General features: G+C 36.6%; 3 protein-coding genes and 1 long non-coding RNA gene across 4 annotated transcripts; 3 read left to right on the top strand and 1 right to left on the bottom strand.

Moving 5' to 3' along the window:
- The first annotated feature begins 9,650 nt into the window (after positions 1-9,650).
- Positions 9,651-11,183, top strand: LOC131630498 (uncharacterized). The gene is made up of 7 exons (XM_058901275.1): positions 9,651-9,788; positions 9,872-10,139; positions 10,221-10,311; positions 10,390-10,517; positions 10,605-10,695; positions 10,772-10,928; positions 11,019-11,183. The coding sequence occupies exons 1-7, from the start codon at positions 9,651-9,653 to the stop codon at positions 11,181-11,183; spliced, it is 1,038 nt and encodes a 345-aa protein (XP_058757258.1).
- A 4,599-nt stretch (positions 11,184-15,782) lies between these two features.
- LOC131630497 (uncharacterized) lies at positions 15,783-19,845 on the top strand. The gene is made up of 6 exons (XM_058901274.1): positions 15,783-16,614; positions 16,704-17,039; positions 17,172-17,906; positions 18,009-18,227; positions 18,327-19,184; positions 19,256-19,845. The coding sequence occupies exons 1-6, from the start codon at positions 15,783-15,785 to the stop codon at positions 19,843-19,845; spliced, it is 3,570 nt and encodes a 1,189-aa protein (XP_058757257.1).
- A 1,626-nt stretch (positions 19,846-21,471) lies between these two features.
- On the bottom strand, positions 21,472-22,742 carry LOC131630506 (uncharacterized). Its single transcript, XM_058901286.1, has 5 exons — positions 22,568-22,742; positions 22,295-22,477; positions 22,116-22,166; positions 21,930-22,017; positions 21,472-21,841 (listed from the first exon to the last, which is right to left on the bottom strand). The coding sequence occupies exons 1-5, from the start codon at positions 22,582-22,584 to the stop codon at positions 21,584-21,586; spliced, it is 597 nt and encodes a 198-aa protein (XP_058757269.1). The 5' UTR covers positions 22,585-22,742; the 3' UTR covers positions 21,472-21,583.
- A 16,813-nt stretch (positions 22,743-39,555) lies between these two features.
- Positions 39,556-46,865, top strand: LOC131630484 (uncharacterized). Its single transcript, XR_009292355.1, has 3 exons — positions 39,556-39,885; positions 41,184-45,283; positions 46,582-46,865. It is a non-coding gene; the product is annotated as an uncharacterized LOC131630484 (long non-coding RNA).
- The last annotated feature ends 10,005 nt before the right edge of the window (positions 46,866-56,870 follow it).

Here is a 56,870-nt window from a genome sequence, read left to right as displayed (position 1 = left end):
TCATTATAAATTTTAATTGATTAAATAAAAATTATTTTATAATTAAAATTTAATAAATGATAATTATCACAAAAAGTTATATAGGAATTCATTCCAAACCTATTGATTAGGTAGCATTAAGGTATAATTAACTCAGCTTATAAGATTGAAGTCTGCTCCCAAATGAATGACCTAACCATTAGGTTACAAGTAAGCATTTGTCTAACAGTTTCGCTAAGAAAAATATCATTTATAATTACAGTATTATAAATTCTTAAGTACACCTCCCAATTGAGGCCCCCGTTTGTTTGAGGTTTTGGGCTGCGGGCCTATTTGCCCGGGCCCAGGGCCAACCCTATTGATATTAACATATAAATATTAGGTTTACATTCATTTAACTCAATCATCACATAATAGTTGAGATACCTCGCTCATTTATAAATATCAACAACTTATTCATATCAATGTATAAAAATAAATAAATTTGCTAGAAATTGAACCTTTGACTTGCGCATTACACTCATTTCATTTAATTAGTACATAATTATTGAGTTACTTCATCCTTCAATTTTATTTTTACTTTCTACATAGTAAAATTTCAAAAGTTTTGATTATCAAATGCTCTTCTGTCACTAATGTTAGTCCTACCTATAATGCATGACAACGATATTTAAAATTGGTCTAATCCAACCGACTTTGCCCCAAGTTTGACAGGGTAAAATCGATTAAACTAGAGGTAAGGCAGATGTAGAAGAAACTTGAATTTTTAAAACGGGGCAGTGTGTGTTGAAACTCATATCGTACTTTGTCACCACTTGAATTTTTAAAATGTTGTTTAGATAATTAATATTTCAGATTTGTATTTGTAAATATTTAAGTTATATGATTGATTTATGTTGAATGTTACTATTTAATTTAACTCTTAGTTTTTGTTGCTATAAAAAAAATTAAATATGAAGATTCGAAAATATGTAAATAAGTTTTATTTTGAAGAATAAGTTGTGGCTTCTAAAGACGAAGTAGAGTAGGGAAATTTATCCCCATTGGAGGTGGGGGCGAGTGTTCAATAATAATTTCTAATAGAATTTAGGGTGAAGGCGAAGGTTGTATAGAGAGATGGACACATGGTTGTTAATGTGGAAAATCAGTCATGTCCCGCTCATTTGTCATACTTACTTCCAATCGGCGATGTCATGATGATCACATGTGTACTTTCTTAACAATAGGACTTTCTTTTTAATGATTGTATCGTGCATGTAGGGTAGGAGTGTCAAAACGGGTCGTGACCCGCTCACCTACAAAAAAATGGCGTGTTGGATTGAGATTTTGGACCCGTCTGCATACTTAACCGCTCTTCCAAAACAAAAAACCCCACGAGTTAAAGACGTAACAGGGTGGGACAGCCCGCCAAGCCCGCATGATTTTTGTTACAATTCTTGATGGTTTTATTTTATACATTTATTATTTTTGAATAACTACAATGGAATCAAAAGAAAATGTACTAAAAAAACCACTAACACAACAAAGCACTGTGTTCACATCATACTATGTAAAGCCCAAATTTTTCCATACTTGATTATTTTGGTCAAGATTTTGGTATAAAAAAATTGGGTATTTTTATAAAGTGACAAAATCATTATAAAATTGTGCTTTCAGGAAGAAGCTATTTGAAGAAGTGAACCACTGCAAGTTCGAAAGCATACTAGTTTAAAACATGTGATTCAACTAAACAATGTTTTCATAGCATTACAATCAGAATCATACGCTCCACATTGTGTTTGTTCAATTTTACCAGTAGTTCCTTTCTAAAATTCAAATAAACAAGTACCTAAGTTATTTACAATCTTATTCTGCCTCGACAATATTGTATGGTGTACACAACTTATAAAAATGACAGCAAATGTTTATATACCTAAAATGTTTCAAAAGTAAATATAGACTTTAAAACACTTATTGATTTACAGATCCTTCACAGTTTAAACATTATCATTCATTAGCACCACTACAATATATATTACAGTCAATTTACAGATCAAGCAAAAGATATAGTTTTTCATCATATACTTTTATCTACTTGTGAAATATGGTAGCAATATTATTTATACTTAATATTTTTTTAAGTAAAATTTGTTAAAAAAATACATATAAAAAACTGTTCTAAAAAAAGTAAGAAACCTGATTGAAATATATATAAAAAATATTAATTTATTTAAAAAATAAAAAACAAATTCGAAAAAATACGGGCAAGTCCGCAGTCCGTCAACCTGTCACATTGGCGGAGTGAACTAGATTTTTAAGTTTAATTTCGCTTGTTTGGCTTGTCTGTTTGTCCTATTTTTTGCGGGTTTAAGATAGGACGGACGATCTGTTTTGTCACCCCTAATGTGGGATGGTCCACTCGGAACTTTAAAATTATTCAATTTTTTAGTCATTAAAATCATTCAATTTAATAAATAATATGATAAATTATTATATTATTAAGAAAAAATATCTCCATGTTTTATTATATATCACTTTGAGAGAGAAAAACCATACTAAATTATATTTCTTGTGATGTTAATGAATTATTAATATTATTTTTTCTATTATGTCTTTAAATATTTAGTATTGTTTTTCAATTCTTTTAATTTATCTTTCTCAAACCATTATATTGATAATTTCGTAAAAACTTTCCTAATTTATTTTTTAATACTACAATGATTATATTTCTTACTAGATAAAAAATAGAGTTAGTATAAATCATGTGAACCCTAAATGACAAGATTAATACAACATGTTGAGACGTAATAATCTTTGAATTTGTATAATTGTGTGCTTAATCTACGAAGATGATTTTTTGAACTTTTACATGTTGATATGTGATTTAAGGGTGGACAAATGATCGGTTATGGTCGGTGATGGACAAATTTTTCCTATTCAATTAAAACCATAATTGCAAATCTAGGTTCATTCTCGTTCATTCATGCCTTCGGTTTCTCCGAGTGGTAATTTCATCAAATAACATTTTGTTTTTAATTGTTTATTTTGAATCCTTCATTGGGTAGTCCAACCACCAAAATCTATTTAGAGATAAGATAAATAGATGAAATTAATAAAATTTAACAAACAAGGAATGTGAGTGTCATTTTCTTAAAAAAAACAAATACTCCCTCCGTTTTTTATTATAAGTCGTTTTAGACTTTTCACACAGTTTAAGAAAAATAATAATTGTTGTATGAAAATGAGAAATTATGAAGGTTTTTACAAAATTATCCTTCATTAATGACATATGGAAGATAAATTTATATAATTGAAAGGAGAGAGAATAATAAATATTTAAGGATATAATAGGAAAAATAGCATTAATTATTCATTGGAATTGTAAAGCGACTTATATTTAAATACAAATTTTTTTTCCAAAACGACTTATAATAAAAAACGGAGGGAGTAAACAATTAAAAGTCTAGAAAAGTGACGATTGTTTATGGGGAGATAAAAGGTGAGTTTCTGCTCTATTTTCAAGACGATTGCTTCTAGTAATAATTATAACAAGAGTGTGTTTAGATGAAGCATTTTAATGAAGTAATGTAATGTTTTGAGGAAATTTAAAATGATTTACACAAAATTTATTGTTTGGATACAAAAATGAAAAATTGTTAAAATGATGAAAATTTATGGAGTATTTTCATCTAAGTTAAATTTAATCATTTTGAAATGACACCAAAAACTAAAGAATTTGAAATTCCTCTCATACTCCATAGAATGAATTTGTTACTATTATTTCTTCAAATTTGGCAAATTAGTCCTCATATTTTCCAAAATTAAAAATTTAATCCCAAAAATTTTCAAAAAATTGCAAATTAGTCATTAATAATTTTTAAATTTTACAATTTGGTCCTTCAAATTTTTAAAAATTGCACATTTAGTGCCTACTTTTAAATTTTTTATTTGGTCCAAAAAATTTAAATTTTATAAAAAATGACTCAAATTCTTACAATGAATTATCTTAATACTTCATCCAAACAAAATAATTTAAAAATAAATGGATTTCAATTGAATCATTTAAATTGCTTTGAATTTTAAATTCCTTTAAAATTTTCAATTACCTCATCCAAACACACTCTAAGGGTTAAATTTGTTTTTTTTCAATAAATATCTTAATTTTTATTTTTAGTTTCTGTTTAAAAACTTATATTTTAGTCCCTTTAAATTTGTTATGCATGTAATTGCAGTCTCTCATGTTAAACTAATGTATATTTTTGAATAATCATTTTGAAGACATGTTTAGAACGTTATAAAAAGTACTCTAAAAAAAAAAAGAAACTCAAAATTTAATTTATAAGTCGAGATTTTTTTCATTATTTTTATCATTATCTCTTAAAATTTAAAAAATCATATTTAATTCTTTTTATTTTAAAAAATTCTAAAATTTGATAAAGAAATGTTTTAATGTATGAAAAGAATTATTCAAAAATTTGGTAAAGAAATGTATGAAAAGAATTATTCAAAAATTTGAAAGTTTAAGAGAGTTAAACAGTATTCAAAATTTTAGAAAATAGCAAGGACTAAAACTGCACGCAAGATTTTGTAGGGATTAAAATATATTATTTTTTAATAAGGACTACAAGTGAAAGTTGAGATATTTATATGGATCAAAAACATATTTAACTTTTACAATAATTACAAGCTATAATAATAATAATAATAATAATAATAATAATAATAATAATAAATTATTTTATATTTTTAAAGAGATGAGTTGTATTTTTTCCATATTTTAAGGGAGTGTGTCGTATCATTATCATGTATATCACTCTATGATGCTATTGATTTAAAAATGTAAATATCATATTTATGTTGTGAAAATCAATAATTTAAGTGTTGTAATCGGTTACTATGTTTTTGAAATCGGTTACAGTGTGTAGTAGCTTTAGTTGTTGAAATAGGTGTAACCAGTTACTGTTAAATATATCATTCTTCCTTTCAGGTTGAGTACTTTGTCTTAGTGATGAACCTGGCGCTGGATAACTTTCCACCTTTTCACCAATGTCAAACCTCTTTTCCTTGCCTACTTTCCATTTCCTCCGTGCCACTGGTTTGGAGGATGGATAGATGGAAAGATGATGGCTCGCGACTTTGGTCTATATACCTGGAATGTTTGAGTGGGTCTAAGAAAATAAGTCGATGTTCCATATGAGTCGCTTGACAAGCTCCCGCTCCTCCCCTGCTGACAAGGAATGTCTATCTTTGTGACTTAATGAATGATAGGTCGAATTAGGACTTCCTTAAGTCTTACATAGACGTGAGTCATGTTTCCTTCATGCCCAGCTTGGCGTCCCAACTCTCGAAGTCAACATTTGGAACTTCGAAAGTATGGGCAGCAACAAGGGTGAGTTCTCTTTTGGATATCTTCAGGATGCTCAGATAACACTCACTAGCCATTTGTTGATTTTCTCAAATGAGGCCCACTCTGCCATCTTGAAGCATATATTTTAAGGTTAAATATTAGGTGGATACGACCACTCCTAGGGCGTTGGTGGTCAGGAGCCCCAGGATGATGTTGTAAGGTGACAAGGTATCCATCATGAGGTAGCCGATCTTAATGGTTTTTGTAACAGCTACCTCGCCACATATGGTATATAGGGTCACATAACCCATTATTTATACCCGATAATCATATCAAAGAGCTGGTGAACACCTGTACATCGTTCAAATCTATGCTTTATTATTACAAGTAGTGAACTTGAACTTCAACGCCTGTTCAACAACTATATCACCCGGTCCTTCGAGCATTATTCATGTGCCACCCCCTTTTAGTTTGAGGTATCGTCCATGAATGACGCCCATTCTGAAGGGGGATCCTTGGTAGGTGAGCTGATCTTGGCTAAAATTTTGGCTATGGCTTGAAACTTGATGCTACCCCTTGGAATGTACTAGATGTCGTATTCCGAGAGCTCAACGTAACAAGAAACTCCCTTTGTCCTAAAATAATAGTCACATATAGAAAAATTATTTGTCCCAAAATATTTGTCACTTTAGATTACCAATGCAGTTTTATTTTTAATCTTCCAATTATACCCTCTAATTAATACTCTTACTTATTATTTTCTCACTCACCATTAATTCTAATATGATTACACCAATAATTGATAAGGATAATTTTATAAAATCACTTCTCTCTCTCTCTCTCTCTCTCTCTCTCTCTCTCTCTCTCTCTCTCTCTCTCTCTCTCTCTCTCTCTCTCTCTCTCTCTCTCTCTCTCTCTTTCATTTATTGCAATTTCTTAATTCGTGTGAAAGTGTCAACTATGATAATTATTTTGGGACGGAGGGACTGTAGGGGTGGGAATAGGCCAGGCTGGCCTACAGGGGCCTATGGCCTAGCCTATATAAGGCCAGACCAGGCTAGACTTATTTAACAAAAAGGTCAGGCTTAGGCTTTTTTTAAAGCCTATTTAATAAAATAGGCCAGGCTTAGGCTATTAAAAAAGCCTATGAAGCCTTATAGGCCAGCCTATATTTTCATGTATATTAAAAATAAGCTAAATAGATTGGCTTATATTTGCATGTATATTAGAAAAAAGGCTTAATAGGCAAGCCTATATATGCATATATATTAGAACAAAGGCTAAATAGGCCGACCTGTATTTACATATATAGGATGACTTATAAGGTTTCTTAAATAATATGGATTAATTGAAAATCATAATGAAAAATAGGCTTTTAAATAGGATTTCAGGCCCGGCCAGACTTTTAAAAAGGTCAGGCCATGCCAAAAAAGAGAGCCTATTATAGGCCACAGGCCAGGATCAGGTCTTTCAAGTTTATCATAGGCCAGGCCCAAGCCTTATAAAATCTAGCCTATTTCCACCCCTAGGAGGGAGTACCATTCTTCCTGCCAGGTCGGGTACATTGTCTCAGAGATGAACTCGGCGTTGGATAAATTTTCTACCTCTTCATCAATGGCAACCCTCATTTCCTCGCCTATCTAACATTTCCTCCGCGCCACTGGTTTGGCGGACGGATTGATGAGAAGGCGATGACTCATGACTTTGGTGTCTATACTTGACATGTTTGAGGGGGCCTAGGAAAATAAGTTGATGTTCTATTTGAGTCTCTTGACTAGCTCCTGCTCCTCCCTTGCTGAAAAGGAATTGTCTATCTTTGTGACTTAATGAATGTGAGTCGTTTCGCCCTCGTGCCTAACATGGGTTCCCAACCCTTGAAGTCAACATTTGGAACTTCAGAAGGATGGGCATCAATAAGGGCGAGTTATTCTATGGTTGTCTCCAGGCTTCTCAAATAACACCCGAGAGCCACTTGTTGATCTTCTCGGATGGTGCCCACTCTTCCATCTAGGAGCATATATTTTAAGGTTAAATATCAGGTGGAAACAGCCACTCCTAGGGCGTTAATGGTCGGGCTCCCGATGATGTTGTAAGGTGACATGGTATCCATAATGAGGCATTAGAGGTTGATGGTTTTTGCGTCAACTCCCTCACTGCAGGTGGTTTCTAGGGTCACATAGTGTTGGTGTAAGCCCTAGAGGCCAATACTTTTGGTACTTGTATCAAATTATTTATTAATAATAAAAGGATTTTTTTATTATGTTTGTTTTTCCAAAAAAAAAAAAAAAGTCCTTAGAATAGTTAGTCTGTTTAATGAAATGTTAGTGCGACTTAATCTGAGATCCCATTAAACATAAGAACACTATTCTTAAAGTATCCATAGTCGAGCTTTATTTTGAAGCGACATAACATTAAAGCATCAAGACTATTATGAAGATAGACTGATGATCACGTCTCATGGATCATGGATAAGGAGTTATCAAGTCTTGACATAGGTATAAATATTAGGAGTAATATGTATAATGGGTTGACCCGTTATGAGAATACTTCATAGAATGTTATGCAAAGTGTCATAAGTTATTTTCATGTTGATAAGTGGTGTATACAGTATACCACCCTTCGACCTGAAACCACTATGGATCCTAAATATAGAGTCAAATTTTTTATTGCTGATCAAATGTTGTCTGTAACTGGATGACCATAAAGACAGTTGATGGGTACTTCACAAAGCATGCTGACGGATATGAGTGACCTAGATGGAATTTGTCCATCCTTCATAATAGGATAAATGTCTAAGGGTCTAATATTGAACTAGACAAGGGTGACATGATCTATGCCTTGTGTTCAATATAGACATAAGGGCAAAAGGGTAATTATACACACAAACATTATCACAATTTTTTTTGTTATATCACATGACATTTTCGTGACTTGGATAGTAGTGATGTGTTGCTAGATATTGTTCGCTATTTATTATGTTAAATGCGTGATTTAATATAATTGTCAACGTCGCGAAAACCTATAGGGTCACACACATAAGGATAGGTTGATGAGAGATAGAATAAATAAGGAACACCGTAAGGTACGGTGCACTTAAGTGAAATATGAAACATAATATAATATAATAATAGTTAATATTATTATTATTATTTTATGAGTTAAATATACAAACCCCCTATAATGTTAGCGAGATTTGTTTTTAGCCTCTGGTAATGTTTTTTTTTAAAATGCTAATAACTTTCCCAATCTTCTTCTACTTCATTCCCAGCAAATGGATTCGCTTCAGCTCCAACGTTTTCTTCTTCTACTTACTTGTGTTTTGACTTTTCCGTTTGGTATGGTTGGATTTAGACCAGAGTTTGAAGAGGTGGCAGATCGATGGTTTCACGGAAGAAGTGGCGGTGGATCCGTTTCGGATTCGATTTAGTGACGGCGGATCGATGGTTTGACTGCTATAGAATCTTAAGATTGTGTTGAGTTTGCACAACATCTACAAATACCCAGAAAAATGTAGTTTCTACAATCTATTGCTTTCATTTTAATATTTGTAGTTCTAGCATTTGATGTTTGTAAATCTGATGGCTGTAGCAATACCTTGAAGATCAAACTATCCTACGGTGTTTACAATAGATGATACGAATTTTTTTATGTTCAGAGGAAAGAATTAAAATGTAGATTTCCTTGGAAATAGGAAAGAATTAAAATGCAGATTTCAATTATTTATTAATGTATAATAATTTAACATTTTTAAAATATAGTGAATGGAATATATTAATCAATCTGAAATTTTATAACATAATTGAATCATAGCCAAGTGGCTTAGAGGTCGCCTGGTAAACTTAAATAATCGGGTTCAAAACTTGGCCAAAAAAATTTAGAAATAATTTAAAAATGTCATGTGGACTTCCTAGTTGAACATAATAAAGAATTTTTGGTGAAATGAATAAAAAAATATATTTATTATAATAGTAGTTATTATAATAATAATATTATTATCTATCATATAAGAAAAGTCTACCATTTGAGACTTTCTTAGGCTATCCACATCAGCAACTCTTCTATGGTTGATCCACATCAGCTTTGGTGGTTACTACAGAATTTTTGATCCTTCAACTGCATGGTGGGCTGCGGCAGTTATTGCTGTGGAAGTTTCACCCTCACAGCTTCTCATGTTGTTGCAGTTATGTAAGGTCCATTATTTTGTGCCTGTCCACGTTCCAAACTGCACAATTGCAGTAATTATGTGTTTAAATGGCTTGCCTATTTATCAGTGATTTCATTCTTCTCTTTCCATGCTTGCTAACTTCTGCGGTTATCATTCAGTGCAGTGTGAATTTGCATTATCATGTCAAGGCCTGTTGAGAGAATAGCAGAGATCAATGATGGAAAAGAGCTTTGGAAGATTGTTGTTAGGATTCACCACAGATGGAAAGTTGTCTCCAACAACAAGGAACATTTTGAAATGATCTTTGTTGACAAATTGGTGATTACCCTGTTTATGTTTCAGTATGTTTATCATTTACCTATGTTTGTATAGTTTGAATCATTTTTTGGTTTCTGCTGCAGGGAGATGATATTCATGCTGTTGTTCCAGCACCGCATGTGTCGGTGTTCACCGAAAAATGCTTATTAGGCCATACTTATGCTGTATCTAATTTTAAGGTGGTGCCTTATGTTCTGGCCTTCAGGGCATCGGGACACAAATATATGATAAAGTTTACTGCTGGAACGTCTGTTCTTGATGAAGACAAACATGAGATACCCCCGAAATCGATTTTATTTACAAGTTTTTCCGACATCATAATAGGGAGGTTTGACAAACATGTTCTGATTCGTGAGTATGGTTTTTGGCTTTTTTATTATCTCATGTTTTGATGCATTTTAGCCGTGTGAAATTAATAAATTTGCCTGACAGATGTCGTTGGAATGGTTGATAGTATTGGTTATGCACAGACTGAGTCAGGTGCAAAGAAGCAGCAAATTAGCATGATGTTGCGTGATCACAGGTTTGTTTTTTTTATACATTAGACTGCCTGATATATGAATCATGTTATATATCTTAATGTGTTGTGATCATGGTTTAGCAACAACATGTTGAACTGTACTCTGTGGGAATCATACGCGGATCAGTTCATCAAGTTTAACAAAGTTAGGGTTGCTGCATCACTCCCTACAGTTGTGTTGCTTCAGTATGCCAAAGTGAAGGAAGAAGGTTATTCCATGACTTATTTTTTAGATTAATACTAAAACTACAAAATCTGTGATAAATATATTGACAAGGTATAATTTGAATTTGCAGGAAAGTATCCTCTGTCTGTGACAAACACCTACAATGTGACCCTTTTATGTGTTGATGCTGATTTTCCGGTCATGAAAGACTTTATTGATAGGTATGTTGATAGTGTCATCCATTTTGTGCAGTTATTTTTTTCATGTATGAATTTGATAATGATCCATGCTCTGCAGAATGCCTGAGGAGAGCAGGGTAACCCTGTCTGAACAACTTGGAGGGAATTCCCAATATTCCTCCCAAAGTTCTGAAAATCAACAGCTCACTCCTGTGCAAAAATTGTTCTCAAAGGCTTTTGTTTTGCCTATTGCTGAGATTATTCAACTTACGGATGTATGTCTTTCTATTTTCCTATATTATCATAATTATAACCTCATTCTTTAGTGTGTCACATGTTTCTGATTTTGGCGGCTATTTGTCCAGGTTACATTTTGTGCTACTGTCGCTACAACAAAATTATTAGTAGCATCTCCGTTTGGATGGTACTATCGTGCCTGTCATATGTGTCAATCTATAGCGCGTGGGGACAGCCCCCCCTTTGAGTGTGAAGCTGGTCATGAAACCATGGCTGAAGTCCTTAGGTTTTAGTTGTTCTCACCTAATAGATGTTGTTTCTGTCATGTTTATGATGTTTTTATGTTGTCGGCTTTTTTAACAGAGCGACTTCTTATGATGTTCAGGTATAAGATTGAAATTGAGGTTACTCACGGGGGCCAAAGCTGCAATTTTGTCTTCTGGAACAGAGAATGTGAAATGCTGTTGGGTTTATCTGCATCGCAACTTCGTAACACTATGATTCAGGTTATATTTATATTGTGCTGACGAATTAGAATGTACTTTCCAATACTCTGTGTACACTAATATGGCCAGTTGTTTAAATAGGCTGGAATTACTGATCCATTGGACTTTCCGTTAGCACTTGATCAGTTGTTGAAGTTGGAAATGGCTATGAAGGTTAAGTGGCATCCACGCTGGAAGAACTGTTCCGTCGTTATGATTATAAAAAATGATCCTATTATCCAGCAACTTAAGGAAAAATGGGGAACAGATGAGGTCAGCTCTAATTAACTGACATTTGTTTTATAAACGAGGACTTCATATTATAATAATTTTTTGCCTGATTTTGTTTTTCTTTGGTAAATTCTCAAGGAACCTATTTCAATCCAAACTGTCGTACCTAAGACTCTAGAGGTAGAAATTTTAAACTGTGTATGCATTTTTTTGCTTTTCCTGTGATTATGTTATATTGAAAACTGTGTTTAACAATATATAGATTAAAGAGAGTGTTGATGAGGCTAAAACAGATGGCAATGAAGACTGTGAATTGGTTACAGTAAGTCTCACTGCAACACACTTACCTACTTACATTTATATCAATATTACTAACACTTACCGACTTACATTTATATCAATATTCCTAACTAATAGTCTTCATCGTGGCATTGCAGGACCTGGAAATTACATCTGAGCACAAGCCTGATGCTGTCACACCTGGTGGTAAGAGGCATCTTCCTGCTGCATCAAGTGAATCCATTGATTTGGACGGATTACATGATGGGGAACTGTCATCTAACAAGCTGAAGAAGATAATTAAAATGGAGAAGATTGATTAGATCTATTTTTATTTTGTGTGTGTTTTGCTTAGGTGTTTGTTATAAAAACTGAATGTTAGTTTCCTTTGCTTTTAATCATGTGTGTGATTTCATTTTCTGTAATAATTAGTGCATGAATACTGGCTATGTGCTTCTGTTATGTTCAATTTGATTTAAGAATTATCAATGGTTTGTGTGGCTTATTATATTCAAATGATTCAAATTCAACTACATATTGTATAAACTATTATTAATTATTTTGATTCTTTTTGATCATATATCAAACATTCCATTTTAACTATACCTCTTATAACGGGGTGCTGCTTTTTTATTATTTTTAATGTTAGTTACAATAATGATGTCGCAGAGAACGGTTTGTTTGGATTAGCACTCTCTAAGCTTTCTGTCATTACATTGTAAACTAAAACATGGATTGTGCCTCACAAACAAACACCAGAACTTTTAACATTTGACTATGTTAACTATCAATAAATAACTTTATGTCTGATCTTAGTATAATGTTGATACAATATTGTGGGACAGATTTCATTTTAACTAAAAGCATATCAGAGCGGATTAATAGAATATAATAGGAGAACTTAAAAAATTTGTCCCGAAAACGATTATATATTAGATCTTCCAATGGTCACAATATTACTGTGTTCCCATTCTGGATAAAGTGCTTACAAAATAACATGTAGCAGAATATATATAACACAATGTACCAAAATAACATTCCCAACATATAATATAACCATTAAAATTCAGGTATAGTACACGGTTTGCAAATAGCAGCAGTTTCTTCATTGTCTTTCAACCTTCACATAGATATACGGAGAGAATCGCAGCATACTCCACGCTATTGTATCCCCATTACGCAGGTTAAGAGATTTGGCGAATTCGTACCATCCCAGGGCCATGTACTTTTCATATGGCTGGGGTATTCCTTTTCTGTTAGCTTTGTGAACCTGACAGGTAACAATGTTCTTCGTCCTCACATCCAGCAGGTTGATTTCATCTTGAAAGCGACGGAGGCATCTTTTGGCGATTTCCTTAGGGAAATGCTGCATACAAGAAATAAGGTAACTATTAACAATATATACTATTTAAATTTTCAATAACATGATGCTCATATTCAAATATCTCCTTACCATTACATTCTGCTGTGTAGATTTAGCATTTGTAACATGAGTGTTCCAGAAAAAAAATTGAGCCCCTGTAGAACTGTCTACAGTAATGTCTGTACCCACCTTTGCTTTTTTCACCACTTTACCCTTTTGTTTCTTACCCTCTTTTGATCCACTTGGTTCACCAACTTCAGAAACTTTGATTTCATTTGTGTCAATGTCTGTTGATTCCTCTTTTATCTTTATAGGTCCTGCATTGGGATTGCTTTTAATCCTTGCGCTATTTTGTGCGACAACATCAACATTCGACACAACACGACCAGGGGGCACATTGCGCTGTTTATTCATGCGTTTTCTTTCCACCTTAGGATCGTACCCTGTTTCCTTTACCAAATGTTCTATGATTTCCATTGCCTGATCATCGTTGTTCCAACATCAAATATGGATTAAAAACAAACCGCATATGAAGCATTCTTTACTAAGCAATAGTCATATGCCGAGCAACGACGGGATATACAATCCAACAATAAAAACCAACAATAGTCATTCAGTCACATTTGATTTCTTGACAAATACCACACATAATACAACATTGAGCTATATTGATACTACACCCATCACTAAATGTTGTTAACTGTTATTACCACACTACCATATTTTGTATACCAGTATACCCTATTTTGTACGGCAAAGCAAAGGTGAAATAAAATTATCTACTCATACCTGAAATCATTTTCATCATCAGAGGGAATCCGCACAGAAGGACCACCGTGTGAAGATGCCATTGTCGGAACCCTAACCGCAGGCAGTTGCAATGCTAAACTTCTATTCAGTGCAATAGGAAACAAGTACTTGGTACATGCAGAAAGTGGGTTAACTGTTCAGTTTCTATTTACTTATAATATTAGTTTTGACTTAAAGTCTTTTTAAAAGAGTAACGCATCCATCAAATAAAATATTATAAATAACCTGTATAGATTAAATTAAATACATTTAACACACACAACAGTTATAAGGGAGGGATAAGTGGTAATTTAAATCTATAACCATCATTCTATTCATATTCAGTTCCAATTTCATATATATTCAAGTATGAAAGAAAAATTAAAATCAATACTGCATTCATGACATTTGAACCCACTAATTCCCCTTCAATTAGAAACTGTAAACTTTTAGTATTCAAAATCATGAAGTAGCATGCTATACATCTCATATTGTGTGCATAAATCTATACAAATCAATCTTATTTGTAGTATTATTATTCATCCTACTTTTGTGTTTGTGATGGAAACAGATGTTGTTAAAAACACTGCTCCTCAAACATCCATTGCAAGAAAGAGGAGAAAGCTTATTCTTAAAGCAAAGAGGGATTATCGAAACCGTGTCAGATCAAGCAACCTCACTTCCCATTTAAATCATAATTTTACATCTTCTGTAACATATGAAACCACTATTGAAACGGCTATGGCTAGAAAGAGAAGGAAAATAATCTTGGATAACAGAAAAAGATTGAGAAATTTGTTCAATACTGAAGTTAGTAGGGTTCAAAATACAAACAACATTGTTAGTCAAAGTCAGAACATGGATCATGCATCTACTTCAAATTATAATATGTCAAGTCAGTCCATGGATCATCCATCTACCTCAAATCATAATGTGTCTGTTGAATCTCATTATGAAGACAATGATGACTCCAACTCTGACAATAATTTAAATTCTTCTAATAGTTCCGGCTCTGACGAAGATTCAGACCCGGCACAATTACAGGAGGCCCATCTTCAAGGTATTTCCATATCATACACTGATAACCAAATGATGTACACTTCTTCTGTTAATAGACATATTCAGTATTGTGGTTTCTTCTTTCAGAATATTACGATATTGGCGACCAAAGTTATGAATGCGCACACTGCCAAGCATGTATGTGGTACCAAGAAAAAGTGAATAGACACAAAATTACAGCAACTCCTCGCTTTTATCGTTGTTGCCGTGGAGGAAAAATTGTTCTTCCGTTCCTTGAGCAACCTCCACAGGTGTTGCAAGATCTTCTATTTAATAAAACATATTCAGATAGTAAAAACTACCAGGCTAACATACGAACATACAACGCAATGTTCTCATTCACTTCCCCTGGAATGAAGTTCGACACAACATATTCTAAAAGAGGTGGACCCCCTACTTTGAGACTGCAGGGTCAGACCTGTCATCGAATTGGTACACTGCTGCCAGAAACAGGGCAACCTCCGCAATATGCTCAATTATACATCTATGACACAGACACAGAATAAAATGTTTCAAGTAAGCATGCTCAGACATAATTACACAATTGTTTTATAAAAATATTATGTTAAACTATTTATTCATGGCTGCGAAAAATAAACAGGGACAACAAAGGCATCGAGCGACCGGTTGTCAAAAAGCTCAAGATGATGTTAGATCAGCACAATGTTCATGCCAAAGCTTTTATAATGGCAAGGGATGTTTTAAGGACAAATTCTTTCACAGATTTAAAACTCAGGCTTATTTCTGATAGATCCGAAGATGGCCGTGTTTACAACAAACCTACTGTCTTAGAAGTGGCTGCACTCATTGTGGGAGACATTGATTCTGCTGATAAAAGGGACATCTTAATTCAGCGCCGCAATGGTGGTTTGCAACGAATAGATGAGTTTCACCCAGCATATTTGGCTTATCAGTATCCTCTTATATTTCCTTATGGGGAAGATGGTTACAGGAAAAGTATAATGCACAGATATCGCCATGAAACTGAGGTCACTAGGAGAAACCGTCAAAGCATTAAGGATTGGTTTTCTTACCGGTTACAACAACGTCGCAAAGAGGCAAAAACACTACTTTACTCAAGACGCCTATTTCAACAATTCTTAGTCGACGGCTATGCTATGATGGAATCCGAACGACTGAATTGGTTGAGAGATAATCAATCGAAATTAAGAGTGGGCAAATATAATAATTTGGCCGCTCAAACTGATGGCGATACAAGAAATGAACACCAAAAGCGAGGAAAACGAGTTGTTCTGCCATCAACATTTGTTGGTAGCAAGAGATATATGGATCAACTATATTTTGACGGTATGGCCATTTCAAGTCGATTGGGATTCCCTGATTTATTTGTTACTTTTACCTGCAACCCAAATTGGCCTGAAATTAAAAGAGCATTGTCAGGCACAGGTCTACAACCCCATGATAGGCCAGATATCATTTCAAAAGTTTTCAAAATAAAGTTTGATACCCTCATGGATGATATTACAAAACACCATGTCGTTGGAAAAGTGATTGCATGTAAGTTGTTTCATTTAATTATACTACTTTTCAATCATGTGTCTGTGTAGAACCAGAATATTACATCAAACTAACTTTCAATTTAATAGATATGTACACCATTGAATTCCAAAAGCGCGGATTGCCACATGCTCACATCTTGATATTCCTACACCCTCAGAGCAAATACCCAACACCATCTGACATAGACAAGATCATTTCTGCTGAAATTCCCGACCCGACTGTTCATCCCAATTTATACAAATTGGTTAAGGCACATATGATGCATGGACCCTGTGGCCTTGCTCGCGTGACCTCACAATGTATGAAGAATGGACGATGTTCTAAATACTATCCCAAAAAGTTTATTGAACACACTATTGTTGATGCAGAGGGATATCCGCTGTATAGGAGAAGATCAAAAACCTTCACTATTGAAAAAAATGGTATCACCTTGGACAACAGACATGTGGTTCCATATAATACCAGATTTCTTATGAAATACCAGGCACATATAAACATGGAATGGTGTAATCAGAGTACTTCCATAAAACATCTTTTCAAATATATCAATAAAGGCTATGACAGAATAACAGCAGCAGTTTCAACAAATAGCAATCAACCTGTTGATGAGATCCAACAATATCTCGACTGCAGGTATGTCTCACCCAGTGAAGCATGCTGGCGCATTTACTCTTACAATATTCATGGCAGAAAACCAGCTGCGGAACGTATGTTCTATCATTTGGTTGGGGAGAAACCTATATACTATACAGATTATGCACGCATGGAAAATGTGCTGGAAACTGCAAGTGTGACTGAATCAATGTTTACTGCATGGCTGGTAGCAAATGCTAAATATGAAGAGGCACAAACATTAACTTATGGTCAATTTGTCTCAAAGTTTGTTTACCACAAAAAAAAGAGAGAATGGAAATCGCGGAAAAAAGGCTTCACCATTGGACGTCTCATATGGGTTCCGCCAACAACTGGTGAACTGTTTTACCTGCGCATGATGTTGACGGTGGCAAAAGGACCAACAACATATGAGGAAATCAGGACCGTGGATAACATTCAGTATGATACATTCAGAGATGCATGCTTTGCAATGGGATTTCTTGAAGACGACAAAGAATACATAGCTGCTATAAAGGAGGCAAGTCATTGGGGGACTGGTCATTTTCTTCGAAAACTGTTTGTTATCATGCTTTTGTCTGGTGCTGTTAATCGCCCTGCACATGTTTGGGAACAAACTTGGCTCCTATTATCTGATGGTGTCTTACATACACAAAGAGCATTGGCTGCTAATCCAGGTTTGTTAGACATAATAAAATAGCAAACAAAACAATTTGTTAATAACAGCCTACAGATGACTTACCAACAGTATTATAACTCAATTTCTCATATCAATGCAGAATTGGTCCTCACACAAGAAGAGTTACAAAATTTGACTTTAATAGAAATTGAGAAACTGCTTCAGGCAAATAGAAGGACACTAAAGGATTTTAGTCCTATTCCATATCCGGATACTTATGTTCTTGAACAGTTGGGAAACAGGCTCATATATGATGAGCGTAATTATGATACAGCATCAATGAACTCAGAATTTGAAAATCTGTTTGCTGCTCTTACAGGTAACTATTGCGTCAATTAAATTCATTTTATTTTACGCTTTGAAATTCTATGAATCAATTATTCTAACACCGTTCTACAATCAATATTATGTTCCTAAGATGAGCAAAGAAGTATTTATGAAAAAATCATCCACGCTGTGGAGTCTCAAAAACCTGCGGTTTTCTTCCTTCATGGTTATGGTGGTACCGGAAAAACATATATGTGGAGAACACTCGCAGCTGCTTTAAGATCAAAACACGATATATGTTTAACTGTTGCAACTAGCGGTATAGCATCATTGTTACTTCCAGGAGGTAGAACTGCACGTTCAAAGTTCAGGATACCGGTACCAACTATGGACAATTCTACTTGCAAGGTTGAATTCAACGATGATGTTGCAGACATGTTACGACAGACAAAGCTTATAATATGGGATGAGGCACCAATGGCGCATAAGTATGCAATAGAATCGCTTGACAGAACTTTGAAAGATGTTATGAGTGCAGACAAAAATTCAACTGATGTATTCGGTGGAAAGGTTGTTGTTTTCGGGGGCGATTTCAGACAGATTTTACCTGTCGTCCCCAGAGGCAGTCGTTCCGATATTGTATACTGTGCCATAAATGCATCTTACATATGGCATTCAGTTGAGGTATTAACATTGACAAGAAACATGCAGCTACGAACAGGATCAACACAGACTGACAAAAATGAGATAGCACAGTTTTCAGATTGGCTTTTAAGAATAGGAGAGGGCCGAATATCTGAGCCTAATGACGGCACCGCCGAAATCAACATACCACCTGATATTCTGATAACAGAATTCGATGATCCAATTGTGGCCATTGTCAATACCACATACCCTGATTTCATAAATAATTTCCAATGTGTTGATTACCTTAAAAGTCGAGCGATACTTGCCTCTACACTGGAGATTGTTGATCAGATCAATGACCATATACTTAACTTGATGCCAGGTTAAGCAACAAAAATATATAATTTAATGGATTATATTAATCTAATTTTTGCTTTTACTAATTCTGTTCAGTCAACAATGCAGGAGAGATTCGTGACTACTACAGCGCAAATTCAGTTGACAAGTCTGAGATTCATGACCCAGCAGTAGTTGATATCCTCACGCCAGAATTTCTAAGTTCCCTCCGAACATCAGGATTGCCAAACCATCACTTAAAACTAAAGGTTGGAACACCTATAATGCTCATGAGAAATATAGATCAAGCTGAAGGTTTGTGTAACGGCACAAGGCTGTGTATAACAAAGATGGCAGCCCATGTATTGGAGGCTTCAATAATGGGTGGTAAAGGTTTGGGAAATTTGGTTTACATACCTCGAATGGATATGTCACCATCCCAATCACCATGGCCATTCAAACTGAATAGGAGACAGTTCCCTGTTATAGTTTCCTATTCTATGACAATTAACAAATCACAGGGACAGTCATTGGATAACGTTGGTTTGTACTTACCGAAAGATGTATTCACACATGGCCAGATTTATGTCGCATTGTCAAGAGTAACAACAAAAAAGGGAATCAAAATACTGATACATGATGAAGAAAAGAAATTCAGGGAGAAAACTACAAATGTTGTGTATAAGGAAGTTTTTAACAATGTCTAAGTTTTTAAACTTGATCAGAGTAAATCTGTAACAGCGGTAATCTATATTACTAACAGCATATTAGTATTGCAAGTAACAGCAGTAATATATATTACTAACAGCATATTAGCAATGCAAGTAACAGAAATAATATATATATAGCATAACATCTAAATACCAAAATCTTATATATTAATATAAAGGTGGACCTAAGTCCACCAGAAAATTACAAAAAGTTAAAGAGTTAGATACTTAAAACAAACTTTTACATCATTTTCAATTTTTCAACATTGTTACAAGTATCTCCTTGCTGATGGGATCCTTAACGCTGAAGCCCATAGAGTCTCCATCAAGCAGGCACCTTTCCTTGGCAAATTTGTACCAACCACGCCCTAAGAACATCTGACCCTTTTCGGTATGATGAACTTCACATTCATACCTGACTTCCCTTTCCCAGTCAACCAAATCTACAAACCTTGCTCCATGGAGCCAGCGACTTGCCACAACATGCTCAGGAATTTCCTGCAATATTGATATAAAACAACATTAAATAATCCCATTAACTGATAGGGAAAGACGATAAGCTTAAAACGAATAATAACTTACAAGAAGACATGACTGAGCCATCTTCCCGTTGACCACATCTTGCTTCCAGATACAATATTGTAACTTAGCAGCCTGTTCTACATGGCAACTAAAATCCTCAACAACCGGTTCATGGCATCTGGAACATTATACAAACAAACAGCATGGTCAATAAATAAATGTGTTATCAAACATTCTAAATTCAAGCATAAAACGTATACTCAACATAAGCTAATTCAAACATACACAGAGTTATCAGAAATGACAGCTTTCCCCACAGCCATTTGGTTCACCGAGTTTTCTTCGCCTGCATGCAACCATATATAACTTTTAAATTCAAAATGTAACAGAGCAAACTTTGAAATGATATGTTTACCTTTACCTCTCATTGCTTGATCAACTCTTCCTTCCATCTTTTCAGAAATTCGCAGCTTACACTGTTGGTTCCAGAGTAATGATGAATGCTTCAGTGTTTAGTGCTTTCAAACTTCCTACACATTACTTATATAACACTCTAAATGGACTCTTCACATACCTGCAACTTTTCCACCGTCCAATAGAATTCAATGCAATTGTTCAATTAGTCTTCTTTGCATTTACATCACTTCAAAACAGTTTTCGTTTTATTTATATGCCTCACGAAAAACAATAACTGCCCATAACCCAATTGATCTTTCACATCCCAATATAATATAACACATTACAACTATTTTATAACCATTTAATATTATCGTACTACTCTTTAACATATACTATTAAATTGAATTTTCAACTATTCATATGTCCATTGTTGTGTGTTTACCTATTAGATTTAATAGCCTACCATTTACAGGAGCCATACCCCAACTTATACCAACAATAATGAAATTAGGTACCCTATTCTGATCAAGTTTGATAAATATCCTGTTCAATACTTATAATAAACAATACTTAATTTTAAAACAGAATGGTAATCAATTTTGCATAAAAACCATGGCAGATTTGGCTCATTCCATGAAACTTACAACCAAAATTGATAATATTTAATTTAAAACCATACATAGTGCCATAATTGTTAATCTTGGTTCACATCCACCATTACAAAAAAAAACAAAACCATAAATCCCATACAAACCAAACTGCTAAAAAACGGCCCTATACATCCACCACAAACATTGCCTAACCAACAGCTCTATCAACGATCACCACTGCGCTCCACTGTTACCATAATATCTAACACTGGCGGGTAATAAATCACAAAGTGCACTTTATCACCTACTTTCAGTTCCGCTGCCCTTACATAGTCAAACCATTCTCCATACAAATATGTTTCATTTTTTTTTGGCCTCTTCTTCACATTGCACTCATATGGGTACCCGTTGTCCACATCATTGAGGGTAATCTCTGACATTCCAGCAAGCCCACATTTCTCTACTATTTCTGCAGGAATATACTGCACTCATTGACATACAATATCAGTTACATTACATCTCTGTATAACACCAGTGTGCCAACAACTATAGACTTTGAACACTGCTTACCATAACATTTGAGCAAAACTTCTTTACATCATGAACTTCACGAGTCCAGTACGCTTCTTCGAACTCTTCCTGTACAGGACTCATTTCCCTGAAATTAAGACCACATTTACAGCACAATGCAAACACAACAGCATCAATATACCTATAACGATAATATATTCCCTATCACTTATAAATAAACTTTACCTCTCACTATCAGAAGATATCATTATGTATTCAATCCCATCTCCATCATCCCTTCAACACAATAACATACAAACTATTTATTAAACTAAGTTGTAACTCATTATTCCGGAAACACATTCAATTTTGTCGAGGTTAAATGGAATTCAATACAAAAAAACAAAATTAAACTATAAGATTACCCTTTATTTTCAACAATCCTGGCAGCCTCTACAGAAACTTTACCGGCATCGTCGACACGATTCAATCTTTCATGTTGTTTCTTCCATTCCTCCATAACATCATCATTCTCATGTGACCCACTCAGTATCCTCTCAACTGTGAGCCGCTTCCATGGAGTTTGCAACTCCAACCTATCGGGTGAACTGGAATCAAAACAACATTGCGACCTCTAAATGGATGAATATCTTATGATAAACTCTGCAAACAACATAAACAGTAACACATGCACATACCTTCTTGGCTGCGACATTTTGTTCTTCACACTTATCACCCAACCCTGCGTTTCTTACACCAACAATGCCAAAGACAGACTCTTTGATTGCTTATGAATCCAACGTTACTTTCATTTTAAATGCCAGCGTTATGTAACAATACCAATAATAGGATTCTTTTGTGGGCCTATTAACAAATTAGGTCTAACAATAAAAATAGGTTTTCTGCACCAAGGCTAGAACTCTAAGGCCCAATAAACTTTAATGTCCTATTAACTTAGATAAATTAACCAACTATAAGGTCCAACAGGTATTTTTAACCTATTTAAAATATTTTACCTTATTATATGAACTTACACACATATATATATATATATATATATACATTTTCCCTATTTTATTAAAGTGCCCTAAAACCCAATGCGCGAGACAGACGGGTACCCGTGCGAACGCACGGGTAAGACACTAGTTATTCTTATGTGGTGTATTTAAGTTGGGTTTTTTAGCCTGCATCCCACACAAGTGGTTCTATAAATTTAACCTTTGTGCATAAGCTTTGATACTTGATGAAAATCAGGTTTGTGAAACCCTGGCTGTATTTCTCTTACGTTGTCTTTCACTTAGAGTCTTCACTCGTAGCAGCTAGCATTGAGACTAAAGATTGTCTATTCGTGTGGACTGAGTAGAGGCGTTGTTCTTCATCAACGCTCGTGATCAACACCTTCAATTCTGCATCAAAGCTCTTAATCACCATAAGAAGTAATTGTTCTATCAATGATCATGATCATTCATAAGAATCAACTAAAGGAAAATTTTAATTTCCGTTGCGTATTGTATCGCGATTTTCCTTCACATAGCCCATTATTTGTACCTGTTCACCCGATAATCCTATCAGAGAGCCGGTGAATCCCTGTACATCATCCAGATTTAGTTGTAACTTTTGGAAGACATCCCAAGAAAACCAGCTGAGCTTCTCGGGTCTATTAGGACGCGCATGATATCCCAGTTTCCATGCTAAATGGTGATAACCAATGGGTCATTGTCGTGAGGGTTAATGCTCAGTGCGTCTTCTTTAGAAAAAATGATGTTGACCCCGACCATTCATATGATGTTTTCAAAAAAAATCTAGAGGATATGACGTTCGTCGTGAACACCTGCCTCACGTATCTTCGTCGAACGGCCTAAGAGAGCCCACTCCATGAGATACCTTTGGCAGTGGTGTTTGCTACGCGATGTAGGACCCAGTTAGTCATTTCCAAAGAGAAAGGAGGATGATAGGGTTGGAATGAAAGAGGTGGCTCATGCTAGTTTTACTAGGCACTACTATACTTGTCAAAAAGTACAAGGTGTGTGTGTTTCCCTCTGTAATGAAAGGGAGACTTAGAGGCCCTAGTAGGTATATTACATGTTTGAATGGTGGAGGCTTGATCACGGTGGCGAGTATCCCTGCACCGTCGTTTTAGAGGTTATTTAAGGGGTCCGCTCACGTGAGGTGGGAGATTCTATAGGTGGTCAGCGTTATTGGGTTGTAGGCAGGCGGTTAGATAAGTTTAATATATTATAGTGGTTACGAGCGTAGTACTCTTTGAGTAGTGGAGAGTATGTATAACTTAGAGTTTGTCCTTTATCCCTTTGAGAGGTAATTTATTTATAGGAGTTTCCAGCACCTGGGAAAGGCCATCGCCCACCTAGTCAAATGGTGGATGGTTGAATCCCTATTTCCAAGGGAGACCTGAGTCAGTAGCGACACTGAATTTTTCTTTATCCAAGACACGTCTAATCCCATGTTTTTCCTCCATGGGCGTGAAAAACTTAAGGGCGAGGCGATACCTCTCTTCGGGCGTCCTTGTGTCATCACCTTCTCCTAGGGTGGTCTCGGGGTATCGCCCTAGGCAAGGTGTTTTGCAAATATAACACTACAAACGAGTTATAATTCAGTTGTCTAAGCCCAACCCTTTATGGGTTATAATTTTGCAGGGTAACACTCTACGGGTTTTAATATCTACATTTGTTGGGGAAGCTTAGAAAGAAGTTGGATGACAAGGGAGAATTGATGATACTTGTAGGTGTCGCGGGCGAAAAATCGTTTTGCTCCTCTTTTTTGTGGGATGAGACACCTGATGCCTTCTTTGGGCTCGAGTGCTCATAAAAAATGATTTTTCTTTTGTATCGACCAAACTTTTTATTATTTCCAAAGGAGGAAAAGGAAAAAAGCTGCAATAACCTAAAAGTGGGGGGAGATCTTGGGTAAGAGGGTTGGTTATACGAAGGGAAGGTATTAGCACCCAACGTATCTGTAGTACTCTACAGGGTTCTTTACTTTGTTTTTCATTCCATATTATTGAGAGGTTCTTGTGAAATAGGTGGGACCTAAGGTGTTTGTTTGATTATGCTCGCAAAGATCATCGCGATCCTCTGCATACATATCCCCTAGAGGGAATCAGAGCATCTGTAGCTCGGGGTCTACGGGTGCTAAGGTTTGAATGGTTTTTTTGTTTTGTTTTGTTTTGCTCGCCAAGGATCGACCTTGTGCCTACGTATTCTCAAAGGGATGTTGAGAAAGTCAGAGCAATCGTAGTTCCCACTTATGCTAGTGGAAGCAAAGGAAAATAGACAAATGTCGTCTAAATGCTAGATGTATCTAATCTATATCATCACATACATCTGTTTGTTTTTGTTTGAAAATCTTTTCATTATAAGCCCGGGGCCATGCCACTTAGGGTGCTTAGAATGATAAAGATGTTTTTTGTTGAACCAGCCTTGTGGCAAAAGTTTCAATGAAGTCAGCCTTGTGACAAAAACTTTGATTAATCAGCCAGCCTTGTGGCAAAAGTTTCAATGAAGTCAGCCTTGTGACAAAAACTTTGATTAATCATCCAGTACGGTGGTAAAACAGTTTGATTGATTAGCCAGCCTTGTGGCAAAAGAAGATTGATTGATTAGCCAGACTTGTGGCAAAAAAGTTTGATTTTGATTGATTGATTGTTTGTGATGATATAGAAGAGATACTCCTAGCATAGAGATGAAAAATGTCTAATCTCCTAGGGTATTTGTGTTTGGATATTGGGGATGCTTATAAGAAGCCCGTGGGTCCTTGTACGAAGCCCAAGAGGAGGCTATCCGAGGGTCCTTGCATTGTAAGCCCAAGAGGAGGCTATGGGAGGGACAATCCAGGGTCCTTGCATTGTAAGCCCAAGAGGAGGCTATGGGAGGGTCACTCGTTTGTACAAAGCCCAAGGGGAGGCATGGTATAGTTGGTTCGAGCTCTTAGAGCGATTTCACCGGGAAACCATACTCTATGTCCTAACCTAAACTAGGGGAGATTCTTTGCACGAAGCCCAATAGGAGGCTATGGGGAACCTAGTGTTGTACTAAGTTGAATAAACATATATAACACAATCACACATATGAACAAGTACAAACAAATATGCACAAGTACATGAACAAATATGAACAGTTATACATATATGACAAAGTGTGTGTATATAATGGAGTTTATGAAGGAAATATACCTGTAAGCATGATCCATTTGTATATACGGGGTTCGGGACTCATACTCGGGGAGAGGTCCACTTGAGTTTATTCAAAGCTATGCAGACAGGTATTTACAAAAGGGCTTGGGACTTATACCTACATGGAGGCCCATGGTATATTTTTTGGGAAGATTTAAAGAAAACCTTCATTTTTGGTTTGTTATTCAAAGTTAAAAACAAATTGATTGAGATATATACAAAAAGGAGTATGTACAAAAAAGTGTATGTACAAAAAGGCGTACGATGAAATACCTAATTTCATGTACTGGAATGGGTATGTACAAAAGGGCTTGGGACTTATACCTACATGGAGGCCCATGGTATATTTGAAAAGTTTTGTTTCTTTGAAGTTTGGTTGTTTTGAAAATGATTTGAAAATTGTTTGAAAAGATTTTGTTTTGAAGAAGTTTTATTGTTTAAAAAACTGTACAAAAAGAAAAGAAATGGGACTTACACTCTCTAATATTCGAGAGGCCCCTGTTTTATTTTCATAAAACAGGGTGGATGGTTTGAAAAAGATGTGTGATTTGTTGTTAAAAAACTGTTTGAAAGTTTTGGAAAAAGTTTTCTGTACAAAGAAAGACGAAAGGGACTTATACTCTCTAATATTCGAGAGGCCCCACATCGTTTTGAAAACCAATTGATCAATTAAAAGATTTAATCAAAAGTTTCAAAAAGAAATGGTTCATTGTTTTTGAAAAGAACCGCGATCGTTCGTTTTAAAACGATTTGAATTTGACAAAAGTCAACTTAATTAAGTTAAAACAAATTTTAATGCTTAATTAAGACCTAAATGATTAGGGTTTGATCACAAAAAATATTTACAAGTGATTAGGTTAAAAATTAAATGAAAAACAATATTTAAAGTAATTAAAAACACTTAAAAATGTATCATTTTAAACCTAATTAAAAACATATTAAATAAATCTTTTTTTGTGATTTTTTTTGATATTCATAAAATATATGTGTTAAATAAAGAGTGTACAAAAAATGAATGAAAAATGAATTAATTTGGTTAGTTAAATGATTAATTAAAGTTGTGAAGAAAAAAGAAAGAAAATAGGTGCTAAAAAATTGGTTTTGTCTCCACAAGGGTTTGAACCCACGCACCCACGCTTGCTAACCAAAACATGGACCAACTGAGCCACGCTTGTGGCTTGTTTATGATACGCTTCCAACACATTATATTTTAAAACAAATATTTGAATTCTTTGAACGAAAAAACGCGCCAAGAACACAACCCTAACTGAATTTTGAAATTCTTCAAATCTGTGTTGTTTTGATTGATCAAAGGGTCTATCTCACTCGGTTTTGGACGAGGAACATGATGATGACCTTTAATTTCATTTATTTTCACTCTAAGGCTATCAATTTTCTGATGAACACGAAGAACCCTAGAACTGGAATTCAATGTGAAATCGTGTATGATCATGTTATGATGCAATTGATTGAGGGTTAATGATCCTCATAGGTGCAGAAACAAGATGGTATGTTCATTTTTCATTTATGATGCATGTATGATGGGGTTTGAAGTTCATGAGCACTTACCTCAAAAACGGCCAAACTGGAAATTGAAATCGTGCCTGGAGGTGTTACAGATGCTTTGTGATGATCTGGATAGCTTCAATGGACCTTATGTGATGTGTTTGAATGCCTGGAATGAACTGGAAACCTCTTGATCACCTTGTGGTACCCGAACTGCAGTTTAGCTCAAGTGAGGATCAAGTTAGTTGATTTTGATGTTTCAGATCATGTATGATGGTTGGAACAGTTCATGTAAAGTATATGGAGTGTGTTTAGATGATTAACTTGGACAGATATGGCCTGGTATGAGAATTGATATGTTAAGGCTCATTTTATGCAAATATGGTGGTTGAAGAGTGATTCTGAGATTTAGGGTGATTTGGGGTGTATGGATGGATCAAACACATCCCATATGATGTTTGTGGTTTGTGGGAAGCATCACTTTGGTCAGAACTTGCAAGAGATGGAGGTTGAGTTTTCTACCTCACTTTGAAACACATGACTTGTAATTCAAGAAAGAAGAGAGAAAACCTATAATTGTGAGGTTTTGGTGTGATTTGCAATGAAGTTTGGACCTCTATCTATAGGCCAAGGTTTCTGAATACAAAGCTTTGCAAGTTGATCAAGAATTGGTGATTTGGCATTTGAAGATAAAATGGAATCTTTACATTTAATGCACATGGTTAAAAGTTACTAAACCATGGTTAAATCCCAAGCTTCTTATCCTCTTCCATTCTGATCTTATATCAGAAAATATCTCTTCAATTATTGCCTCTTTGCATCATTGCTTGGATTATAGGTCATGTAGTCTTGAAACTTAGTGAAAAATGGTGAAAATTCAAGTGAAAATGATCACTAAATGCATAATTCAAAACCATACCTACACTCCATATTTTTTCATGCTCTTTGACATTTTGGAAAGCTCATATTACATACTTCAAAAGCCTAGTTGAAAGTTTCCTCAAGTCTCTTAAGGAAATGGGTGAAAAAGTTCCATGAACTTTGAAGAAAATGAAGTTTTAAGTGAAGTTTTCAAAAAGTACCAACTTTGAAGCACCATATCTCTTAAATGGTTGATCTTATGGAAAAAATTTATATGTGTCAAAGTTGTTTATTGGATCAAAATCTACAACTTTCATGTTGGAAGTTTTTTTCAGTTTGTAGGTGAAATTTTGAGAAATTCCCTTTCAAAGTTTGGAAAAAACCATTGAAAAACACTTAGAAATTTTTCTAAGTATGAAAGTCAAACTTTTGACTTTTTGATTCTTGATTGATTTTCTTGATTTTTCTTGATCAAATGACTTCATACTTCATATATTGATGATTTAAAACTTCAAAAGTCATGGTTGACCAAAATTCCTCAAAAGTCAATGGTGTTCTTGTACAGTTGACTTTTTCAGTCGAATCGCGTTTCTGGAGATTTCAAATGAAACAGGCTATCCTCACCATATGAATGGTATGAATGGATCATATTGAAGCATTAGAGGATATTGAGCCATGGTTTGAGTTGTGGCACCATGTCCTGATTAAAAAGTCAGTTGTTCAGTGCATTAGGTCAAAAACCCTAATTGTCGACCTGATGAAATTGATGACTGTGGATCTTGAATTGAGATACAATTTCCATTGTATGTTGTCATAGGGATTATTTGAGGATGATTGAAACCTTTGATTGACTTCCTGGGGGTTTTTAGGGTTTCCCAAATGTGATCCCTGATTTCAGTCCCTGATAGTTCAAAACCCTAATTCTGATGACTTGAAATTTCACTGTTGATCAATCCTTGTATAGGAGATGTTATGAGTCAATAGATTAGGTCAAAATGATGCACTTGAGGTCTTGATATCATGTCCCAAGCCATTAGGTCAAATTCTGAGCAAAAGTCAGGAGTGTGCTGTCTTCAGTCAAAACCCTAATTCAGTCGATTCAAAGCTGTTGAGCTTGTTGAAATGAATCTCTGAGGACCAAATGTTGATTATTGATGAAGATGATTCATTTGAGATGAAGGGAGAACAAAACCCTAATTGATTGTTACTTGTACTGATGGGTGATTTCCTGATTAAATCCTGCTGAGTCACAAGTAACAAACACAAGCTATGCAATTTGTTAGAGATGCAAATGATGCATATGCAAATGATATGAGATGGTATCTTAGGTCAAAAATTGGGGTATGACAGTAGGGTATCACTCTATTGGTGGTTACAAGTTGTATGATATAGAAAATAGAAGAATTGAGATTAGGTGAGTCGTCATTTTTTACGAAATCAAGGAATTGTAGAATCCTATAACTGATTACCAAAAAGATATAACCAGTACACCAGTAAGGAAACAATTCATGCAGTGCTTGATAGTGCAAAAACAGCCCTGTCGCAGTCCAAATGGAAGAGAATGTGAGAAGACCAACCAGGCAAAGAAGTTGGCCTCCAAGACTCAAAGATTGTGAGTTGTCCCAAGATAATAAAGTCAATGATGATTGTGATTTCGTCCATTTTACACTTATGGCCGAATTTGATCCCGTTAAAACTAAAGAGGCCTTAAGCGATCCAAAACCGATTTGTGCTGTGAAAGATGAGCTGGAATCGATAGAGAAGAACAAGACTTGGGAGTTAGTTGATCTACCGGGAAGAAATAAGCTTATTGGTGTCCGAAGGGTGTAAAAAGAGAAGACAAATCCTAGGGTGAAATATTCAAGCATAAGGCTCGATTAGTTGAAAAAGGATTTTCGCAAAGAGAAGGCATAGACTTTTGAAGAAGTATTTGCACCCGTGGCTAGAGTTGAAAATAACAACAACTGGTCCATCTACCAAATGGATGTCAACAATGTATTTTTGAACGAACTGCTTAAAGAGACAGTTTATGTAGAATACCTCCTGGTTTTGTTGTGAAACTAAGAGTCAAAGTTCTACAAGTTGAAGAAAGTGTTGTACGATTTGAAACAAGATTCAAGAAAAATATTAATGGTTTCTTAAAGAAGATTGTCTTCAAGAAGTGTGTATCTGAACATGGTGTGTATATGAAGAAGTATACAAGTGAAGGGATTATAATTCTTTGTCTATACATAGACGATTTGTTGATTATATTCAGCAACAAAAATTGCATTTATAAGTTCAAGAGTGAGCTTATGAAGGAGTTTGAGATGACCGACCTTGACCTTATGACATACTTCCTTGGAATTGAGTTCCACAAGTCTAATAAGGGACAAATCATGCACCAAAGAATATGTGCACTGGAGATTTCGAAGACGTTTAAAATGGAGCATTGTAATGCTACCATTACTCCGGCTGAGTCGATACTTAAGTTGTCAAAGAATGAGGATGAGCAAGATGTTAATCTAACTTAATATAGAAGGTTTGTTGGATCCTTGCATTACTTGTGCAGTACATGGCCAGATTTGGCGTTTAGTGTCGGTATTGTGAGTATATTCATGAAGAGATCCAAGGTGTCTCACATGACAACAGTAAAGAGGATTCAAAGATGCGTCAAAGGATTTATTGGCTGCAGAATTCTATTTCCCGCAATAGACAAGGACATAAAATTAAATTTGCTCGGTTTTACCGATTTCAATAGGTGCATAGATAAATATGATAGAAATTCTACAAATGGATACATATTTATGTTCGGTGAAACACTAATCCCATGGTGTTCGAGGAAGGAAATGGTAGTATCACTCTCTTCTTGTAAGGTCGAGTACATTGTTGCTTCATTGTGTGTATATCAAGCCGTGTGATTAGTGGATTTGTTGAAGGAGTTGGGCAGCAAATTGAGTTACACAGTAACACTCATGGTTGATAACATTTATGCTAAACCTTGCTAAGAGCCCAATTGCACATGGGAGGAGCAAACATATTGAGATGAGGTTTCACTACTTAAGAAAACTTGTTGGTGAAGAAAGGTTGAGATTGGGATATTTTAGAAGTGAAGACCAATTTATCGATTTGCTAACCAAATGAGTCACAATTAAAGTATTCAAGAGATTGAAGAAGAACATGGGCATGAAAGACTTGAAGCACTTGAATAAGGTGATGTGTTATGAAAAAATAAGTAATTCAAGTGTTGTAATCAATTACTGTGTTCTCGTAATCAGTGATAGAGTGTAGCAACTTTAGATGTTGAAACAGGTGTAACGAGTTACTACATTTTGGTAACCGGACACCACTGTTGTATTTTGATTGTAGAAACAATTGTAACTGGTTACAGGTTTTGTGTAACCGGTTACAGGCAGTTAGATTCAATTTTTCAGCTTTGTTACTTGTGTCCCAATTAACTATTATTTGTATGAATATATAAGGGGAATCTCAAGCAATGTTAATGAAAATTCTCACTCTCAATTATCTTCTCTATAATGTCAAAATTTATCAATATCGAGTATCTTGTTGTGAAACAAAGAGTTCACGAGAAACATATTTTGATAGAACATATAGGAACAAACTAAATGGTAGGTGACCTAATAACCAAAGATTTGACACCTGAAACTTTTCAAGGGTATGTTGCTTGCATGGATCTTGGTTTTGATATTGTCTTGGATTAGTCGGAGTATTTTCCTTATTTTTCTATGTTCAATCCTTTGTATTTATCTTGGTACAAACTTTATGTCATGTTTGATTTTCTGTACAAATATAACTTATAAGGTATTATTGCTATAACAATATTATGTTTTTGACATGTGAAAACATTTTAATTTTGAATTGCACCCAAGGAACTTCAGTTTGATCTTACTTTTAGTTGGACCAGTTGGAAATAGACATTATTTAGAGATCACATGTAATTCCCATGTCACTCATCCATATCAATTTATGTGATCAACTACAAATGGTGGTCTTTGGGGATCCCGTCACGTTATAGACCAGTGATGACAACCACGATGATCCCATTATTGATTTATGAAGTGAATCAGATTGTAAAGTTGAAAGTTAAAGATAAATAATATTTATAACTATTTAAATATGTTTTATCATTGTTTTAGCAGTACATTTTATATTTTGCTAGTACATGTATATCGAATTTAAATGTTTTTATATACTTTATCTGTAGTATGAGGATTACAATGTTTTTAAATGTTTCATGCATCATATGATCTTTTGAGAAAGGTTTTACTTGTGTTGAAGGTTGCAAGGATAACGAGGAAAGCTAAAAAAAATACCAAGAATTATACTTAGACGCGTCTCCTGACGCATCTAGACCTTGAAACATGCCAAAGAGATACACTAGTGAGATGCTTCCCCAAATGTGTATGATCCTTAGATGCATCCACAGATGTATATGGATCTCCAAATGCATATGGGAATCCAGATATATTCTTAAACGCGTCTAACAGCATGCAGGCATCCAGACGCGTCTCTAGACGCGTATGAGTGGTTTTAGGCTCACACAAAAATTACCTCTGTCCATATGCCTATCCAAACACGTATGAGGAAATGCAACATCCTAGATACATCCCCAAAATCGTAGGGAATGGTGCAACATTCAAATGCGCCAATAGACGCGTATGCAGGGTTTTAAGGTAAAAAATTGCCTTTGTCCAGATGCGTCTAACACATGTTTGGACACCCATTTTTGTCTCAAAATTGTTTCAAAGTTCAACTCTCTTACGAGGAAGGCGCCAAATACTTCATCAGACACAACTAAATAAAAATACTAAATATCCCTGACTGATGGTTGAGTCGATAGTGGTGGATTTGATAGGGACGTCTTTAGTGATGTAAATGCGTGTTCACACTATAGGTTCCACTCAAAATGTACCTATTTCTTCTGTAATTTGTAAAATAGTAAGGCGTTCTGAGCTGACTTTGAGATGTACATGTTTAAAGTTGTTAACATTCCATTTGGTTTCATCACTTCTTTCTTTATAATTATTGTTGACTTTCAAATGAATGCCTCACACTTATCTTGGTTTGACTTTACGTCGTTGTTAGATAAAAAACCATAAATTTGTTAGCTCTGACCTCGAAGGTACACTTATCTGGGTTAAGCCTCTCATTATACTGTCAAACTCTGAGAATATGTGGGGTGAGATGTTGATCGCGTAGTTCTTCTTGGTTGCATTTAAAGATTGTGTCATCCATGTAAACCATTGTCATACCCCAAAATTTACCTTTTTCAATTCTCACTTTTCAATTTATTAATGGAGTTAAAAATTAGGAGCCATAGGGTTGGATATACCTATTGTCAAACTCGCTCTCCTATAAAATTCCTGTATAAATCAACTTAAAATAAAAATGGTGTGAATGACAAAAAAAAAATCTCTAAACTCAATTGACATATGGGTTTTTTCTTCTCTTTTCCTTCTTTTGTCTCATAGAAAAAATAGAGGGTTTGTTTGCCAGAAATATAAAAGAATTAAGGCCCAACAGGCCCATTGAATTGTCTTTATCATTCATACTATTATTAATCATAACTCATTACTATTTATTAATCACTAAAATATTAGTTTTTAAAAAATTGATTTTTTGGGTAATTAATAATTAATAAAGTTTTATTATTAGTATTGATGTTTGGTTATCAAAATGTTGTTCATTAACTAAAAAAAACATTTTATTGAATTATAATTAGTTTTAGAATTAATTGATTAATTGGATTAAGAAAATTAAGTGAATTGGGTTTTTTGGGCCACGAAGCAATAGTATCCATTGGGCCCAAGTCGTATGTACTGAAGATGGACCGGGTCAAACCCAAGATCCGACCGATCCTGTTCACCATCCCCAATCCTTCTGCGCAGCCACCAAACCCTAGCTTCATCCATCACCAGCGGCCGCCGCTCCTCCTCCACACAAACCCTAATCTATATTCAACCCAGGCCCATAGAAATCAAAACGCAAACAATATAACAAAATCAAATCTGAATCTTTTTTATTAAAATCATAAACCAATTACAATTTGAGAACAAAAAAACGTAAATTGATTCACAAACAGATACGCAAATCAAATCTAATTTGATCTAATCTTTCCTAAACCAAATCAAAACCCTAATACTATAAAAGAGAAAGAAGAAGAATTAGAGAAGGATCGGAAGAATTTCTTCAGAAAACCCTAAGCGCCGCCACGAGATTACTTTTCCTTAATCTTCGAACCTGAAAAGCAAAAGACGAAAGGATTAGAGCGAGGGGGAGCTAACACGATCCAGAAACTCAAGACATAAGGTAACTCTAAAACGAAACTTAGCTTAAGGTTCTCGCGATTGCATGATTATGTGTGTTTGTCTTTGAATCTGGGTACGAATTTGGGGCTTAGGGTTTGTTTCATGTTATTTGCTGGGTTTTGGTATGAACAAGGGGGGCGGAGGCGATGAAGATCATAGAGATCTTCATCGATCTGGGAAAATCTGGGTTGAAATGTTTGAGCGTTCGAGTTTACCGGTTGAACATTCAACCGGAAACTGGGTTTGACGGTGTTGATAGGGGTGGTTTACGGCGAGTTTCATGGCATTCTGGGTTTAGACGGTGGGTGTTCTTGGTGTTCATAAGGTTTAGAGAGAGAGAGACGGAGAGAATAAGAACGAAGAGAGAGAAAAAAAAAAGAAAGAAAAGAAGGGGTGGTCGGAGAGAGAGCCTTTTCTATAGGCATGCGTAGCCCACAGGATGAAGACAAGTGGCCTTTCCATGGCCACTTGTCTGTGCTACTGACCATGATTCAGTGCACCATCCTTACTGTGATCCTTCATCTTAAACACATGCAGGCCGTTGATGGTACTATGAATAAATCCTGGCCTTACACAAACCTGAGAGTCTACCATCAACCCCCGCATACTCCCCACACTGAATCAAACGGATCTAAAACATTAATGGGCCTAGGCCCTTGCTAACCACACACCCAGAATTACTTCCCTTTTATGAAATACAACCCCCTGGTAATAAACAAAAATAAAAAAAAACTTAAGTAAATAAATTTTAATTTTGCTTAATTGTTTATAAATAGCTAATCAATCAAAATTTGTTAATCGTTCTTCTAATAATCCATTAATTAATTCTACTAACTTTGGTTAATGATAATTAACTAATTAAATAAATTTCTGAAATATGTTTGATTATTCTTAACAACTCAGCTTAATTTCTCCTCAAACCGACTAAATCTATTAGTCGTATTAGACGAGAAATAAAACCGTTCTGATCAATTCATAACTTACTTGCTCTCAATAATTCTCTCCTCAACCCGATTGAAACTATCAGTCGCTTTAGACGAGAGATAAAAATACATACACTAAAACACAATTAATTTGCTGCCCGCGATGATCGAATCCATCGATCTGAGTAACCAGCAATGCCCATAAATCTGTTAGCCATACTGATTGAACCTATCGATCACCGCATCTAACAGTAACAAATTAAATCAAGGTTGTACGCCAACCTCAAAATACTTTCACCCTTCAAATCAAATTCAGTTACGATAGGCTACTCAAAAAGCCTCTAAAAAACAATTTCAAATACAAATACAACCATAAGGCGTACAACCTTGTCCCCGAACTACGTGGACTCTGATCCTCCATAAGGAGGTACGTAGGCATTTGGTAACAAGGCAACAAGGCGAGTCTCCCCCCTAAAAATCTCAATTCAGTCTTAAACCTTAATTTTTGCTTTTTTTTCATTTCATTAGCTATAAACCTTATTTTTTGCCATAAACCTTTATCTTTAAATGTTAGCCTTTAGGAAAGGGTTGAGGGTGCCTAACACCTTCCCTCAACCTGATTATAATAACTTACCCTGAATCTCATATCTGCGTAGGGTTTCCTATTCGCCCTTCAGAATAGGTGGCGACTCTAAAACCTTCAATTTTAGGGCAGGTTGCTACAGCTGGCGACTCTGCTGGGGAAATACACATATGGTGATTTATTATGCTCCTAAGGCTTGAGAGGGTTTAGGTTTAGGTTTGTGGTTTAGGGTTTGTGGCGCATTTTAGGGTTTGGGGGAAGGTTTATCTTTTTAGTAATGATTTTTTAAATTATTTATTTATTTATTGTTTTTTTATTAAATATTTATTTGCCATATTTGCATTAAATGTTAATTGTTATATAATTTGCATTATTGGGTATATTTCACTGCTGTTAAGCCTAAGCGTGGGGATTATAATAATGACCAGAGGGGAATTACATCGCCTACGAGTCTTATTATAATTCCACTCATAGTGGGTTAAATATTCGGAAAGTTCTGATACGAGGCTCGACCTTGTTGAGGGGTGGACTGGGTAGTTAGCTGATCTCTCTGGGAACCAACCCCTAAAATTCGAACCTCATGGACCAATGAGTTGTTCTAAAATCCAAAGAGACAAAAAGTCTCGGCGGCTACGAATGATCCCATGAGACCTTCTAGAACTTTCCCATGGGAAGGGTAGGCTCCCGAGCCGTTATGTCGAACCTATGAACTTAGGGCCTATGTGATTATATGTTGAATATATGCTTATTATTATTATTATAATATTGTGTTTTTTGTATAAGTATTTGCATGCATCATACATCATATGCATATTTTTATCATGTCTTATCCACAGGTGAAAAAAAAGAGGAAAAAAAGAAGAATAAAAAATAATAATAATTCTTTTTGGTGAAAATTCAGGAAAAATGAATGCTAAGAAGCCTATTGTCCACCTCACCGTCTCAGTGCCTGACATCAGGAAATTGAGAAATATAAGGGATAAGATGTCATCAACTGCTTTGAACAGGTTTGAAGGCCGTTATGGAGATATTTTGGACTTGCTCAAGGTTAAGGTTCAAGAAGAAGCAATCACCGCTTTGATCCAGTTTTATGATCCGCCGCTCAGATGTTTCACTTTTCAGGATTTTTAGTTGGCTCCTACTTTGGAGGAGATGGATGTTATGCTTGGGTTTTCAAGAATTAAAAAAATATTTTATACAGGTGCTGGAAAAAGGGCTGAAATGTCTGATTTAGCCAAAGCTTTGGAAGTGCCCGTTGCGGATTTAGAAGCTAATCACAAGACCGATGGAGGAATACAAGGAATTAAAAGAACTTATTTGGAAGCTCAAGCTATGTCTTATGCTCAAAAGAAACAATGGGACATTTGTGGACATTTTTTGGCTCTCTTAATTTTTGGTATTGTTCTACTGCCTAATAAGGCAGAATATGTTGATGATGCTGCTATTCATGTCTTCACCTCCTTCAGAAATTCAAATGAGGATCCAACTCCTACTATTCTTGCTAATATTTACTATACTATCCATGATCGGTATGAAAAGAAAAGGGGAGCGATATCCTGTTGTCTTCATTTACTATACTCTTGGTTGACTTCTCACCTTTACAAGGCTATCTATTTAATCAAAGATTTGACTAGGCATGAATGGTCTCAAAAGCTAAGAGCTCTCAATGCGGATTCTATCTTCTGGTTTGCAAGGAAATTAAATTCTGAAAGAATTATTTATAAATGTGGAGAATTTAATAATGTGCCTTTAATGGGAACTCTGGGTTGTATTAATTATAATCCCGTGCTTGCATTGCGCCAATTGGGTCACTCTATGGATTGTGAGCCTTCCGATCAACAAGTGGAAGGACTAATTTTGCATGATAATGGGAAAGGAGAACCAAGGACATTAAAGAAAATAATTCAAGCTTGGAAGCATGTTCAAACAAAGAATTATGGACCGAAGAATATTGTTGCTAAGGAACCTTACACTAGATGGGTTCAAGAGAGAGTTGGAAAGATTTTACTACCTTTTGTTGTGGATCCCACGTACAAGCCCGATTCTCCTAATCCTATTTCTCTATCCATCGAAGAGATAGAAGGAATCAAGGCTTCCCTAGAGGCATCCCGTAAGGAAAAGGAAAAATTAGAGCTTGACTTACATCGACTTTCCAACGAAAAAAGCCAACTACGCTTCGATCTTAAGGAAAAGAACCAGGAGCTTCAAGCTGCTAAGGAAGAGAATGATAGACAAAGGAATAAAAGAAAGCGAGCAACCGAAGGAGTTCTAAGTGCTAATTTTAATCTAGAAGCACATAATGAGAGGTTGGCACAAGCGGATATAGAAATTGCAAGGTGGAGAAGGAGCTATGAAAAGGCTTCCCATGACAAAGCGGAATCTGAGAAAAATCTAGAAGCTGTGGTCTTTGAATTAACTGATAGGACTAAAGATCAAGAGGAGGAAATAAGGAACCTCAAATATGATCTTCAAGAAGCTCGCAATTTTGGACAACAAGAGCGCGCAAGGAGATTAACCACGGAAGAAGCACTTTTACAGCGCACCGATGAGTACAATAGAGCATTCCAAGCCATGGTATCACTTAGGGAAATATTCATAAGACAAAGAGAGGTACACGAGGCTACCCTAAACGAAAGAGACCATTGGAAAAGACAATACACAATTGTTTCTACGGCAAATGAGCATGTGAGCATGGTTCCCAAGATGCTTGAAGAATATGAGAAGTGTCGTGAGAATTATGACAAGCTAGTCTACTTGTGCAATGATTTAATTCTAGACATTCCGAAGGGTTTAGAAAAAGCGGAGTCTTCTCCCATCATCCTTCCCAAAGAAGTGAAGGAGTTCTTGGAGCTTTGTAGGAGCATGGTGGACAAATTCAAGGAGGACATTCATAGGCGTTCTTAGATATTTATTAGTTTTTACTTTCAATTTAAAAGTCTTATTTCTATTGATGTTTATTTCTTTCCGCAAAGTTGAACAATTTTAATTTGTACTTTCTTTAAAGTAATTTTAAATTAATAAAGTGCGTTTATTTCTGTATTATTCTATTTCTTTGCAATTTTTCACCAAAAAGGATTATTCAAAAAAAAGGGTTCCTACTAAAAAAAAAAAGAAATAATATATATATATATATATATATATATATATAGACATATATGTTAACATATAAATATATATAAATATATATAAATATATTATAATAACAATGTGGATAAGACATGAGCATAGCATTTGCATATCATTCATAGCACGCGTAGCATTGCATTTCTTTTCAAAAACATTAAAAGGAAAACTGTCTTCATCTCCAGTCATGTAACACCCCATATTTTCTAATTTTAATTTAATTGGAAATTAAATTATTTATTAGAATTATTTTGGTATTTGGTTGAATTATTGTGGGATTATGGATTTAAGGGCCATTGGGCCGGATGGTGAGGTTAGTAGTATGAGGGTGCTAAGTGAGTAAGCCCATTACTAACCATTTTATGTTTTCATAAAATAAGGGAAATATGGAAAAAAGAGTCAGTACGTGAAAAATGAAAAGTTGGAGAGAAAAGGAAGAACACGTGAAAGAACAAGAGAAGAGAAGAGGAGCAAGGAGGAGGAAAACCCCAAAGCTCAAGGAGAATCAAGAAACTAATTCCAGGTAAGGGGTGATTACTCTAATTATATGGTATTATAATTTTGATGATGATAGGATTGAAATAAGGGATTAGAATCTCTATTTGGGATGTTAGGTTTTGTGAAATTCCAACACTGACATGTATGATTTGATGAATTGACTGCAATTGATGATGTAGTGATGTTACATGGTGTTGTGGTATGTTGTTTGTGCATTAGAATCATGTATTTGGAGTATTTTGATGTTATTGATGATCAATTTCGAAATGGTATGAGTTGGTATGTGTTTGGGATGCATAAAAGTCTTAAAAATCACTTTTTTCAGCTACTGGGTTCGTAGGAACCGGTTCCCATGTGGGAGGAACCGGGTTCCAGTGTTTGTAAACGTTAAAAATGGCATTTTTGGGTCCAGGAACCGGTTCCCATGTGGGACGAACCGGGTTCCAGTACAAAATTCCAGCAGCACGTTTTGAGAACTGTTCTAACTTTAAAAGCCTCTAATTTTAAAACCGTAAGTCCGTTTTAGACGCCGTTTTGGACGTTGTTTCTTAAATTAAATACTCTATGATATAAATTAAAGAAAACAACAATAACTTGATTTTATTTTGATAATCTTGATTTATTTCGTTTATGACGTGTTTTGTACATTGTGTGCATGATTTGGTTAATGTGACAATGTGGTGATGTTGTAATGATATAAATGTGATTGATGTTATATGTGGTGTGAATTGTATATGATGAATAGGTGATATGGACGTAAGGTCCGAGTTTTGTATCGTGTTTATATTATTTATTGGGTGATGTTTTACATGTATGCGTGTGATATAATTGTATGAATGCTAAAACTATGCATGCTTATCGGTGATGAATTGGTGATGATAATGAGACGATGTGATACATCGTATTGGTGATGTTGTAAGCATGTTATATGTTGCATTCATTCGCATACATTTTTGGTGATGGATCCCGGTGATGAAATGGATCAAAATGGTGGGCATAATTCCCATTGTGTGGAATTTGTGCTGGTTAAACTGTATCTCGGTGATGAAAAAGATCAGTTGGATGGGTGTATCCCATGTATGGTACCACATGCATAAGAGTCTGCATGGTCTTTGTATAAATTGTGACATGTCAGGATGAAATCCGGTGTTATGATTGTGTTGTGTTATTGTTGCATACTATTGACTTGTGCTTGTGATTGGTATGAATTGATTAATCTGAATATGCTAAGTAGGGTGGATAATTGCTTATGAATTCTATATCGGACGATTTATAATGCTATTTAATTATGATGTAGTCTCACCCTTACTTTAATGATTTCAGATTGAAGTAGCGGCCTAAGCGATCGGTGAGGATGACTCGTAGAGTTTATCCAGTTATGTTGGGTCGTGTCGGTCATGCTCTGATCTTGTAACACTGGGGGACGATAGTCTTAGAGTTTACTAGTGATACACTATTTTGCCATTATTGTATAATGTACCATTGATTTTATCGGAAATGTTTTATAACATTGTTGAATGAGTTTCCGCTGTGCTGAACATGTATTTTGATATTTTGGATTATTCTTAATAAAGCATGACAAACGACTTGGAGTTTTGTTTATTTTATTAATTGTAACATCCTTGTTGTATAATTACTCTGATTTTTATTATATTTCCGCTGGGGTTTAGAAGGGTGTTACAATAGTGGTATCAGAGCAGGTCGGTCCGTCCGGCCAATTGTCTAGTCAGTTGAGTTGCGCGACAGTTGTATACTGTCGGCGTTTTATCCCTTGGTACACGGCATGTGAGTGAATCACTGTCGGTACTTGCTTGTTTTGTTGTAGGTGTTGGATTGAAACAGGTGGGGGAGAAGCTTCACTTCTCGGTTGTGTTTCAGTTGTAAGAAGATTGATTCGGTAGGCTGTTGTTGGCAACCGTGCAAGCGTTGTTGGAGTTGTTGTTTTCCGAATCGAAGGTGACTTGAAATTAGGACTTGATTGGTAGTTAAGTTGGAACATCTGGAAGGAAAATGATTAGAGGTAATTGATGATTATTTGTAAGAGAGGGAAATTAAGAAGTTGCAATGTATCAGCTTTGCTGATGGGCTGCGAAGTTGTCAGTTGAGTAGTCGTGCGTCTCGGAAGAGGTTTAGCTGCAAGTTTGCAGAGAGGATTGCTGTCGTATGTTTTAGAAATCGTACCTCGGCAACGGGATGTGTTGCTTAAGTTATAAGAATGTTTGGAAGTGAAGAGATATGATAAGGGGCTGTTTGGAATGTGACCGAGTTGAAGAGAATGAGTTTTGGAGTGAAATTTTCGTAAGCAAAACGCAGGAAAATTGCTGAATAGCTGCAGAACTTCGAAAATTCATAACAGGAGTTCTGGACATCCGATTTGAGTTCCGTTTGAAGCGTCGGAAAGCTAAAGAGATGAAATTTATTATAAAAATGGTTGCAGCAGCTGTAAATATTTAATTGTGACAGGATGATGTTGGAAAGAGGTGAAGTTGCGGTTACGCGTGCTCTTAGAACTAGACTTGTTTGTTGGTACGACACGGGATGTCAGTGTCAGAGTTGAATGGAGTGAAGAAATAATTAAAAGGTTTGTTGAGAAGAAATTTTAGGAATTAATTGTACCATTTGAGGAGTTTTTGAAATATCATTTAAGGTGTCGCTGCATGGCGTCAGTGTTGCAATTTTGGACAACGATTGGAAAATTCATATCTTGAGATTCAAGTGTCTAATTTAAGTGTCGTTTGGGGCATTGCGAAGCTGACTTAATAACCATGATATATGTTGTTATTTGATGTTTAAAACTTGTTTGAAATGTGTTCCAATTATAAAAACAGAGGCGTGGGAATTTTGGGTTGTTGGGAACCGGTTCCCAGATAGAGACAACCCGGTTCCCCATAGTAAAAATCAGAGACGAGTTATGGGAAGCAGCCAGGAACCGGTTCTTGTGTGGGAGGAACCGGGTTCTACTGTGTGTTTTTGGAAAATTGTTTTTACTTTAAAAACCCATAACTTTTTATCCTATGAGGAGATATTCTGAAGTCGGTTAGGGAAGCGCAAAACTTATTGAATAGGAAGGCCTACTACCGCGATTGTTTGAAACAAAATTGAGTAGAATATGTTGTTGAGGAATAAGTTGATGATATGTTTGGTAATAAAGATGATTTGAGTACCGGTGGATTTTAATGAGGAGTGAATTAGTAGAAAGGGTGAAATAAGTTTTAGTACGGTTGAAGTCGTATTTATGATGCCAAAGCAACAACATGTATAAAAGAAGAATTGTAGAGGATTTCTTACACCTATTGGAGTGAGGAAGAATTTATTGAGATTCCGAGTGGAATGATACTTGGGTGCAAAAGATGTCATGGGATTTAGAGTGAAACCACGAGTTATGAATGTTATCGCGGTCTTTTGCTAGATGAGGATTTTGATTCAGAACGAGATAAATAGAAAGGTACGAGTATATTAGTGATTATGAAGTTGGAAGTACTTAACAAGCGTGTGACGCTAAGTGACTATGAAGTGGTTTGTGTAAAATGTTTGGATGTTGGTATCTCACTGACAAGATCCAATGAGAGGGAAGTGTGCGAGTTGTAAAGACTTAGAGTGAACTATTGGACTATGACAATGTTAATGAGTTTGAGTACAAACTTGGAAAAGGACACTATTATGTAGTAACGACGGTTTATGCTTAAATATGGTTGTCGGCTATCTATTGACAAATTGAGGACTTGATCACCCTTAATCTCTTGTTGATAGTAGACGGAATCATATAGATAGGATGAGCTTGTTTGTTACCTTAATGGTTTAGGATATGATGGATACTAAGCCGTGAGAATAATCACTCACCATGTTGTATGAATTTATGAAGAAGTGAATAGGAAAGAGTGAAATATATTGGACGGTGACTTAAGACGGGTAATCAGAATCGCGCAACGAAAGTGTGATGTGGATTAGTGTGCGAGTACTACTCGTGGGCAGTGAGGAATTAATAAGCCGGGAGCCTACGTAGAGAACATGATTTGATCTATATGCTAGATTTAGAATCTAGTGGATGCGAGGATGTCGTGCTAGAGAATTAGAACTCTTGTGAATAATTGCCGAGATGATGAGTATGTTATTATGGATGTACTTAGTCAACGAGTATGTATTAAGCGAAACTAAGGTGATGAGTTGATACTATATGATGCTATAATAATTTTGTACTGTTGTAAGGTATTATTGTAGATTTTCAAATATAATGAGGAATTATACTCTATGAAGAACGAAGTTGATTCAATCCTTAGAGAAGAGCGAGACTCGGTTTGAGCTATTTTGTAAGCAATGGTATATTAAGGATGATGAGTGTAATTATAATTACTTGTGTGTACTCATTCTGATGGTTGAAATTTTTAAATAGAGGAAGTAAATCAAGACTTTGTTTTGAGTGCGAGTAAGTGTTGCTAAATGGTAGATGAGTACCATGTATGATAAAGAAGGATTCTGGAACGAATGAGTAAAGAGAGTCGAAATTGGATAAAACTGAGAAATCTAATTGGTAATGATGATTGTAATGAGTAATCAAAATAGTGCAGCAAAAGCAGAATATAACGTGTTGGATAATTGCTGGTATGACTTGAGAGGAGTCAGATGGTTGAAATTCAATGGTATAGGAATGTTATTATCGAGCTCTTGAAGGAAGCAGTTGGTGAAAAGTGTGAGCGTTATTTCATCGCTCAGATGGAAAAGTGTGTCTAAGGTTGGTACGTTCGGTAGATGAAATGCTTTACTGCAGTGCTGATCGGGTGTGGTCATACCATGGTTGTGTAATTATATTACTCAGTTATTGGGCTTATTGTATGGATCACACCCTGACGTTTCATTGTTGTTAACCTTTTGGAGATATAGCGAGTGGTATACCTTGGAATGGTCAAATGCGACGTAAGAGCTGAGATTGAATGCATGAGACATGCTTATGTTGGTTATGTCAGATGAGTTTTGAGGTTCGACTAAGAAAGTGTTAACTGAGAACAGGAGACTTAGATGAAGGACTCCTATTTGGAACTTTTCACTTGAAGTATGTTTTCGAGGACGAAAACTCTTTTAGTGGGGGAGAGTTGTAACACCCCATATTTTCTAATTTTAATTTAATTGGAAATTAAATTATTTATTAGAATTATTTTGGTATTTGGTTGAATTATTGTGGGATTATGGATTTAAGGGCCATTGGGCCGGATGGTGAGGTTAGTAGTATGAGGGTGCTAAGTGAGTAAGCCCATTACTAACCATTTTATGTTTTCATAAAATAAGGGAAATATGGAAAAAAGAGTCAGTACGTGAAAAATGAAAAGTTGGAGAGAAAAGGAAGAACACGTGAAAGAACAAGAGAAGAGAAGAGGAGCAAGGAGGAGGAAAACCCCAAAGCTCAAGGAGAATCAAGAAACTAATTCCAGGTAAGGGGTGATTACTCTAATTATATGGTATTATAATTTTGATGATGATAGGATTGAAATAAGGGATTAGAATCTCTATTTGGGATGTTAGGTTTTGTGAAATTCCAACACTGACATGTATGATTTGATGAATTGACTGCAATTGATGATGTAGTGATGTTACATGGTGTTGTGGTATGTTGTTTGTGCATTAGAATCATGTATTTGGAGTATTTTGATGTTATTGATGATCAATTTCGAAATGGTATGAGTTGGTATGTGTTTGGGATGCATAAAAGTCTTAAAAATCACTTTTTTCAGCTACTGGGTTCGTAGGAACCGGTTCCCATGTGGGAGGAACCGGGTTCCAGTGTTTGTAAACGTTAAAAATGGCATTTTTGGGTCCAGGAACCGGTTCCCATGTGGGACGAACCGGGTTCCAGTACAAAATTCCAGCAGCACGTTTTGAGAACTGTTCTAACTTTAAAAGCCTCTAATTTTCAAACCGTAAGTCCGTTTTAGACGCCGTTTTGGACGTTGTTTCTTAAATTAAATACTCTATGATATAAAGTAAAGAAAACAACAATAACTTGATTTTATTTTGATAATCTTGATTTATTTCGTTTATGACGTGTTTTGTACATTGTGTGCATGATTTGGTTAATGTGACAATGTGGTGATGTTGTAATGATATACATGTGATTGATGTTATATGTGGTGTGAATTGTATATGATGAATAGGTGATATGGACGTAAGGTCCGAGTTTTGTATCGTGTTTATATTATTTATTGGGTGATGTTTTACATGTATGCGTGTGATATAATTGTATGAATGCTAAAACTATGCATGCTTATCGGTGATGAATTGGTGATGATAATGAGACGATGTGATACATCGTATTGGTGATGTTGTAAGCATGTTATATGTTGCATTCATTCGCATACATTTTTGGTGATGGATCCCGGTGATGAAATGGATCAAAATGGTGGGCATAATTCCCATTGTGTGGAATTTGTGCTGGTTAAACTGTATCTCGGTGATGAAAAAGATCAGTTGGATGGGTGTATCCCATGTATGGTACCACATGCATAAGAGTCTTCATGGTCTTTGTATAAATTGTGACATGTCAGGATGAAATCCGGTGTTATGATTGTGTTGTGTTATTGTTGCATACTATTGACTTGTGCTTGTGATTGGTATGAATTGATTAATCTGAATATGCTAAGTAGGGTGGATAATTGCTTATGAATTCTATATCGGACGATTTATAATGCTATTTAATTATGATGTAGTCTCACCCTTACTTTAATGATTTCAGATTGAAGTAGCGGCCTAAGCGATCGGTGAGGATGACTCGTAGAGTTTATCCAGTTATGTTGGGTCGTGTCGGTCATGCTCTGATCTTGTAACACTGGGGGACGATAGTCTTAGAGTTTACTAGTGATACACTATTTTGCCATTATTGTATAATGTACCGTTGATTTTATCGGAAATGTTTTATAACATTGTTGAATGAGTTTCCGCTGTGCTGAACATGTATTTTGATATTTTGGATTATTCTTAATAAAGCATGACAAACGACTTGGAGTTTTGTTTATTTTATTAATTGTAACATCCTTGTTGTATAATTACTCTGATTTTTATTATATTTCCGCTGGGGTTTAGAAGGGTGTTACAAGTCACGCCATTGCAACCCGATCACTCATCCAGACCAGAGCTCAGAAGAAGAAAGCAATGGAACAACTAGAGCAGAACCAAGCCGCCCTTCGCGAAGAAATGACCCAACTGAAAGGCACCGTTGAAGACCTCAAGGGAGGAATGGCCCAAATGCTGAGTTTCATGAAGGACCTCAAAGATAAGCAAGACAAAGCTAAGGAAGTTCATGATCAGTATGAAGAGATACCTAAGGATGGCAACCCATTGTTAGGATATGTTCGAGGCCATGACCCTCACAAAACGAATGCTCACGCATCTAAAAGGGTCACTACGACCCATGAAGAGGGAGAGGCCTCTCAAGAAGGATTTATCCCTACTACTCAGAAAGAAGGGACGTCTCGCACAGTTCGCATTCCAATCAACAATCCGCTTAGGGATGAGGACTACTTGGATCTACAGTATGGGGACACTAATGACACAGATCAAGTCCCTCAACCAAAGCTGACCACTGCTGATTCTGGGGAGAATTCTAAGGAGAGTGGACAAATCAAGGCGCTGGAAGAAAGGATGAAAGCAATGGAAGGATATGATGTCTTCGATGTGGATACCTATGAAATGAGCTTGGTGCCGGATTTGACTATTCCTCATAAATTCAAGATACCCGACTTTGAAAAGTACAAGGGACTCTCTTGTCCGAGGAGTCACTTGCGCATGTATGTGCGAAAAATGGCTGCTTATGCTCATGATCAAAAGTTGATGATGCATTTTTTCCAAGATAGCTTGAGTGGAGCATCGGTTGACTGGTATATGCAATTAGAGAAGTCTCACATCCGAAGCTGGACCGACCTTGCTAATATGTTCCTAAAGCAATATAAATACAATTTGGACATGGCACCCGATCGGATGCAACTCCAAAATTTGTCACAAAAGAAAGAGGAATCGTTCAAGGAGTATGCACAGAGATGGAGGGAAATGGCCTCCCGAGTCCAACCTCCCCTGTTGGAAAAAGAACTCGTAAAAATGTTTATGGCTACATTACAAGGGCCATACTACGATAAAATGGTAGGGAGTGTGTCCTCAGGGTTTTCAGATTTAGTGGTTATTGGTGAAAGAATAGAAGACGGAATTAAGAGCGGGAAAATACAAGGAGCATCATCTAACTCCTATCAGGCGAAGAGGCCTACCCCCAACTTCGCAAAAAAGAAGGAAGGAGAGACTAATGCTGTAGGGCATCAGGAGAACAGACCTCCCATGTCATATCCACCACAACAAAACCGGTTTCAGGGGGGACAAAGGAGATTCGATCCGCTACCTACTTCCAAGAAAGAAATTCTGAAATATTTAATAAATGAATCCTTGGTGGAAGTTAGACCATTGCCACCTCCTCCTCCAGGCAAGCTCATGCCCAATTACAAACCGAATGAAAGGTGTGAATTTCACGCCAATTCTCCCGGACACACCCTGGAGAAATGTTGGGCCTTCAGCCACATCGTTCAGAATCTAATTGAGTCAGGGGCAATCGCCTTTGACAAACCCAATGTGAAAACAAATCCGATGCCACACCATGAAGGCACAGTCAATGCAATAGAAGTTGTCAATGAGCAAGAGTTGGTTCAACAACGGAACTCCCCCATAGATGCACTTAAGAGGTATCTTCTTATAAAGGGGTTTATCCTAGAACATAACGAAGCTTTCAAAGACACTTTGCAAAGGCTCATGGATCAAGGATTGATCCGATTAGAGGAACACCCTGAAGAGGAATATGTGGCAATGGTTGAAAGAAACGAACCTTTAATGATACCCGCACAAGGGGCAAGGAAACCATTAATCATCCCGTGTTTAAGGCCGCCACTGGTAATACCTGTACAAGAACACACCAGGATCATCCCAATCAGAGGACCATACCCTTTGGACAAGATGAAAGCAGTACCATGGGAGTACGAGACCAATACCAACACTGCAGTGTCAAGCATTATTGGACCTGGGGGCATGACCCGTAGTGGGCGCATATTCAAAACTACGCAGGCACCACAAATGTCTGGTGAAAACTCGACACAATCTGGAGAACAAGTAGTCATGAGACCAAGTGCCGAGTCTGAACCTAAGGATAAAGAAACTTCTAACAAGGATGCGGAGGAGTTTCTCGCTCTGATTAAGAAGAGTGATTATAGAGTGGTGGATCAATTGCAACAGACACCATCTAAGATATCGCTCCTATCACTATTAATACATTCTGAGAAACATCGAGATGCTCTGATGAAGATCTTAAACGCTGCCCATGTTACCAAAGACATTACAGTCAACCAGTTTGACGGAATGGTGGCAAATCTAACTGCTGGGGCATGCCTGGGCTTCAGTGACAATGAGCTACCCCTACAAGGAAGGTCACACAACAAAGCCTTGCATATCTCCATGCAATGTGGGAAGGCTCATCTGGCTAGAGTTTTGATTGACACAGGATCATCTTTAAATGTGATGCCAAAAGCGACACTTGACAAGATAGCCTTAGAAGGACTGGTAGTTAGACCAAGTCGTCTGGTGGTAAAAGCATTTGATGGATCACAGAGCCCAGTATTAGGAGAAGTGGATTTACCGGTTGCGATTGGTCCGCATCCCTTCTGCATTAATTTCCAAGTGATGGAAATTGAGCCAGCTTATACCTGCCTACTAGGACGCCCTTGGATCCACGCAGCCGGGGCAGTCACCTCCACCCTCCATCAGAAATTAAAGTTTGTGAACGGGAACTCCATAGTGACTATCAATGGAGAAGAGGATATATTTGTCAGCAATCTAAACTCATACAGATATATTGAGACTGGAGACGAAGCATTAGGTACCGCATTTCAAGCTCTAGAAATTGCAACCGCTATCACACTACCAGTGAAGAAGGTAAGAAGGGCGGTGACATCATGGAAGGATCTACAAGACACAGATGCTAAAGGATGGGGCAAGCTGCCAGAGGTGTCAGAGAAAAAGGATCGCTCAGGGTTAGGATATCAACCCACCAAGTTCAAAAGCATCAAAAAGGAGGAACAACAATTTCCCCCAATAATGCAAACTTTTGTGAATGGTGGGTATGAAAATGTAGCTATGGTGTCCAACAAGGATTCTCGAGAAGGAACATCCAACTTCATCCGAGAAATCAGACCAGGAGAACAGCTACAGAATTGGACAAGCAGGGAGATACCGGAGATAGTTTTCATTTCAAAGTAATTTGCTTTTGTGTGTTTTATTTCCCTTTTCAAATAAAGAAAAACAATAACGCTCATGCCTCGCCCGAAGCATAGAGCTAGTTTGTAAGGGCCCCATTTACTTTCAAGTTCGAAGTTTATTAATAAAATTGTCTTTGCATTTTGGTATTGAAAACATTGTCTTTTCTCGCATTTATTCCTTTTTCCTTTCTGAAAATGACAAATAAATTTCTTGCACAAACAAAGCACGTTCACATCTGCATACTAAAAGAAAACAAAACATAAAACATGTGCAGATCACCTTTTGACACCACCGATAATAATACTGCTGAGACTCCATACAAACTCGAGGCTCTCGCTAATCAGGCTGAAGAAGGGGATGAGGAAGACGATGAACTTCCGGAAGAGTTGTCAAGGTTAATGGATAAGGAATCCAAGAGCATGCTCCCTCCACAAGAGGCCATCGAAATCATAAACTTGGGAACGGATGAAGAACCCAAGAACATTAAGATTGGGGCAACGCTAGGTAAGGACGTAAAAGCAACGCTAATCAAGCTCCTCCACGAGTATGCAGAGATTTTTGCTTGGTCATACCGTGACATGCCGGGGTTGGATACAGACATCGTGGTACACAGGTTACCTCTCAAAGAAGGATGTGCGCCGGTCAGGCAAAAGCGCAGAAGGGTTCGACCAGATATGGATAGTAAGATTAGGGAAGAGGTGCTCGAACAGTTCGATGCCGGGTTTCTTGCTGTAGTTGATTACCCACCATGGATTGCAAACATAGTGCCAGTTCCTAAGAAAGACGGGAAAGTGCGCATGTGTGTAGATTACAGGGATCTAAATAAAGCAAGTCCAAAAGATGATTTCCCACTACCACATATAGATATCTTGGTGGATAATACAGCACAAGCTTCAGTGTTCTCTTTTATGGATGGTTTCTCCGGGTATAATCAGATCAAGATGGCTCCCGAGGATATGGAAAAGACTACCTTCATGACATCTTGGGGCACTTTTTGCTACAAAGTAATGCCATTCGGGTTGAGAAATGCAGGGGCAACATATCAAAGGGCCATGGTCACATTATTCCATGATATGATCCATAAAGAGGTCGAAGTATATGTAGATGATATGATCGCCAAATCCGGCACAGAAGAAGAGCATATTATAAATCTACATAAGCTGTTTGAACGCCTGAAGAAGTACAAGTTGAGGTTGAACCCGAATAAGTGCACATTTGGTGTAAGATCGGGAAAGCTGTTGGGATTCATTGTAAGCCAACGAGGTATAGAGGTTGATCCTGATAAAGTAAAAGCCATACAAGCGATGCCCGTTCCAAAAACAGAAAAAGAGGTACGAGGTTTCCTGGGTCGATTGAATTACATCTCAAGGTTCATTTCACACCTAACAGCTACATGCGAGCCTATATTCAAACTACTCAGGAAGGATCAACCTATCAAGTGGAATGATGATTGTCAAGTAGCCTTCGAAACCATAAAGAACTACTTGCAAGAACCACCTATACTCTTACCTCCTGTACCCGGAAGGCCACTAATCATGTACCTCACAGTACTCGAAAGGTCTATGGGGTGTGTACTGGGGCAACAAGACGAAACAGGCAGGAAAGAACACGCTATCTACTACCTCAGTAAGAAATTCACAGATTGCGAATCTCGGTATTCACCATTGGAAAAGACATGTTGTGCCCTAGCATGGGCCTCCAAACGTCTAAGGCAATATATGCTGAATCATTCCACGTGGCTAATATCGAGAATGGATCCTTTAAAATACGTGTTCGAAAAGCAGGCGCTCACGGGTAGAATTGCAAGGTGGCAAATGTTGCTGTCCGAATACGACATACAATATGTAACTCAAAAAGCAATAAAAGGGAGTGTATTGGCGGAACACCTTGCTCACCAACCCCTCGAGGAATACCAATCCATGAAGTTCGACTTCCCCGATGAGGATATTATGCTAGTAAGAGACTATGAAATACCAGGACCCGACGAGGGACCTGAACCGGGTTTGGTATGGAAACTCATGTTCGACGGTGCATCAAATGCACTAGGGCATGGCATAGGGGCAGTATTGACATCTCCCGATGACCGGCACTTACCCTTTACTGCAAGACTATGTTTCGACTGCACCAACAACATTGCAGAATACGAAGCATGCATATTGGGGTTAGAAGCTGCAATCGACCTAAGGATCAAACTCCTTGATGTATACGGAGACTCAGCATTGGTAATCCATCAAGTCAACAAAGAATGGGACACTCGAGATGCAAAACTAATCCCATACCGAGACCTTATACTGGAGTTGACGGCTGAATTTGATACTATCACTTTTACTCATATCCCGAGGGAAGAAAATCAAATAGCCGACGCACTAGCAACGCTCTCCTCTATGTTCAAGGTGACCTGTCCAAACCATGAACCACGGATAACTGTTAGACACTTTGACGAACCTGCCTATTGTCTCACGATTGAGGAGCAGTCTGACAACAAACCATGGTACCACGACATTAAAAAGTACTTGGAAAAACAAGAATACCCGGAGAATGCCTCGACAATTGATAAAAAGACATTGAGGAGACTTGCATCCAAGTTCTTCTTAAGTGGAAGCATCCTGTACAAAAGGAACTATGATTCAGTGTTGTTGAGGTGTGTAGATAAAAACGAGGCCAAGGAGATTATCAGGGAGGTACATGAGGGAACCTTCGGAACTCATGCAAACGGACATTCAATGGCTAGAAAAATACTGCGAGCAGGGTATTACTGGTTAACAATGGAGGCCGACTGTTTCCAATATGCAAGGACATGCCACAAGTGCCAGATCTACGCTGACAAGGTGCACGTACCACCAAACCCGTTGAACGTTCTGAGTTCACCATGGCCATTTGCAATGTGGGGAATCGACATGATAGGGATGATAGAACCTAAAGCTTCGAATGGACACCGATTTATATTGGTTGCCATAGACTACTTCACCAAATGGGTCGAAGCTGCCTCTTACACCAACGTAACGAGACAAGTAGTCACTCGGTTCATCAAGCATAATATCATATGTCGGTATGGGGTTCCAAGCAGGATTATCACCGATAATGGGTCGAATCTGAACAATAACATGATAAGGGAGCTGTGCGAGGAGTTCAAGATTGAACACCATAATTCTTCACCATACAGGCCTAAAATGAACGGCGCTGTCGAAGCTGCAAACAAAAATATCAAAAAGATAATACAAAAGATGGTGAAAACATACAAGGATTGGCACGAAATGCTCCCCTTCGCCCTACACGGCTACAGAACCTCGGTGCGTACATCTACAGGGGCAACCCCTTTCTCCCTAGTCTACGGTATGGAAGCTGTCCTCCCAATCGAAGTGGAGATCCCGTCACTAAGAGTCATAGCTGACACAAAGTTAGAAGAATCGGAATGGGTAAAAACTCGTTTTGATCAGCTTAATCTCATTGAAGAAAAGCGACTGACAGCTTTGTGTCATGGACAACTCTATCAGAAGAGGATGAAAAAAGCGTTCGATAAGAAGGTCCGACCTCGAACCTACAAAGAAGGTGACATTGTCCTAAAGAAGATATTGTTACCTCGACTCGACGCTCGCGGAAAATGGACACCTAACTACGAAGGTCCATACATTGTAAAAACGGTGTTCTCAGGAGGGGCATTAGTCCTCACTACAATGGATGGAGATGAGCTACCGCACCCAATCAACTCAGACGCGGTCAAGAAGTACTATGCCTAGCAAAAGCAGGATTACCGGACATAAGCTGAAGGCAAACTACGAAGGATAAGGGGTCGTGCAATCATCTACTTCTGAAGTCGAAGGATTATTGGGGCCCTCAATAACAAAAAAAGAGCAACGGCAGTATTAATATCATTTCTATTTGTCATTTTCTTTCTTCGCATTTCTGTACACTCGCCAATTCAAGGCAATATCAATAAAATTTCCTTTTTGCATACTATGCTTCATTTCTAATTTCAGTACCATCTGCAAAGGATAATTTATTTTTATAAACCCTAACATGGATTTAACATGAGAAACTTGCAAACTTTCAACGCAAAAGCAATAGAATAAAACTGTGAAATCTCCGGAAGGCTACAAACGCCCCGTGATGCGATCACTTAAAAAAACCTAGCCGAATAACATTTCAAAGGATGGTATCAATGGATTAATCAGACTGAGCCAGAAAGTCACAAACAATTCAAAAGAAAAAGGGGTTAAACAAAAGCAATGGGTGATAAGGAGATGAATGATAAATGTAGGGGTATCATATATACATTAATACATACATTCATCAATATACATGCAACATACACATGTGTAAGCATTCATACATACGCATTATACAAACAACAGGGGCATGTGCATAACACATAAGCATGATACATACGCATTTACGAAACAAAATTCTACATAGGTAAATTTCGCGACAACACTCGCGAATAACCCTATTGGTGGTACAGGTAAATTCTGCGATAACACTCGCAGATAACCCTGATAACATAGGTAAATTTCGCAACAACACTCACGAATAACCCTATTGGTGGTACAGATAAATTCTGCGATAACACTCACAGATAACCCTGATGACATAGGTAAATTTCGCAATAACGCACGCGAATAACCCTATTGGTGGTACAGGTAAATTCTGCGATAACACTCGCAGATAACCCTGATAACATAGGTAAATTTCGCGATAACACTCGCGGATAACCCTATTGGTGGTACAGGTAAATTCTGTGATAACACTCGCAGATAACCCTGATAACATAGGTAAATTTCGCGATAACACTCGCGGATAACCCTATTGGTGGTACAGGTAAATTCTGTGATAACACTCGCAGATAACCCTGATAACATAGGTAAATTTCGCGATAACACTCGCGGATAACCCTAGTGACATAGGTAAATTTCGCGACAACACTCGCGAATAACCCTATTGGTGGTACAGGTAAATTCTGAGATAACACTCGCAGATAACCCTGGTGAAACAGGTAAATTCTGCGATGATATTCGCAGATAACCCTGTCAGTGCAGGTGAACTTGCTAGAATTATAGCAAGCAATCCTATTGGGGTCCACAAGCTACGGAAACTTACTAGAACTATAGTAAGTGAGGGGTTCACAAACTGCGGAAGCTTGCTGGCTATGGCAAGCTAATTACACAACCAACGGAAGGTCCTCGCTATGTAAGACTCAAGCTTTAGCAGAACGCTTCTCTTCACTCATACTCAAGCACAAGGTAAATTTAGGGGTCTTCCATTATTTAATAACTCTTTGATTTGAAAAGCGTGAGACCTGCGTATTCTCACGCTGTTCGATCCAAGATAATTAAATAGGGGCAGCTGTCATACCCCAAAATTTACCTGTTTTAATTCTCACTTTTCAATTTATTAATGGAGTTAAAAATTAGGAGCCATAGGGTTGGATATACCTATTGTCAAACTCGCTCTCCTATAAAATTCCTGTATAAATCAACTTAAAATAAAAATGGTGTGAATGACAAAAAAAAAATCTCTAAACTCAATTGACATATGGGTTTTTTCTTCTCTTTTCCTTCTTTTGTCTCATAGAAAAAATAGAGGGTTTGTTTGCCAGAAATATAAAAGAATTAAGGCCCAACAGGCCCATTGAATTGTCTTTATCATTCATACTATTATTAATCATAACTCATTACTATTTATTAATCACTAAAATATTAGTTTTAAAAAAATTGATTTTTTGGGTAATTAATAATTAATAAAGTTTTATTATTAGTATTGATGTTTGGTTATCAAAATGTTGTTCATTAACTAAAAAAAAACATTTTATTGAATTATAATTAGTTAATTAGTTTTAGAATTAATTGATTAATTGGATTAAGAAAATTAAGTGAATTGGGTTTTTTGGGCCACGAAGCAATAGTATCCATTGGGCCCAAGTCGTATGGACTGAAGATGGACCGGGTCAAACCCAAGATCCGACCGATCTTGTTCACCATCCCCAATCCTTCTGCGCAGCCACCAAACCTTAGCTTCATCCATCACCAGCGGCCGCCGCTCCTCCTCCACACAAACCCTAATCTATATTCAACCCAGGCCCATAGAAATCAAAACGCAAACAATATAACAAAATCAAATCTGAATCTTTTTTATTAAAATCATAAACCAATTACAATTTGAGAACAAAAAAACGTAAATTGATTCACAAACAGATACGCAAATCAAATCTAATTTGATCTAATCTTTCCTAAACCAAATCAAAACCCTAATACTATAAAAGAGAAAGAAGAAGAATTAGAGAAGGATCGGAAGAATTTCTTCAGAAAACCCTAAGCGCCGCCACGAGATTACTTTTCCTTAATCTTCGAACCTGAAAAGCAAAAGACGAAAGGATTAGAGCGAGGGGGAGCTAACACGATCCAGAAACTCAAGACATAAGGTAACTCTAAAACGAAACTTAGCTTAAGGTTCTCGCGATTGCATGATTATGTGTGTTTGTCTTTGAATCTGGGTACGAATTTGGGGCTTAGGGTTTGTTTCATGTTATTTGCTGGGTTTTGGTATGAACAAGGGGGGCGGAGGCGATGAAGATCATAGAGATCTTCATCGATCTGGGAAAATCTGGGTTGAAATGTTTGAGCGTTCGAGTTTACCGGTTGAACATTCAACCGGAAACTGGGTTTGACGGTGTTGATAGGGGTGGTTTACGGCGAGTTTCATGGCATTCTGGGTTTAGACGGTGGGTGTTCTTGGTGTTCATAA

The sequence above is a fragment of the Vicia villosa genome, unplaced genomic scaffold, assembly GCF_029867415.1.
Source record: "Vicia villosa cultivar HV-30 ecotype Madison, WI unplaced genomic scaffold, Vvil1.0 ctg.000685F_1_1, whole genome shotgun sequence".
In the NCBI taxonomy this organism is placed as follows: domain Eukaryota; kingdom Viridiplantae; phylum Streptophyta; class Magnoliopsida; order Fabales; family Fabaceae; genus Vicia; species Vicia villosa.
Note: the sequence above shows the minus strand (reverse complement) of the source record. Positions and strands in the feature narration are given on the sequence as shown.

What these genes read in the sequence shown, in the direction of transcription:
- LOC131630506 (XM_058901286.1), bottom strand. An exon ending in AGGATTGTTGAAAATAAAGG is followed by an intron (nt 22,167 to 22,294) that starts GTAATCTTATAG and finishes ATTGTGTTGAAG; the next exon opens with GGATGATGGAGATGGGATTG. An exon ending in ATATCTTCTGATAGTGAGAG is followed by an intron (nt 22,018 to 22,115) that starts GTAAAGTTTATT and finishes TCTTAATTTCAG; the next exon opens with GGAAATGAGTCCTGTACAGG.
- LOC131630498 (XM_058901275.1), top strand. Translation starts at nt 9,651, where the DNA reads ATGTCAAGGCCTGTTGAGAGAATAGCAGAGATCAATGATGGAAAAGAG. An exon ending in ATGAAAGACTTTATTGATAG is followed by an intron (nt 10,696 to 10,771) that starts GTATGTTGATAG and finishes CATGCTCTGCAG; the next exon opens with AATGCCTGAGGAGAGCAGGG. An exon ending in AGATTATTCAACTTACGGAT is followed by an intron (nt 10,929 to 11,018) that starts GTATGTCTTTCT and finishes CTATTTGTCCAG; the next exon opens with GTTACATTTTGTGCTACTGT.
- LOC131630497 (XM_058901274.1), top strand. Translation starts at nt 15,783, where the DNA reads ATGGCAAGGGATGTTTTAAGGACAAATTCTTTCACAGATTTAAAACTC. An exon ending in CGTTGGAAAAGTGATTGCAT is followed by an intron (nt 16,615 to 16,703) that starts GTAAGTTGTTTC and finishes TCAATTTAATAG; the next exon opens with ATATGTACACCATTGAATTC. An exon ending in TATACTTAACTTGATGCCAG is followed by an intron (nt 19,185 to 19,255) that starts GTTAAGCAACAA and finishes AATTCTGTTCAG; the next exon opens with TCAACAATGCAGGAGAGATT.